General features: G+C 42.2%; 3 protein-coding genes and 1 long non-coding RNA gene across 19 annotated transcripts in view; 3 read left to right on the forward strand and 1 right to left on the reverse strand.

Annotated features, from left to right (window-relative positions):
• Nucleotides 1-529: 529 nt before the first annotated feature.
• On the reverse strand, nt 530-14,537 carry LOC125884195 (mucin-2-like). Of its 2 annotated transcripts, XM_049569036.1 has the most exons (11): nt 14,232-14,537; nt 13,655-13,836; nt 11,827-11,967; nt 11,235-11,373; nt 10,907-11,084; nt 8,926-9,067; nt 6,763-6,906; nt 6,067-6,119; nt 3,354-5,957; nt 2,877-2,956; nt 530-944 (listed from the first exon to the last, which is right to left on the reverse strand). In XM_049569036.1, exons 1-11 carry the CDS (start codon nt 14,340-14,342, stop codon nt 870-872), a joined length of 3,849 nt encoding a protein of 1,282 aa, XP_049424993.1. In that variant the 5' UTR covers nt 14,343-14,537; the 3' UTR covers nt 530-869. The 2 variants fall into 2 exon arrangements, with proteins under 2 accessions (XP_049424993.1, XP_049424994.1); XM_049569037.1 differs by lacking the exons at nt 10,907-11,084; nt 11,235-11,373; nt 11,827-11,967; nt 13,655-13,836; nt 14,232-14,537 and adding an exon at nt 10,408-10,481.
• A 3,297-nt stretch (nt 14,538-17,834) lies between these two features.
• LOC125883529 (type I phosphatidylinositol 4,5-bisphosphate 4-phosphatase-B-like) lies at nt 17,835-33,299 on the forward strand. Its single transcript, XM_049567852.1, has 7 exons — nt 17,835-18,131; nt 22,209-22,390; nt 22,885-22,991; nt 26,487-26,598; nt 26,707-26,759; nt 26,842-26,932; nt 28,802-33,299. Exons 1-7 carry the CDS (start codon nt 18,029-18,031, stop codon nt 28,943-28,945), a joined length of 792 nt encoding a protein of 263 aa, XP_049423809.1. The 5' UTR covers nt 17,835-18,028; the 3' UTR covers nt 28,946-33,299.
• A 4,812-nt stretch (nt 33,300-38,111) lies between these two features.
• The window catches only part of LOC125883530 (uncharacterized), a 61,762-nt gene continuing 28,375 nt past the window's right edge, over nt 38,112-71,498 (forward strand). For 11 of the 15 annotated variants that reach the window (XM_049567853.1, XM_049567857.1, XM_049567854.1 and 8 more), the window contains exons 1-6: nt 38,113-38,941; nt 64,943-67,214; nt 69,174-69,235; nt 70,001-70,039; nt 71,042-71,236; nt 71,488-71,498. The exon at nt 71,488-71,498 is cut by the window's right edge and continues 450 nt beyond it. In XM_049567853.1, the coding sequence (XP_049423810.1) occupies nt 38,799-38,941; nt 64,943-67,214; nt 69,174-69,235; nt 70,001-70,039; nt 71,042-71,236; nt 71,488-71,498 (2,722 nt within the window). In that variant the 5' untranslated portion in view covers nt 38,113-38,798. Of the gene's footprint in view, nt 38,942-64,942; nt 67,215-69,173; nt 69,236-70,000; nt 70,040-71,041; nt 71,237-71,487 lie in introns of all 15 variants that reach the window. The other 4 variants (XM_049567859.1, XM_049567861.1, XM_049567864.1 and 1 more) reach the window with 1 other exon arrangement.
• LOC125883534 (uncharacterized) lies at nt 57,760-64,936 on the forward strand. The gene is made up of 3 exons (XR_007448567.1): nt 57,760-57,853; nt 62,319-62,493; nt 64,784-64,936. It is a non-coding gene; the product is annotated as an uncharacterized LOC125883534 (long non-coding RNA).

Below are 71,498 nucleotides of genomic sequence, written 5' to 3' on the forward strand. Positions count from 1 at the left end.
TATCAACTAAACCATGTACCAACAACCGTTAGCTAAGTTGACTAACAGTAACATTAGTAGATCACAGAGTTTGGTTAATTTAGTGGCAATTTACTGCTAAACACGTCTATAAAGTCAAACGTTAACGATATTAAAGCAACTTGATTTTAATCGCTAAATAATGCAAATTTAATAATAACTGTACCTTTGGCATACAGTTCTTCTCACTCCTCCACAGTCCAGCTGAAGTAGGGGCATAGTAACGGCAGGAAAAATTACCCAGTCACGTATGTGCTAGGTCAACAGGTCAGCTATATGAACCATTCCTCATCAGAAAAAAAACCAAGAGACAGACCCAAAGCCCACATACCCTGAAACTGGGTTAATAAACTGACCCAGTATTTTTTTTCTGTGTAGTGTACGTTTATATTCAAGTGATACTATATTGAAAACCTCTTTAAAACCCAATGAACAAAACTGGAAGAAAAAAATTTGTTTTGATATTTTCGTTGAGGCGCTGACCCGATCACATCACTTAATTCTACTAAAGTTTGTTTGTGAAGATGGCTTTATTATAAATCGACAGTCAAAGCACTTTGTAAACTCTGTTTTTAAAGATGCTATATAAATAAAGTTATTATAACTAATCAAGAATGTCCAATCTGGAATACATACATTTACATATTCATGTTATGTTCTCTCTCCACAAAAGGATCAATGAAATTCATCTTACAAGTATTCATCTTTTTGAGAATCAAGGAAAACATATTTTTGAAAAGCTGTTTGCTGAACTTGCTGTTCTGAATATGACAGGCAACTGCTGACAACGTTTCTCTCCAGGGGTCAATAAATGTTGACGCTGAATCATCAGGGATTGCTGTGGTCGTAAATTACACTTGCGTGCTACTCACGAGGTTGACAGTCGTGTCAGATGGCAGCCCTTGTCTCACCAGTTCATCTTTTATCTGGAGAGGAAAAACAAAGTGTTGCTGAGATAAGATCATAACATGCATCAGATATGATGGCTCTGTGGGAACACTGATATGTTGTATCATACTTCTGAATCATCAGAAGTTTTTGCTGGCTCATGATACTTGAAACTGACTCAAAAACCACACGTTCGCAGCTAACCTTGTTGCGTGCCAGGGAGTTTTCGGTTTGGTATGTTTGATTGTCAGCATAAAAAACTACTAATCTGATTTTCATAAAAGTTGGTGGAAGGGTGTTGTCTGCACAGGGACTTGCCAATCGTTACAACAGCTCATTATCCCAAAACCCCAATGGTCCGAAAAATGTCCCATTTGTCCGACAGCCTGTTATCCAGAAAACAAACATCCCAAAGGCCAGCTGCTCCAAAACTACACACTCTCCCAAACATATCATCGGAACTTCCAAGGTGCCAATTCTTTTTACCACCATAGTAAAGGGGGCGGCAGTAGCTCAGTCCATAGGGACCTGGGTTGGGAACCGGAGGGTCGCCTGTTTGAGTCTCCATCCGGACCAAATATGGAGCCTGGACTGGTGGCTGGAGAGGTGCCAGTTCACCTCCTGGGCACTGCCTGCCCCCAACCACTCGGGGCGCCTGACCAAGGCAGCCCCCTTACTCTGACATCTTTCCACTTTGTGCATGTATAGGTCCTGCCCTACTCAGCCTCTGATTAGTACTTGTTGCCTTCGTTGGTCTGGTTGGCTAGGTTTAGGCAAGAGGAGTGAGATTGGTTAGGGTTAGGGTAACAATGTCAGGGTAAACCACTTAGAAGCAGGGGGCGGGGCATGTCTTTGGCTAAAATTCACATTGCATTTGGTGTGAACACAACATAATGGTTTTGGAACCACATCCAGACATATATAGTCTTTGTGATTGCTAATTTGTATGTCATCGAAGATTAATTGACCTTGGCAGAGGTCTGCGCTTCTTATTAATGTATTCGTTATAAATTCTACAGCGGCACCGACCATTGTATTCTCATAGAATGGTTTGTATGATTTTAGACTCACAAGTCAGTCTTTAGACGCTTTGCTTAACTAAAGACTGATGTCTTTCTCCCTGATTTTGTGTTTAGATGGGCGGATACAATTTCAGAGTTTAAAAAAACTCCCTATGTTGCAGAACCAATAGTAAATCTGCAGGGCGGTCCTTCGTGGCTCGCTGAACTCTTGTGCTCGTAAACATAGTCCAACTGCGTTAAAAGTTTTAAACAAAGTCGCTGTAAGTGTAAAATCTTGTAGACTGAGCACACGTTTGATAAAACGGAGGTAAATCTCTTGGCATCCATTTTCAAGCTCGGACGAGAAAAGGGGGAGCGCACATTTCCGGGAGGGCGTGTCCTTTTCAAAAATGCAAGAGGCGTTGCTTTGTTGCCGGCCATTTTCTCCGGTGTGTTAAACACACTTTAGAAAGGAGTGTCCCCAGACTATCAGAAGGCGGACATCTCTGATTGTCTGGTGGCGAGATTAGTATGATTTCCTACAAAAAATGCACCCGCAACATTTCCTATGATATCTTACAATTAGAGCCTCACGAACAGGCAGAAATGGGGGTGTAGTTCACTCAAGTTTACATAGGTACAAATGGTTCCGAACATGTAACTCAAAGGGAAAGTCCGGGTTTTTGTGACCCATCCACCACAGCTACCTTCCTCCTTGCAAGACCACTCAGAACTGCTTCCTTGGTTACTCACGTCAGTGCATTGGTCAGGTGTTAGTAGCCTTTCAAAATATGTGGAATATGTACGGATATGGCTTTGGGTACATTTCATTTTGTAGGAAAACATACTAACAGTTTGTGAGAACAGACTGCCACCAACAAATAATCAAACCTTGAACTAGCTCCAATAGGTGTAGTTATCTGATGCTTTGACATGCTTTGATTTCTGATTAGATGAGAAAAGGCTGACCTGTTGTATGATGGTGCTCCTGATGAAGTCCTCAGACAGTGGAATGGAAGAGGAAAGCCTCATTGTCAGAGCTACAACATCTAGAAGCACAGAGAGCAAATGTTACAATGCAGGCCGATGCAGGGATGAGTAAACTACAGCACAGAGTCGCTAAGGCGAAATCATCCATTTTCAGGACACTGAAAAGCTGTTGTTCACACATAGGTCCAGTGGTGTAGTGGTAGTTGATGAGGCGGGTGTACTACAAGGTAGATGGGTAGGGGACTGAGGAGGAAGTAGGTGTACACTTGTTATATTCCAATGGCTTTTGGGCTGGTGGGTGGGTTTGTTGCTTACGACCAGAAAAGGAGGTGGGTATGACCCGTATACCTGCCTACAACCCCAACTACACCACTACATAGCTCCCTCATTTAGCTTTGTATTTGTCCATTTAGAGATGATGACATGGTGTAACACATCACCATTTGTCGTACTCACTTGTGTTAGAAACATCAGGTGTGGTAACTGATGGTGGACTTGCTGTTGTAGTTGTTAGGAGAGCTGTGGTTGTGGGTTGTGGTGTGGTGATGGTTGTTGTAGTTGGTGTGGTAGTTGTTGGGGGAGCTGTGGTTGTGGGTTGTGGTGTGGTGATGGTTGTGGTAGTTGGTGTGGTAGTTGTTGGGGGAGCTGTGGTTGTGGGTTGTGGTGTGGTGATGGTTGTTGTAGTTGGTGTGGTAGTTGTTGGGGGAGCTGTGGTTGTGGGTTGTGGTGTGGTGATGGTTGTGGTAGTTGGTGTGGTAGTTGTTGGAGGAGTTGTGGTTGTAGGTTGTGGTGTGGTAATGGTTGTTGTAGTTGGTGTGGTAGTTGTTGGGGGAGCTGTGGTTGTGGGTTGTGGTGTGGTGATGGTTGTTGTAGTTGGTGTGGTAGTTGTTGGAGGAGTTGTGGTTGTAGGTTGTGGTGTGGTAATGGTTGTTGTAGTTGGTGTGGTAGTTGTTGGGGGAGCTGTGGTTGTGGGTTGTGGTGTGGTGATGGTTGTTGTAGTTGTTGGGGGAGCTGTGGTTGTAGGTTGTAGTGTGGTGATGTTTGTTGTAGTTGTTGGGGGAGCTGTGGTTGTAGGTTGTGGTGTGGTGATGTTTGTTGTAGTTGTTGGGGGAGCTGTGGTTGTAGGTTGTGGTGTGGTGATGTTTGTTGTAGTTGGGGGAGCTGTGGTTGTAGGTTGTGGTGTGGTGATGTTTGTCGTCGTTGTTGGGGGAGCTGTGGTTGTAGGTTGTGGCGTGGTGATGTTTGTAGTTGTTGGGGGAGCTGTGGTTGTAGGTTGTGGTGTGGTGATGTTTGTTGTAGTTGTTGGGGGAGCTGTGGTTGTAGGTTGTGGTGTGGTGATGTTTATTGTAGTTGTTGGGGGAGCTGTGGTTGTAGGTTGTAGTGTGGTGATGTTTGTTGTAGTTGTTGGGGGAGCTGTGGTTGTAGGTTGTGGTGTGGTGATGTTTGTTGTAGTTGGGGGAGCTGTGGTTGTAGGTTGTGGTGTGGTGATGTTTGTCGTAGTTGTTGGGGGAGCTGTGGTTGTAGGTTGTGGCGTGGTGATGTTTGTAGTTGTTGGGGGAGCTGTGGTTGTAGGTTGTGGTGTGGTGATGTTTGTTGTAGTTGTTGGGGGAGCTGTGGTTGTAGGTTGTGGTGTGGTGATGTTTGTTGTAGTTGTTGGGGGAGCTGTGGTTGTAGGTTGTGGTGTGGTGATGTTTGTTGTAGTTGTTGGGGGAGCTGTGGTTGTAGGTTGTGGTGTGGTGATGTTTGTAGTTGTTGGGGGAGCTGTGGTTGTAGGTTGTGGTGTGGTGATGTTTGTAGTTGTTGGGGGAGCTGTGGTTGTAGGTTGTAGTGTGGTGATGTTTGTAGTTGTTGGGAGAGCTGTGGTTGTAGGTTGTAGTGTGGTGATGTTTGTAGTTGTTGGGGGAGCTGTGGTTGTAGGTTGTGGTGTGGTGATGTTTGTCGTAGTTGTTGGGGGAGCTGTGGTTGTAGGTTGTGGTGTGGTGATATTTGTAGTTGCTGGGAGAGCTGTGGTTGTAGGTTGTGGTGTGGTGATGTTTGTTGTAGTTGCTGGGAGAGCTGTGGTTGTAGGTTGTGGTGTGGTGATGTTTGTTGTAGTTGCTGGGAGAGCTGTGGTTGTAGGTTGTGGTGTGGTGATGTTTGTAGTTGCTGGGGGAGCTGTGGTTGTAGGTTGTGGTGTGGTGATGTTTGTTGTAGTTGGGGGAGCTGTGGTTGTAGGTTGTGGTGTGGTGATGTTTGTAGTTGCTGGGAGAGCTGTGGTTGTAGGTTGTGGTGTGGTGATGTTTGTAGTTGGGGGAGCTGTGGTTGTAGGTTGTGGTGTGGTGATGTTTGTAGTTGTTGGGGGAGCTGTGGTTGTAGGTTGTGGTGTGGTGATGTTTGTAGTTGTTGGGAGAGCTGTGGATGTAGGTTGTGGTGTGGTGATGTTTGTTGTAGTTGTTGGGGGAGCTGTGGTTGTAGGTTGTGGTGTGGTGATGTTTGTTGTAGTTGTTGGGGGAGCTGTGGTTGTAGGTTGTGGTGTGGTGATGTTTGTAGTTGTTGGGGGAGCTGTGGTTGTAGGTTGTGGTGTGGTGATGTTTGTAGTTGTTGGGGGAGCTGTGGTTGTAGGTTGTGGTGTGGTGATGTTTGTAGTTGTTGGGAGAGCTGTGGATGTAGGTTGTGGTGTGGTGATGTTTGTTGTAGTTGTTGGGGGAGCTGTGGTTGTAGGTTGTGGTGTGGTGATGTTTGTTGTAGTTGGGGGAGCTGTGGTTGTAGGTTGTGGTGTGGTGATATTTGTAGTTGCTGGGAGAGCTGTGGTTGTAGGTTGTGGTGTGGTGATGTTTGTAGTTGCTGGGGGAGCTGTGGTTGTAGGTTGTGGTGTGGTGATGTTTGTAGTTGTTGGGGGAGCTGTGGTTGTAGGTTGTGGTGTGGTGATGTCTGTTGTAGTTGGGGGAGCTGTGGTTGTAGGTTGTGGTGTGGTGATGTTTGTAGTTGCTGGGAGAGCTGTGGTTGTAGGTTGTGGTGTGGTGATGTTTGTTGTAGCTACTGCTGTAGTTGTTGGCTGACTGGTTGTGGTTACTGATGAATCTGTAAACAGAAGTGGAAAGTAAAAAATAGAATACAAGAGAACCTTATCAACCCAGGAAATCAGAAGTGGAATTTCAAACACCTAAAAACAAGGGAGTGTTCAACTCACCGTTTCCAACACTCACTATGATGCATCGAAGCTCTGAGTCATATTTGTCTGAACTGTGGAGATAAATCAGTTTGGCAGCTCATTTACAAAATAATGTCATAAATTATTTAAGGTATCTCAAGACAGACAGTCTTGTTTAAACCCTGAGCCATTTTAAAGTAACAGTTCACCTTTTAGGTAAATGTTCTACAGCCTGGAGGAAGTCACTGCCCACTATAATCACTACTTGTGGGGGTTTTTTATACTTTGTTTTTTCAGGAGAAAATAAAAAGGCATAGCAAACTAAAGTTTGGGTCTCAGGAGGGTATTGTGCTCTTACTACCACTAGATGGCACAAAAAAGTGTCCATGAAGGAGGACAACAGGACTATGTTAAGTAGAATGAAGTATAAGGTCCAATTAACCGCAAATATGATGTCCTTGTATGTGGACACAGGGTCTCAGGAGGGTAAGGAAAAAGTAAAAAATTAAAGCAAATGATGACTGATAACATTTCCCATTCTCTTTAAGGAAATTTTAGAAACCTGTTCTTGCAGAAACATCTTTCTTTCACCTATATTGAATACGTACAGTAATATATCTTGATGTAAGTTTAAGTGACTGATAAACCTTAGCCAACACGTCATTTTTTTAAAGTTCTGGTACTTCTACATTTCCTCCTTGCATGTTATTATTATGAGTAATGTTCATGACTGACTTCAATTCTGCTTGGACGATAAAACAGACGGGGTGGCTCTCTCCATCCTCTGCCTCAGACGGCGTCCATCTTAAGATGTATTGTCCTGCTCCTAATGAATTACTGATTATGTTGTGCGGCCCGCTGAACAGCAGCTTAGAAATCCTTGAAAAGGCAGAGGGAGAAAAGGTTTAGCAAGTTACAGGAGCATTTCCAAAGCTACCCCACCCACAGATGAAGCAAAACTGTTTTCCGTGACAGCATGAATGTATCAAAATTCCCACCTGGCATCTGACTCATCTTTCTTTTTACAGGTGTTTCCTTCATAGCAGCCACTATGGCTGGCTGATTTCTGATGAGTCACATGAGCTGCTGATTGTTTTGTTGTTGTTGTTACATTAAAGTGGTCCAACCAGTATTACTCTTCAAAAATCTAAGCTAAACTACTTCTGACAGTGCAAACTAACTACTTAAAACAGTATGACGTTTTTGGAGGGCGGGGCTTAGCTGGAGGCAAAACAGTTTTCCACAGACATTAGCTAGCGCTAGCTAGCAAGTTCTCTTGGCTTGTTTAGACAATGGAGGAAGATGATGCAAGTGGTGCATTCAGAAATACTCATTCTGACTGCCAAAGCCTACTCTGACACAGACTGGACCGTTCACAAATTCCTAGCACTGTTGGATTGTACCATTCGATTATCCAGAGCACCGCACTCTCGGCACTCTGTCCGTGGAGACGGAGCAGCAGAGCGCAGAGTGGAGCAAATGTGTGATAAACTTAACTGTTTGTTAATTCATATAGAAATGTAACACTCCGTTTCTTTAACCAGCAGGGCTCTCATTTTAGTGTAGAGCGTCAGACTGAATTTATGAACGCACCATGTCGGGTCACTCACTCTCCGGTACGGCAAGTGATGCTGACCAACAGGACCAGACTGGCCGACCTGTATGCTCTCACTGAGTGGATGGATGATGTTGCAGGAAGCCAGTCTTACAAAGGACGACAACACCTATACTGTTTCCTCCAGTTTGTTTTGCTATCAAAGCTAACGTTAGCTAATGTGCTAAAAAGTTAGCGTTGCAGAGAAATCCAATATTCCTCTTAATCCCTCCCCAGTTTCTGATGAGGTGGACATGATAACCCTTAATACACATAACGTTATTCATCCCTACGACATGAAATACTTTTTCCCAAACCTGATATGAAGTGTGCGCTGCACATGTGAGCATTTTTGATGATGGCCTCCGTCCAGTCCTTTGGTTTTATCACATTTAACCATAGTTGTCTTTGTTTTTGTTGACGGGCAGTGGCGGCTGGTTTTGAGCCATGACTCCTTCTATTCTGGCTCCCAATAACACAACAATTCAAACACATTTTAAGACTCCTAAGTAGCCTACAGCCCTGTGGTGGAGAGGCAGCTTTACCTCCAGCTAATAAAATGACGCCATTGCGACTTTGGCCCTAACAGCTGGTTCTGCTACACTTGTTAAACTTGTCTCATGCATCAGTGAGCCTGTTTATACCTGGGATTACCACGTTTCGGTGATCTGAACCCAAGTGGACAGTCGAGATACATAAGTGTTCACACCTGTGTCTATCCTGCGTCTCCAGCTGACCACTTATGTTTGGATTTCATCACTACCAACGTCACTTATGCTAGAAGGTCAAACAGCCCCATGCAATGTTATTACATCTACGATATCGCAAGCTGCTCGCTAGAATGTACGCTAGTCACCTTCGCGGTTGTATTGGTACAGCTACAGATAACGTTGTCGGCAAGATTCATTACATCTCCTTCCTTAAGGCAAAATTATGGCTGGTGACACTTTGTCCAACTCATTTTAACATTTGTTTACACAGCTAAATATATGTGGTCAAATGTGTCCTAGTGCACCTTGGCAAGTGCTTTGAGTGACTGGATCACAATGCATTTGGTTGTTGTACACATGCAATCAGATCACAAAAGATGCATGTTAATACCAGGTGTAAACATGGCCAGTGTTGGAGTTACACAAACAACAAAGCAGATTCATCGTGCACCTTAAAACCTTGGCAAATGAAGACCATCTGTATATTTGACTAATGTCCTAATGTGAGAAAAATCTACCAGAGTAAGTTCTGCACCATTAACCTATGGTATTTTGACATCTAAGGTCTTTAAATTTGTTGTGCTTTAAACTTACGTGGAGTTATTTGCCTCTGCATTGATGCTGATTTCCAGAGCCTGATTGGCAGGGGTGAACAGCTGAGCTCTGTTGGCCGGGGTCGGAGACAGGAACCTGGGCAGATAGAGTCCCTCTGTGCAGGATGGCACCGCAGGGTCCACTGAAATGAGAAGAAAAGCTAAAAGTTTTCTAAAGATGGCAACGCTGGTCAGTTTGTCCATCCATCAGTGGGTCCACCACTTTGGTCCAAACTAGAATATTTCATCAGCCGTTTGATTGCCATGAAATGAGAAGGAATTCTATGTCTTTAATGACCCTGTGACTTTTCCTCTAGTGCCACCAGCAGGTCAAGAGTTTCACTTATCCGGTAAAATATCTTGACATCTACTATATCTACTGAAACAACCTTGCTAGCTGCTCTCAGAGCTGGAGTTTTGGATTTAGCTTAATGTTAGCAATAGACCCCACTGCTGCCACTTTTGTTTTGTTTTTGAAGCGTAAATGAAATTGTCGAAAGTAAAAAGCTAATGTTAGGCTATGAAGTACGATACAGTCATGTGACTTATTGTTGCCACCACAATAAGGCTGTAAAGCCGTGTTCAGCGTGATACAATCTCATTTAGCCTCTTAGCAAATGCCTTTTTAAGACATGTAAAAACGTTTTAGGACTTGTTCCTGCACCACTCCGTAGGGTCAGGCGTTAACCTCAACACATTTTTGGTACCACCAAAATTGTGTCCGCAGCATACAGTATTGACATGAGCTTTTCCTCCAGCTATCTTTATACGTTACAGTTATAGCTGAAAATGACAACAGAAATGAACAAGTTTGATGATTTCACATATCTCCGCCATAAAAAAAAACAACCCGGAAGTGACTGGTGTTGTTAACGTGACATGGTGATCCAGTCAATAGCCTACTCTATATTAGCAGTCATGGACCGCTCTTGTCCGAACAAAATTTTTAGGTCAGAACTAAGTGTAAGCCTATCGACCCTTTTACTGTAAACAGACTGATGTTTTTTGGTGGGCGGGGCTTAGCTGGAGGCAAAACAATTCTCCACTGACATTAGCTAGCACTAGCTAGCAAGTTCTGTTGGCTTGTTTTAGACAATGGAGGAAGATGACGTGAGTGGTGCATTCCGAAATACTCAGAGTGTAGGAACACACTCTGACACAAACTGGACCATTCGGAAATTTGGAGTGCTGTCTTAATGTGCCGTTTGGTTATCCAGAGCACCGCAGTCTCAGAGTGACAGAACGCACTCTCTGCACTCTGTCTGGGGAGATGGAGCAGTGGAGCGCTGAGCGGAGCAAATGTGCGATTAACTTAACCGTTCATCATTTCAAATATAGAAATATATAACGCTCTGTTTCTTCGACCAACAGGGGTCTCATTTTAGTGTAGAGCGTCAGACTGAATTTACGAACACACCATGTCAGGTCACTCTCTCTCCGGGACGTGACGTAATGAGTGTTACTTGAAAAAGTAAACACTCACTCAACGGGATCTGAGTAGCCAACCCGTATGCTCTCACTCAGTGGATGGATGATGTCACAGGAAGCCAATCTTACAAAGGAGGACGACACTTGAACGGTTTCCTCCAGTTTGTTTTGCTATCGAAGCTAACGTTAGCTAATGCGCTAAAAAGTTTCTGATGAGGTGGACATGATAACCCTTAATACACATAATGTTATTCATTCCTACAACAGGAAATACTTTTTCCCTAACCTGATATGAAGTGTGCGCTGCACATGTGAGCATCTACCACATTTAACCATAATTGTCTTTGTTTTTGTTGACGGGCAGTGGCGGCTGGTATGTGATAAAATTCTTAGCCATGACTCCCTCTATTCTGGCTCCAAATAACACAACAAGACGACATTTTAAGACTCCTATGCAGCCTGCAGCCCTGTGGTGGAGAGTCGGCCCTAAAAGGGTCTGTATAAGATTATTTTTCTTGTTATCTAGCTCTACCTCTAATAGAAACTTATCTTACCCCTTAAAACAAACTGGACAGGTAGTTTACTCATAGCGAAGCTGGACGTTATGATGGTCTGCACCCCATCAGAGCGAGTCAGAGCGATAATCTCCCTGGGAAAGTCCTCCATGACCAACTGTACAACATATGGACCTTCATTGGTGCTGTTAGTGGGGCTGAATGACAGAGTGCAGGACTGCAAGAGGACAAAATAAGCAAAGTGTTTTCTGTCAGGTAACGAAATCATCATTCATTGTCTTCTATGTCTTGTTTGACTTTAAGCCATAAGTTTTCATTTCTTTGCTCTTTTAATCCACATCAGCGTGTTTGGACTCTGACCACTCACTGAAGAAGAGAGGCTGAGAACAGATGGCGATGTGCAGGGGTTACATTCTGAATCTGTGGTTCCATATCTGCATCCAACACTGTCTCCATCAGGGTCAAACGCCAACAGACTGAAATCTCTCTCACAGTTTGAAGGAACTCTGATGGAGAGAAACTGACATTGTGCATTCATTTCCATGTAAGGCAAGAACCAGACAGCCAACCTCGCTGCTGCTGCTGCTGGATCAGTTATGTCTAGACAAAGGTATCTGTTAATTATCAGATGTCAGTCTAGTGACTGTCATTCTGTGGAATCGGACACTGCATGTAACCTGACTCATTTGTTCCTCAATGTTTGCACCAGGAAGCCTAGTGCTTCTTGAACCTGAACACAAATCAGCAGAATTCCCCTTTAAAGGTGTTTTCCTACAAAGAAGGCAAAGAAGGTTTTCTTTTTTTTCTGAGCAAAACAAGTTCAAATTTAAGGAAACAAAGAAAATAAATAAAATTCACACTGAGTCTGATTTTTTTTTTAATGTGGTGTAACTCAGAGTAGTTTAAATACATGCGGTGTATAATTACTAACAAAAGAAGCAAACAGTGAGGAAGCTTACCTCACAACTGGTATTATGGTAGTCTGGGGGGGCGTGTTGGCTTGGTTGATGTCTGACCGGATTCTCAAGTCCACCAGAGTCACAGCTCTCCAATTTACAATGCCATTTCTGATGTTATTGATCCAGTTACCACCGTCCAACCTTCAAAGATCATGAGAGAGTCCATTTTTACAGCGCTGCACAGGACCTGAGTGAATCCAGGTATTGCATGTGTGTACAGTTAACTTGTAAGATATGAACTCCTAATATAGAGTGTGTTATTAAATCATTTTGTATGAAGCTACTAGACTAGCCTATGTATGCAGGGATTAATTTAAATGAATTCATTACTTGCTTGTTGGGGATTAAGGAGGTTTTGCTTTTTTCACCCTTTGGTGAAAATTTGAAAATGACATTTTTGGCACTCAGTGAAATATTTTGTAACTTATGTCTCTGCACGGGTGATAGCCATGGCCGGAAGTGTTATGTGTTATGTCCGTCCATCTGTCCCATTCTCGTCAACGTGATACCCAAGGAATGCCTTGAGGAAATTCTATGGCACAAACATCCACTTGGACTCAACACCGAACTGATTGTATTTTGGGAGTAAAGCAAACGTTGAAGAAGAGTACACTTGCAAGATAAATGTGACACTTTCTAATGTCACAATGGAGGGACAACTACGCAGGTTGATTTTAGCGCTGCTCATCGTGGACTATATTGCTGTCATTGTTCATTTTAGTCAAACCATACAGTTTGAAAACGAGGCGCGGCTCCAACTAGAAAACAATATTTTGATGCATTGGATGTGCTGAATGTGCATATTAAGGCAGTACAGGAGGAGGTGCACATTAATAATCCTCCAGGACTGTAACATGCTCATGTTTAACCCAAACAATGTGTCATGTCACTGCAGTTGGTTCAGATCCAGGTCGGAACATGTTCTCACCACAAACCAACCGCACCAGAGTTCGTTTGTAACCAGACCGAGACCACCTCTTCAAGAAGGTTTCAGTCCGGTTGTTTTGGCACGCACCTGAGTGTGATTGCTGTGTTCACACCTGCCCAAACGAACCGCACTGAGGGGGCAAACAAACTTATGCTCGACTGAACCGAACCAAACAGGGCAGGTGTGAAAGCACCCTTAGACTCAAGAATATACTGATTAGAAATGGGTGCTCTAAGGTCAAGGTCACTGTGACCTTTGCTCCGTCTCATTCAAGTGAACATGACATCTCCAGAACACCTTGAGGGAATTTCTTCAAATCTGGCACAAATGTCCACTTGGACTCAGTGATGAACTAATTAGATTTTGGTGGTCAAAGGTTAAAGTTCGAGGTCACTGTCAACTCATTTGTCTCGTTCTCGCCAACACAATATCTTAAGAACGCCTTGAGGAAATTTCTTAAAATTTGGCACAAACGTCCACTTGACTCAAGAATAAACTAATTAGATTTTGGTCATCTAAAGTCAAAGGTCAAGACCACATTGACCTCACAATACGTGTTTTTGGCCCAAGCTCAAGAATTCATATGCTTATTATGACAAATTTGATGCAAAAGTAATGACATTCTGTATCTTAAAAAGTAAAATGTTGACTTCACTGTGACATCATAATGTTCTGCAAATAACACTTCGCTGGCCGTTATTCAACATCATATCCTAGGAACAGAAGGGTTTGGGGATTTGGTCAGATACTGAATTGGTGACACTACTCCTTTGCAGCAACATCCATATTTAAAGCATAGTCAACTGTCATGGCTTCATATGAGTCTGGACAGTCACAGACACTGGTTCGCAGAGGCATAAAACCACAAGGCAGTAATTTGCATTGTCACCGTGCACTCACTGCAGCTGAAACGGAGCATTAGTGGAAACTGTTCGAGTCATGATTCCCTCTCTCTGACACCAGTCTCCATTGTCCAAGACAACATTCAGCACGGTATTCTCGGTCCCACAGACCCCACTGAGGCAGTCCCACTGGTCATTCGTTGTGCATTCGTGGAAGGTCAGCTTATAGCGAAGGACCACCTGCAGTATCACAGTGAACAGGTGTCATGGCTTTAATGATAACATCCATGACAAAAAAAAAAAAAGTTTATTTGGATGTTAACTTTAGAAAACATGCTTCTCTGAAGACGTGTATAACAGGATTATTATCACGCGGTTAAGATTCCATACGGCTACAACAAGAACTTCATGGAAAGGTACTTCTTAAGGGAAAAACGTTAAACTCTATATTATACAGTGTTTTCCAAAATGTCCAGAGAATTCTCTTTGTGATTTTATTCTTAGGATTTAAGTTACAGACACATCCCATTAATGCTATTAATCATTCATTAACTTAATCATGTAAATTTATTTCACCTCTGTAATGCCAAATTTCAACAGGTGAATCAATTGAAGTAGAAGGAAACTGTACATACCGTGAAAGATCCAGGTGAGTTCATGTTGTTTGGGTAGTAGGTCATCACTGTCCCGTAAAAATGACTCGCCTGGGCGCTGCAGACGAGCAGCAGCAGCAGACAGAGCAACATGGTGAATGTGTTCGTCTCTCCACACAAAGACTGTGAATAAATACCAACAGCCTTTCACTCTCTCTAACCCTTTTCTATTTGGCTGTTTTCCACACGGAAGATCATTTTGTTTGAAATCAAACAACCAGGAAATGGTCTGGTATGAGGAAATTGTTTGTGTAATGGTTCCTGGATTATGATCAGAATTAACTTATGGCAGAGTTGTCTTCATCAGTGTGTCGGTACAGATTAAACATAAGGTATGAATCGTGTCTTCCTTGATCATTTGAAACAAATCAACAACTTTTTGCATGATATGCATCAAAGAAAGAGGGAGTGAAATGTTTAGAGTGCATGCTGACACCACGCAGTCACTGGACACTGTATTTGATGTGGTAGTGCAGCATTATCTGATGAATTTTCTTTGGGATTTGTGAGCCAACAATGAGCAATCAATCATTTGTGCTGCATGAAAACCATCACTGTCTCAGAAATAACTGAACCATCCAGTTTATAGTGGGTGTTCAAACAGAATGTGGCACTGCGTTGAAAGAAAATGCAAGGAAGGTTGTGGAAAACAAGAAATATGATCCAGAAAATCCAGTTTCAGTGCAGGGGAAGGGTGTCTTCAGATCCAGTGGTTACCCCTTAAGTTTTTCATAGGGGTGGCCAGATGGGGCCACCCCTATGCTGTTTGAAAGGCTTCATTAAAAACTTTTTATCTGCTGACGGACATATCTGTGCGCGATCCTCAAACTATTTTTGTTCTTTCTGGATATTTATTTGGACTACGCACCAGGAGGGTCAGAGTGCAGTGGTAACTTTGAACGATAACAGATGGGGCCACTGAAAATGTTGGGGTGGCACACCAAAACCAAAAGCCATAACTGAAATATGGGACTACTGCTGAAGTATATAGGCTGGTCGAAAACTATGTCAATACGGGTGCTAACAAATTGCACACTCATATAAGCCACTTTGGTTTCTCATTTTATACACTGCTCAAAAAAATTGAGGGAGCGCTTTATCATCACAGTATAACACCAAGTCAGTTAAACTTCAGGGATATCAGTGTGTCCATTTAGGAAGCACACGTGATTGTGAATAAAGATAAATGATAAAACTGTCTGGACTTTTGGGGTTCTGTATAATACAAAGGGTGTACTGTAAATATCTATTTGTTTTTCTTTAGTAGGACAGTCATCATAAACTAACCTTGTTTACTACCTTAGATGGCATTTGTACAATGTTCATTGTGTAAACAAATTTCAAAGAGTGAAAAGCGTCCGTCCATCCATCCATTTTCATCAGTTTATCTGGGGCCAGGTCACGGGGGTAGCAGGTCAAGCAAAGCACCCCAGACGTCCCTCTCCCCAGCTACGCTTTCCAGCTCCTCCTGGGGGACCCCAAGGTGTTCCCAGGCCAGATTAGATAATCCCTCCAGCATGTTCTGGGTCTGCACTGGGGCCTCTTACCAGTGGGACGTGCCCAGAACACCTCTAACAGGAGGCGCCCACCTCAACTGACCCCTTTCGACGTGAAGGAGCAGCGGCTGTACTCCGAGCTCCCTCCAGATGTCCGAACTCTTCACCCTATCTCTAAGGCTGAGCCCAGCGACCTCAAGGAAAAAACTAATTTCGGCCGCTTGTATCTGTGATCTCAATCTTTCGGTCACTACCCAGAATTCATGACCATAGGTGAGGGTTGGGACGTAGATGGACCAGTAAATCGAAAGCTTCGCCTTCTGGCTCAGCTCCCTCTTCACCACGACGGTCCGGCACAGGGCCTGCATCACTGCAGAAGCCGCACCAAACCGCAGATCCATCTCACGCTCCATTCTACCCTCACTTGTGAACAAGACCTTGAGTTACTTGAACTCCCCCGCTTGAGGCAGTAACTAACCACAAGTAACCACAACCCAGAGAGGGCAATCCACCGGTTTCCAGCAGAGAACCATGGCCTCAGACTTGGAGGTGCTGACTCTCATCGCAATTGCTTCACACTTGGCTGCAAACCACCCAGTGCATGCTGGAGGTCACGGTGTGATGAAGCCAACAGAACCACATCATTTGCGAAAAGCAGAGGTGCAATTCTGAAGTCCCCAAACCCCCCAAAAGTGAAAAGTTAAAGTTACAGTGTGTAATTTACGTGGTTGTTTATTAGCAAATATCAACTATTGCTTTCATAAATATATATTTACTAAAGTGTAATGCAATTCACATACAAATGGAAGCTTTCTCATAGGCTTGGAATGATTTCTTTATATATACACAGGCAGGGCGCGGTCTGCTGGAAGCTGCCCTCTTGCGTCGCCATATTTGAATACAGTGGCCGAAAGGGACATACGTGTGTCCCCTTTCACGTTTACCTAGAACTTGCCGTCACTGGAGACGGTTAAGGTGAAGTTCAATCCGGGGCGCTTCTGCGTGAACCTGCTTTGTACTTTTATGATTCTGTCGCACTTTAAATGGAGGACCACACATATGTTTTGCCCCGTAAGAGGGAAACCACGCCACCAAATAAAAGCAAAAGATGAGATAAGCGAGGACGGGACAAAACACTAGTGAATATCGGCGTTGCTTATTCCAGGTGGATTTCACAAAGGATGCGGAGGTTGCCTGCTTTCTGCTAGACAGGTAATTCAATCTGATATTTTAAAATCATTTTGGCTTCATGTTTGCAACTACTTTTCCCTCTCGTCTAAGTTCGAGTTACGTGCTAACGTTATCCTAGCCTCCCTCTCCTCCTCCTCCTCTTCCCTCTGGGTAGCCGAGACACACCTCTTCGCCTGTCCATTCCCGCACCACCTGTACGCCCTCGCCCCCTTCCTCTCCCTGGTCTTCCTCCTCTCCCTCTTCCTCCTCTCCCTGTGTCCTGTGGAAGAACACTCTGGAAACGCATATTATAATCGTACCAACCTATATTTGCCACACTGTGCCGTGACTATCACCTAAAACGTGTTATTTTAGCATTACGGTGCTAATGTTTGCTCGTGTTACCAAAACAATTAGAAATAAAACACTCCTAATATTTATCTCACAGATAACCTATATCTCACTGGTAAGCTATAACATATCGTAACATGGTTTAGATTCCTGAATAAATATTCACCTCGTCGCTAGATACTTCTGAAAAACTCGATAAACTCAAGAATTTGACCGCTGATGTCACTGTTACTCACCATTTTACACACTGAGGCTATAAGGAAAAAAACTATTTCCAAAAACATCTTATTTATAGCACAAAACACTGACCAGAATGTAACAAGCAAATTAGGAAAAACGGATTCAAACAAAAGAATATGACGGTAAATATTACAGTCACGAAGAGCTGCTGCAGATTAGAGCAAAGGAATCTGTAAGACCCTGTTGAAAAGGTTTTACAGACCCAGTAAAGGATGCTGTATATCAGTATTGGAACTCGGCCCTGACTGTCAAACGCCGTTGAGCCCGCCCATCCGAACCGCGCTCGCTGATTGGCCTAGCGCGCTGTCAATCACAGCCGTGACTCAGATCCCAGTCATGTGACAGATGTTTTTGTTTCCTCCCGTGTTCTCGCAGAGTCATGTGGGTGTCAAGCCCCCCCAACTGACAAGCTCCGGGGTCGAAATCTCCTCAGCGGCTCTTCAAGAAGCTCTCTACCGGGGGTCAGAGGGTTTCCCCCGCCGAGGCAGAGGCTCTTCTTGAGGCCGGGATCCGGTGGGAGCGATGGCGGACGGGGAACGGTCGCCGCTGCTATCCGAGCAGCACGACGGGACCAACGGCTACTCTCCCGGGGGCAGCCTGCACGGATATCTGCCAAAACCACAGAGTAAGTCAGCAGTTTGTCTATCAGCAGACATATTTATCGGGTTTACTAACAGCGAAATTTGCGGTTTTATGTCGCATTTAAGTCGGAGAACGTCGATAAACTTCAAATGTTAGCTAGCTTTAGTTTGCTAGCTAGCTAGGTAGCAGTCTGGCTAACGTTAGCTTTGAAATAATGAAGTTACAGTAACACACAGAAGGATTTAATCAACATGAAACCACTTCAGGTGTTGTTAATAAAGTTTAGCAACGTTTTTATGTTACCACAGTGTAGCGACAGTGATCCTGAATACACACCACACAGTGGTTTAAAGTACGACTAAGTTACACTGAAAATACTCCACTACAAGTGAAACCTCACTCTAGTATTTAAGCAGTGTTAGCAAGATGTACTCGCAGTGCTGTAAATGTTCCCTGTCAGTGTTCTTCTCATATATCTGATGCTTTTGGGTTAATATTACAGCTGTTTTAATGTGTATGAGTTTACTGCTGTGGATGTTTCAGGTTGTGCTCATTCAGTCTACAGCTATGCATCAGCTGACAGGATTATCATGTTTGCAGTCGCTGTAAATGAAGCACTCCCTCTTCAAGCTTACCAGAAACATTCAAATTAAATCAGCAGCTCTGGAGATAGTCTTCACTTGACAGGAACGGTGTGAAAATCTGTAATCTGAGCTGTCAGGCAAATGTAGAGGAGTAGAAGAATGATGTTGTGTGATGCTCAGGTAAAGTGCCACGACTAAAGATATCACCACGTTTCGTTCATGTTGGTCATCTTTCGTCTGGGACAGCCCAAAATTGTACAGTGTATCCAGGACTTTAGGGGGACTTTTCCCCTCCTAGTTAGAATTCCTTTAATCTTTGTTCAGGAGGTTTTTACCAGGCGCTGAATTATCCACACAGGTCTCTTCCTCTCTAAAACAAACAGACCAGGTGATTTTAACACAGAGTAAATCAGTTTCATGTTAAAAATCAATGTTTTCTGACACTGTATGGCGTGTCAGAGACGGGCTGCAATACTAGCACCTGCTAATCTATGCTCACCTTTTGTCCCTGATGACTAAAAGTCCAGATGTTCCGGAGGCTTTTAATTTTCATAAATTTCAGCGTCATATGAACAACATTAAAATCACAAATTTCATAAGTTGATTAAAAATGCAACTGCTTTTCTATATCGCGCACAAAGTAAGAAATCAAGTTTGGCATGTTGGACACGGGCTGTTAATGTAGCACCTGCTAATCTGTCGTCAACTTTTTCTCTCATAATCTAAAGCCCTTTTTAAACAGGAATTGTGCAAATTTGCAGGAAAGCCCAATCAGTCTTTTTTCAGCATTGGCAGTATAAAAACAAAATCAGGAAGTGCAGCAAGATGCCGCCTACCTACTTTTGTTCATACAGAATGTGCCTTTTTCGGGGCAATGGGGGGCGTGAGCAAGTAACAACACGTGTAGCTCAGCATGTGACGTAAACAGTGACGTGGGAGGGAAGCCACGGCTGGTCAGTCCTTCGGCGAATCTCTCGTAAGTCAGCCCGTCCTTCACCGTCCCCGTCATCTGACGGTTAATGGCCTCTTCGTTTGCGAGGGCAAGGAGGGCACGCAATTCCTTGTCTCCCCAGTTGCTCATCTTTACAGTGTCTGTCAGGTTTGTGTTTCCCTCTTGCTACTAGCTGCTCGCTAATTCCTGCTATCACTAGTTTCCTGTTTATCCACCGCCAGTGGGTCGCACACGTCTCGGTCTGTTGAAACTAAAAGGGTTCCGCCAATACGCGGTGGAAAATTGAGCACCATGGATCAACTCGCCAGTCCGGCTCTGTGTGTCTAAACGCTCAAAACTTGCCTGCAAAATGGCCCAACATTCGCCAAAAATCTGGCAGTGTAAAAGGGGCTAAAGATTCAGACGTTCAGGAGGTTTATACCAGGAGTCACATTTTCCGTAGAGGTCTCTTCATCTCGAAAACAAACAGACCTGGTGATTTAAACTGGTAAAAACACTGAATTAAGCAGTTCCACGTTAAAAAAAAAATCAGTGTGTCGATTAGTTGATCAACAGAGCATAACTGGACAACAGTTTTCATAATCAATTCTTTAAGTTATTTATCAAACCAAAACAACAACAACAAGAAATATCAAAAAATCTCTCCCCAGTTTCTCAAATGTGAAAATTAGCTTCTTCTCACTGTTTCTGACATTTTCTGGACTAAAAGATTTTTCATTTCATCCGGGAAATAAGTGACAGATGAATCAATACTGAAAATAATCAGCCCTGAAAGAGTTTTAAGTTCTTAAGTTGTATCCAGACTGTGTGTCGTGTCCTGCTCTTAATCCCTCTCCTGTGTCCTGTGTCTTATGACCTGTGAATTTACTTCTTTTTCTCACTTCCTGTTCCTTCTCTTCCTGTATCACTCATGTTAAAGTTTAGCTTTTGGGTGTGCCACTCACTGATAATGTCTCATTAACCCATACAGTTAATATACAGTATTTACTGACCGATACATGACTCACTGTGAGTGCACAGAGGAACAACCAGTTTGAAGCATTGTGTCCGTTATTACAGCTCTAAAACTGACTTTGTGTTTGTGTACTCACTCACTGTGTGTCTTGATATTCAGAGTATCTAAAGCTCTCAAATACAGAAAGCTGCCGTCAGATGTGCGGTCAGGTACCCACAAAATTCATCCTGTTGTGCGATCCAGTTTGAACAATACTCCTCAATATAATGTGAAGACACACCCCCGCTCTGTGTCCCTGAGGTTATTGTTTCGTCTCATAACAGTGCATTTACTGTTTGTGATGTTTGTGGAGGTGGTTTTTGTTTCTGTTGATGCAGCTCACTGCAGAATACCCAGCCCAACGTGACTGAAACAGAGCAGCTAATGTTACTGTAGTGAGACCGGAGTTAGATGCCATCCAGGCAGGCAACGTTATGTCATTGCTTATCACGTAACAGCATTGTTTACATGCGTCATGTGCTCTACGAAATCCACAATATTTCCACACTGCTGATTTATTCCAGAGTAAATAACATCCTCATCGTCTTTCTCTTGGCTGCTTCCCATCTACCTGCCGCTGTTTGACGGTGACACAGACTTTCAAAATAAAACGTATCTTAAAAATGACGATATGTATCGTTTAAACAGCTAATCATTGGCATGCTAATGCTCCGACAGTGACAATGCTAACATGCTAACGTTGAGCAGGTAATCTGTTCACAGTCTTAATGTAGCGTGTTAGCATGCAACAATTGTAAACTAGCTTTTAAAGGCCCAGACACACTAAACAGACTTAAGAGAACTGGTAGCGATGAAGGCCCCCAGCTGCGTCGTCTGATATCACCGTGTTTCGGCCAAAATGTTGCACGTGAACCATCAGTCGACCAGCACACACGCTTTGTGCCTGCCTCATTAGTCTATGATCATCATCCAGAAAAGAAAACTAGAAGAGCATGTTGATGCTAGTTAGCCAGTTAGCACATTAACAACACATTCCGATGTTGAAAGAACAGAGCATATGTACCGTGCGCCACTGAACAACAACACAAACCATCAGGAAACGTTTCTGCTGAAGAGCTCAATGGCTAAAGAAAAATAATCTTACTTAATGGAACATGTTTGTTTTTGTCTCACTCCCTCTTGACTTTAGCTCTTTGTTTACTTTCCTCACTTCCGTTTATTTTTTGGTGCGCTGAGTTGAACTGCCAATCAGAGTGATTTCATTCACCGACGCAGATTGATCATGCTGAGTCAGCTGAAAATTGCAGACAAGGGGCAACAGTGCGGGACACACCAAACCGACTCGGGTGACAGATGCTCACTGACGGCCCAACTTTGACCGACGGCCCTTCGTATGGCTGAGGCTGACGGGAACATTTTCAGTTTTGCAGGTCGTTGGTCATTGTCATCCTTAGAGCCACGGCGCTAGCGTAGCTGTGAAAAGGAAAGGAGGCTTGAAGAGAAAACATGTTTATGCTTTTCAAAGTTCGGGAGCAAAGAAGTATTGTTTTGGTGTTTACTGACCCTCCAATATATATATATAATATACTGACAGTAAACTAACTATATTGTTTCGTCCTGCTTCTCCAGGTTTGGCGCCGTTCCCCAGCTCAGTGGCACCAGGTGAGCCTCCGCCGCCCTACTCGCCGCAGGGCAGCCCGGACAGCAGCAGCGCTCCGGTCATCAGCTGCCGGGTCTGTCAGAGCGCCATATCTGTGGAGGGCAAGACACACCAGCATGTGGTGAAGTGCAGCATCTGCAACGAAGCGACGGTGAGTCACACGGAGTCGTCTACGGAGTGGTGCTGTAGGACTTTGGACTGTTCACAGCTCCTTCACAGGGCTCCCCATCATAAAACCACTCGTCCGCCTGTGTTTCCCAGTGTTTTCAAAGTGAAAGCTGCTGACTGTTAATTTTGTTACCTTCGATTGCTGTATTTCTGCATTACGCTGTAGCTTTGAGATTTTTAGTATTTAATGTTGATACATTTATGCGCACAGTTTTTATTTGATGCCTTGTTTGTTTTTGCTGCTGCAGTTCAGTTTTCTCATAGAAATATGCTGCATTTTTATCAAATGTTAGAAGCCAAATAATGGAATTGATACTAGTTTGGAGTTGTGTTAGCATTTTAGCATGTTTACACACATCAGAATGCGTCTGAAGTTTGAGAACCCATAAAACATCAGCCTCAACAAACTCAAACTCAACAAAGTGACGCGTCTGATATTTCCTTCTCCTGTCTGTGTCTCCATCCTTCTCTCTGTAGCCGATAAAGAACGCCCCTGTTGGAAAGAAGTACGTCCGCTGTCCGTGTAACTGTCTTCTGATCTGCAAAGTCACGTCGCAGAGGATCGCCTGTCCACGACCGTACTGGTGAGAAGCAGAAAAACAGTGTGGGATTATTTTCCACTCCTCTCAGCTCTGGCTTGTTCCCACACCATCTGTGCAGCACAGATCATCCATCCAGCTGCCATTCAGCAAAATACAGTCATGGATGAGATAATGCTGAGGAGCTGTTGTTGTTTTGAGATCATTCAGCTTTTCAGGAATTCCTTCAATAGTAGAAAATGGTTTTAGACATCATATCAGCCTTAATTTCACTGGAGTCACAACAAAGGAGAGCTGTCATCCACATGAAGCAAAAATCACTGTCTTTTGTCAATCATGGTCGCTGGTTTGAAAGTGACAAATTCAGTCGTGTGTTCAAAAACAAATCTGACTCCCCAACGTTAGATTTTTTCCGTGTCTCAGGGCGCATTCACACTGGTGCTATTTGGTCCGCGTTAAACGAACCCTGGTCCGCTTTCACGGGTAGTTTGGTTCGTTTGGAGTGGTGTGAACGCTCAATTGAACTCTGGTGCAGACCATACGAGTGAACGCTGGTCCGCTTGAAAACTGTATTTTGGGTAGGAAAACCCCCAAAGCCAACAGTGCGAACTGGGAGAATCAGAGGTAAAAAAAAAAAGCAAAATTTGGAAATGGAGTAGTGAGGAGGTGCAGGTGCTTATTGATATATGGTCAGAGGACTGTGTAACGCAGTTGCTTGTGGCTACCCACAATGGATTTCTGTTTTCGGTCCTGGCCGGGTTTTCTTCTTCCTCATGGTTTTTTTCTTCCTGGTCAGCGGTCGTTTCGGGCAATACTGCCCCCTGACGAGCAGCTGTTGTAACTGCGTGACGTTGCCCAGGTGGTTTGGTCCACTTTAAAAAGTGCAGTATGAAAGTGAACCGAACCAAATGAAGGTGTGAAATCTTTCGGCATTCCCCGCCCAGTCGAACTGAAAGCGCCCTTAATTCCACTGGTATAAATCATCATAGATTAGCTGTTGTTATTGTATAGCTGAAAGTCTTCAAAATTCTGATTATTGTTTGCAATTTACTGGCGAAGATGCCTGTTCTGAGTCAGAAACAAGACCTCTTTTTTTGGACAAATATAAACATGTTTTTCTGCAAAACTTTTTTGTTTGGGGCGATGAGAGTCAGCACCTCCAAATCTGAAGCCATGGCTCTCTGCGGAAAACAGTGGATTGCCCCCTCCGAGCTGGGAGAGAGTTCCTGCCTCAAGTGAGGGAGTTCAAGTATCTCAGGTTCTTGTTCTCAAGCGAGGGTAAAATGGAGCGTGAGATGGATCGGCGGTTTGGCGCGGCTTCTGCTGCGATACGGGAGCTTCACCAGGCTGTTGTGGTAAAGATAGAGAGAGAGCTGAGGCTGAAGGCGATTAATCGTCCATCGATGTCCCAATCCTCACCTCTGGTCATGAGCTCTGAGTAGTGACCAAAACATTGAGATCGCATACACAAGCGGCCGAAATGAGTTTCCTCTGGGCTCAGCCTTAGAGACAGGGTGAGAAGCATAGACTTTGGGTGGGACCTCAGAGTAGAGCCGCTACTCCTTTGCGTCAAAGTGGTCAGTTGAGGTGGTTCGAGCATCTGATCAGGATCCTCCTGGGCGCCTCCTGTTAGAGGTGTTCCAGGCACGTCCCACTGGTAGGAGGCCCCGGGGAAGACCCAGAACACTCTGGAGGTATTACATATCTCATCTGGCCTGGGAACGCCCCCAGGAGGAGCTGGAAAGCGTTGCTGCGGAGAGGGATGTCTGGGGTGCTTTGCTTGGCTTGCTGCCCCTGCAATAAGCGGATAATGCGTAATTTAAACCCTAATATTGCCTTTTTGCCCACCTGGGGGCAGCGGAAACAAGCTGTACACCCACAAATATATTATTTCCGTTAAAAGTTTTCATGGCAAACTCGTTGAAAAGTTGTTTATTTACACGGAGCAACATTGTTGTTCATTTAGAGTTGTGGGAAAGAGAGAGAGAGAGAGAAAGAGAGGGGATGACATGCTGCAAAGGGCCCGAGGCCGCTGTGGGAAGGATTTAAAGGTATACGCACTACCCATAGAAGAATGTCCCCTAGGATCTATATATATATAAATCAACAGGTGATTTCCTTCTTGTAGTAAAATCCTAAATGATTGAGCTGTTTTTTTTCCACCTGGACCTTTATGCTCTGCCATTTCTCCTCTAATCATCACACAGTTTTTTGTCGAGCCGCGAGTGTGACATAGGTTTACATTACCAAATGTTTATGACAAAATCACTTGACAACACCGACTCCCGTGTGCGCACGGCGAGAGAGGACAGGGAGAGCCACTGAATGAGTTCCCTCTGAGCAGTAACTCATTAAAAGAGTCTGTGAAGTCTCGCCACAGTTTATTCCACACTACTGAAGCTCTTCCTCTTTTTGCAACCACCACGGAGTCCGTAATAATTTCACTTTCAACCATGCTTGTTGTTGCTGTGGGTAACAGTATGACGTCAATATGTCAGCAGGCATGATCGAGGTGATAAGGCACACTACTACAGAGGGCAGACAGCCTGCCACTCAAAGCGGCCATGCCCTGAATTATGCATAACTTTAAGCCTTAGTAAAATGTAAATGGTTGAGTAATATAAAAATTCATCCTCTGTACACTTGGCGTGAATATTGAAAGTAGCTATAGAGATCAAAACTGTTTTTTCTACCAGGCTGTAAACATGTTCATTTCTGCTGTAAAGTTGAACATTTTAACATGGTGGTCTAGAGGGATTGACTTGTTTCTGAAGCCAGCCTCAAGTGGCCATTAGTGGAACTGCAGTATTTTGGCACTTTCATGTTGGCTTCATCTTTCAGCCCCAGAAGCTGCTGCTTGACTCTACCCGGTGAGCTTCTGGAGCATCCTACCAGAGCTTTTTTTGCGGAAAAGAGTCGCCTGCTGTTGAAAATGACGCTGGAAAACCAAAACAATCAGCTGAATGACACTAAAACGCTCAGTAGAGCTGCGTGAAACTACACTACAGCTGTGTAATGACTCTGTGGTTTTGTTATTATGAGCAACACCTTTCACCGTGGCTGACATAAAATACGCCCAAATGCTCAAATGTATGTTGTAACACAAGCAGCAAGAAAACAAAAATCATGTCAGAGTCCAGTAAATATAAAAATCCATTGACTTTTCTTACACTTCTCTTATATCCCACACAGTTTAAGAGGAAGTGGTCAGGGTTGTCTTTTTGTGACATTAAAGTGTGGCCTCGTGTGTAGACCACATACGTCCCGGCAGCGTCACGTGTCATTTCAAAGCTTTGAGCAGCAAAGGAGCAGCCACAGTTTGTGCGGAGATGAGAGACGATAAAAAAAAAACTTTAAGGAAAACTTTATTCATATACCACTTTTCAAAATTATTTTCACATTAAGAGAAGGAACACATTATACAGAATCAGAGAGCCTGGTGCAAACAGCTGAGTAGATTAACATTAAAACAAACAAAAACACACATGTGACACATGTTTATTTATTAGTTTATTCATTTATTATTTTTTTCTCTGTCAGTAAACGCATCATCAACCTGGGACCAGTTCACATTGGCAGGGAAAGTCCTGAACCGCAGCATCAGCCCGTTGGCATCAGGATCATCTGCGGACACTGCTCCAACACATTCCTGGTACTCACACACAGATGACAGTGCAAGTTTCACTTCTTTATTATTTTATTTTTAATCAGTCATCTTCAGAATTATTCACTGATGCTCCACTTCCTGTTTCTCCTCCAGTGGACGGAGTTTTCAGACCGGACCTTGGCCCGATGTCCTCACTGCCGAAAAGTGTAAGAGCCCCAACATCTCCCTCCAACAAACAGTTCTTCTGTTTTGACTGTTTATAATATATTTCCCTGCTTTTGTTTGCAGCTCTTCTATTGGTCGGCGGTACCCCAGGAGGAGGAGCCTGCTGTGCTTCCTGCTGTTCATTGTGCTTGTCGCCTCCACTGCAGGACTCATGGTGTGTGTGTGTGTGTGTGTGTGTGTGTGTGTGAGAAGACAGTTTAGAAAGAAGAGCATTTTTTTATGCCTTGATGTCGGTGATAACGTTGGCCACAGCCATAATGTTTTCAGGTTATCTGTCAGTCCCATTCTCATCAACACAATATCTCAAAAAGAGGGAATGCCTTTAAATTTGGCAAAGACATCTCCTTGAACTCAGCAATGAACTGATTAGAATTTAGTTGTCAAAGGTCAAGGTCATTGTGACCTTCCATCCATCTCATTCTTGTCAATGTGATATCTCAAGAAAAGCTTTAGGGAATTTCTTCGAATTTGGCACAAACATCCCCTTGGACTCAAGAATAAACCGATTAGCATTTGGTGTTCTCAGGTTAAAGGTCAAGATTACATTGACCTCTCAAAATGTATTTTAAGATCACTGTAACCTTACATCCACCTCATTCTCGTGGAGGTAATATCAGTACACCTCAAGGAAATTTCTTCAAATTTGGTACAACTGATCACTTAGTCTCAACAATGATGGATGGTCAAGGTCATTGTGACCTTGTGTCTGTCTCATTCTTTTAAACACAGTCTCTTACAGAAGAGCTTGGAGCATTTTTCTTCAAATTTGGCAAAAATATCCACTTGGACTCAAGAATGAACTGATTAGAATTTGGTGGTCAAAGGTCAAGGTCACTGTACCCTTGCCTCCGTCTCATTGTTGTGAAGGCGATATCTCAAGAACGCTTTAAGGGAATTGCTACAAATTTGGCACAAATGTCCCCTTGGAATCAACGATAAACAGATAAGATTTTGGTGATCATGGGTCAAGGTCACTGTGACCTTGTCTACCTCAATCTTGTGAACATGATGCATCAAGAAGAGCTTCAAGGGATTATTTTAAAAGTTTGGCACAAATCGTAAGTTGGACTCAACTATAAACTGATTTGCTTTTGGTGGTCAAAGGTCAAGGTCACTATGACATTGTGGCCATCGTATTCTAATAAAGGTGATATTTCAGGAACAGCTTCAGGACATTTCTTCAAATCTGGCTCAAACGACTCTTGGACTCAAGGATAAAGTGATTTGATTTTGATGGTCAAGGTCACTGTCACCTTACATCAATCGTATTGTTGTAAACGCAATCTCTCAAGAAGGCCTTGTGGCATTTCCCTCAAATTTGGCAAAAAACATCCACTTGAACTCATTAGAATTTTGTGAGCAAAGGTCAACATCACTGTGACCTTGTCTATCTCATTCTGTCTCAGGGGTATCTTAAGGGGAGCACAAGGGAATTTTGTAAAGGTTTGGCATACACGTCAACTTGGACTCAACAAAACTGATTAGATTTTGGTGGTCCAAAGTCAAGGTCACTGTGACCTTGCATCCACCCCCTTCTTGTGAAGGCAATATCTCAAGAACAGCTGAAGTACATTTCTTTAACTTTGGCACAAACGGTCACTTGGACTCAATGATGAACCGATTTTGATGATCAAGGTTACCGTGACCTTGCGTCAGTCTCATTCTCCTGTACACAATATCTCAATAAGGCCTTGATGGAGCTTCCTCAGATTTAGCAAAAACATGAACTTGGACTCAAGAATGAAATATATTAATATATGTTGTGCCAAAACACTTTTCTGGCCTCAGCATCATATCTCAGGAACAGAAGGGGAGACATTTGGTCAGAGTTGAGGACTGTAATTGTGGGTATCCATTTTGAAACTGTCCTGAGTGTTTAGATCTGTGCTGCCGGGTGAAGACGTGTATGAAGCATGTTTTCACAGACATGGATGTAAACTGTAAGTGGTAACATGAGTTGCACACGGAGGCATACAGCCACGAGGCAGTCATTTTACTTTCCCTTATAACTTTCTGTTTTCAGGTTGGCACGTGGAGGCCTGCCCAGAACTCCAAAGGGATCTACGTTTCGTGGGTGCTGCTGATCCTGCTCGCTCTGTTCACCATGGCAAGAACCATCTACTGGAGGTGTCTGAAAATCAGCGACCCCATATCCAACATCACGTAGAGAGACAGAGACAGAGAGGGTGAGAGAAAGAAAAGGAAGGTGAGAGGGCTAGTGGATTAAGAGAGGGAGGAGAAGAGTCAACATGTTGTCAGTGAACCACATTTCTAAAATCATGATAGGTACAGAGATACAGATACAGGAGAGGTGTGAGGAGACGGAAGCAAGAGAGGGAACGATTCATGTACGATATTTAAAATCAAATTCCACATTCATGCCAGATTGAATTACCCAAAATATGAGCTGGAAAAAATCTTTATAATAATTACAACATGTAGAGTTTTCTGAAATTAGGGATGGTTGTCTGTAGAGCTGTTGGAGACATAAGGAGCTTGAGGTAAACACAGACAGGCGGATGAGCCAGACAAGAGAGAGCAGGAAAAAACCTCTTGAAAATATTTGTTTTTGACCCTGTAGTTTTCTTTGGTGTTGGACTAATGTGTCGTTTCAAAGCCTGGTGCTGCTGTTACTCAACTGGAGCTGCCAGTAGCTGTTACGCTCACAACAATATTATTTAAACGGGCTGTAGTTTTTGTGCCCCAAAATCAGAAGGAAATGAAATCATAGTAAACAAGAATAGTAAAGAGGTTGAGGTTAACTGTTCGTAAGTTGAGCTCTGGTTTGTATAGGTAGATGGAGACATACATGAGGTGAAGGTGTTTTAGGTAGATGTTAAAGGGATAGTTCCGATTTTTTGAAGTGAGGTTGTATAAGGCACTTATCCATAGTCAGTGCATTACTTGCAGTTGTCAGGACACCCCTATTTTGGAGAAGCAGACTTGAGTAACGCCACAGAAGCTAAACAATTTTTTCAGTTTAAGTATTTTCACCGCTTTACCTCAGTGATTTCTGAAGAACTGAAGCTGTTATATCTCTCTCTTCAAAGCCGCCAGACCCCACTGACAAAAACAGTAATTTTACCTTGCGGAACACGTGGGGTTGCCGGTCTACCGCTGCCTCCATCAGTTAGTTTGTTTGTGTTATTGTGTGACTTCAGCATCAAAAAGAGTAAGTTCAGGTTCAGCAAAGTCACAGAATATCACAAAAAGATCAAACCACAGAGGCAGTGGTGGACCAGCAGCTCCTGTGGTCTGTGAGTAAATTTACTGATTTTGTCAATGGAGTCTGGCAGCAAAGTAAACTGAAAATAGGCTATATATAGTGTACAGTCAAAATGATATACATTATTTTAAGGTGGCTAAAATATCTTTTGCTGTGACGCCCGTCCACAGCAGCACATCGCTTAGCTTCTATACCGGGACTCCTGCCTGCTTCTCGAAACTGGGGGCGTGCCGACCACCATCTCCTGTTAGTAATACACTGATTATGGATAAGTACCTCAAAAAACTATCCCTTTAAGTTATGTAATTACACCAAATGGGATGAAAAACAATTAATCCTGCAGTAATCACACTGAGCAGGTTGAAGGGAAGAAACACAACGTGCTTATATTTGCTATTTTATTTTTGTTATTCTGTGCCAGTTTTCTTTCCTGGGTCCAGCTGGAAAGTTTTCTTCTAAACTGAAGTAACGTGTGACTAAATCCCACATCATGGCTGTCAAGATGTTAAGAACGAGAACATGAAATAGTTTGTTTCATTGCAGAGAGCTGATATCACTCACTTCTGTGCGGCTAATATGCAGCTACAGCCAGCAGCCACTCAGCTTAGCATAAAACAGGGAGAAACAGCTCACTGTCAAACACATCATGTCTTGTTTGTTAAAATAGAGCTGCAACAATCAGTCGATTTATTGACTTTTCTTTGTCATTTGACAGTGGCATTCATGCAATAGAGTAACAAGCTAACGTTGGGTCAGAAATGCTTAACATTTTTTGCCGACATTAGATATCATACAAAAGCCAAATACTGTGTCGTATTAGGTACATGTGAGCTGTAAATTCACCACTTCCAAGCAGAAGAGAGAAGATGGCGTGGAAGTTGGGAGCGCTCAGTCCGCAACAAAATCTGGGGACCAAAACGTCCCTAGAAGCACACAGCACACGTAGAAACAATGACTGCTTGACTCCATGTGATGATTCGAATCTCAGACTCCCAAAGGGCAGCTCTAGAAAATAATCATTATTTGCAGCCCTATTTTAAATGCAAAGTATAAAAACAGCAAGTTGTGGTTTTTACGTAGTGTCGTGTGTGTGGGAATATTTCTTATCCAAGTGTTTTTATGACCTTTGTACAGAGCCAGGCTCGCTGTTTCCCCCTGTCTCTAGTCCTTATGCTAAGCTAAGCTAACCGGCTGCTGGCTTTAGCTTCATATTTAACACACACAGACGGGAGACATAACGATCTTCTCAGTTATCTCTGGGCAAGAAAGAAAGTAAGTGCGTTTCCCAAAACATTAAACTATTACTTTCAGCATTTGTATTTAAATTTGAGCAGGAACAAACCAAAATCGCCTGTCAATTTTTCTGGTAAAATACATACAAACATAAAACATCACCGAAGTCAAAGTGCACATATCCGTTAAATCCAGTTGATACAAGGAACCACACAAGTTTTGTTTTGGGGCAGAGTTCATTTCATAACAAGATAACGTGTATAATATAATGAGGGAAATGCAATTAATAAAGGGTGTACATGTGAATCAATACGCAGGCATTATTCAGAGTAAATGGCATGATCTTTTTTACATTTTTTCAAAGTCAGTCTTGTAAAATATCTGCGCTTAGATCATCTCACTGGGATTTTGGGGCATTTGATTGAAATTGTTTATCATGTTTGAGAATGGTTCACATCGGAGGACCTCACAGTTCTGGGCTGACACGATGATAAACATGCCGTGAGCTGATCCTCTAAACTGGACTCAAAGTTAATGTCACAACATGTCAAACTTCAGCAATAAACACCTCATGTTCTGCTAAAATCTTCTGAACTAAAACTATGAAACTGCAGTTTCACTTGTTGAAGTCACTGATGGAAATCACTTGAAGCACACACATGGGAAATGATTTATTTATTTATCTCCTCTCTTCTTAATTCACATCCGTCTTATTTGAATCAAACTGAAGTTAGCTGACACACCAGGAAACCTTTCTCTTTTCGGGCACGGTCACACGCGACGCGATACTCGTGCATAGAAAAGCTAGCCTGCTACTAAACATTGCAAAATATAATGTTAGTGGTACACCTCCCATTTTCTTACGTTCCACACCTGTCTCATGACACACTGTCAGCCAGGTAGCGTCTCTCACGTGAGGCAGTTCATATTTTTCATGGTCAGTGTCAGACAGTATCTGCAGGTTAAACATGGCAACAATAATCACGTCCTCCATTTTGCTATTGGAGGAGGCTGCAACTTCGCTTGTCAAAGTTCACCAAAGTTGAACTGCACCCAATGCGAAGACGTAAATTAGGGCTGGGCAATATGTTGTCACGATATTTTAGACTGTATCTGGACTTCATTAATGCTAGGACCAAATGCGCTCTCTTATGTGAGTTGAAGGGATGACTATTATTTTTTTTTCTTTTCAGATATGTTAACACATTTCATTTGATTAATGATCATCAATAATGTGGACATACCGACTTAATGGGTTAAGGTGAGCATTAATAGAAATAAAAGTCTGGGAAGTGATAAATTTACATCACTTAATTATATTTCAGCCTTTAAAGAGAAGGAAAAAACATAATTCATGCCGTATCTCGATACAACAGTATCCAAAATCTAAGACAATATGTAGTCTGATATCTCGCTATGATATTGCCCAGCTTTAACGTGAATTTGCTTTATCACCGGAAACATGTGTCTCATTTGCCCCTCTGCTCGCGTTGAGTGGAAGTGAACGGGTGGCAAAAAACGTCCTCCAGGGATGAAGTTAATCTGTAGGCTGATGCAGAGGTTAGCTCTGCCCCGGTTACCACGTTATAAAGCCTGTGGGATTTTTCTATCGGATTTTGGATTATTGCAGAAAATAAGCTCTGTGGCGAACAAAAATCAATGAAACTTTTGCTCAGCAAGATAATCTTAACAAATAAAGACAATTTATATGATTTTTGAAGCCTAAATTAAAGTAAAGTAAAAAGCTAACGTTAGACAATAAAAAGTGCAAAAGTGTGAACTCATTTCCGCACTCCTGGAGCACTCTATATATTCCCTGATGATAACTTTGCTCATGTGTGACCGTGCCCTCAATGTGTAAATATGTTCAGTGGGATGTTGATTTCTTTGGACTGTACAGAATTATCAGAGCTGTTGCTTCCCCTTTGTGGCTGATTAATGTAAGTACCATGTTGCACTATGTTGTACTGATGTACTACTACTGTAATGTTTCTGTCAATATTATTCTGGTGGATTGATTTTTTTTTTTGTATATTGTGAAACAAAGTAATACTTTTAACGAGCTCCTCCGACTCAAATGACTCTTATTTTCTGTTATAGGTTTATGTACCACAGGCGTTGGGGATTATTGTCAATTCATCACTTAATATTTAGTGTTTAGCTGGGGTTGACAGTAACAGTTACCAGTTTGCTATTGGCAGCCATTTTGAAAAACTGGCAACCAATTCTTGGCCTTGGATTGGCATCAGGTGCATTCACTTTTAATATATATATAAAAATTAGGACAGAAAACTGCAAAATGTGCACCCCCAAAATAAATAAATGTAAGATTTGTTGCATTCTTTATATTTTCGTATTGTGACGCAACACAAGTCTTTTTTAAAACAATGGCAAAGCTAATTTACATGTTTGACATCACCACAAACAAATGCATAAACTGATTAAACTGACAAAGAACCAGATGAACCTGAACAAATACACTGCTCAAAAAGTCAAATTAAGTCAGTTAAACTTAAGGAATATCAATCTGTCCATTCAGGGAGCACCAGTGATTGTGAATCAGTTTCAGCTGCTTTGGTGCAAATCAAAGTGACAACAGGTGCAATGGAGAGACAAAAGTAAAATTGCTCTCTTCTTATCCTTCTTGACTGATTCTTCTCTAGTTTGGTCTTCTGCTAGTGTCCTCATCACTACTGGTAGCATGAGGCCGTACCTGTAGCCCATTCAGGTTGCACAGGTAGTCCAGCTCCTCCACGATGGCACATCCATGGTCTGGGGAGGCATTTTCTTGGAGGGTCACACAGACCTCCATGCCATAGCCAACAGTACCCTTACTGCTGTTAGGTACCAGGATGAAATCATCAGAGCGATTGTCAGACCTTCCGCTGGTGCAGCGAGCCCTGGGTTCCTGGATGATAAAGGCATTGATGCCATTGACTGGCCCTCTCGTTGCCCTGACTTAAATCCAATTGAGCACCTATGGGATGTTATGTATCGGTACCACCACAGACTGTCCAGGAGCTCACTGATGGCCTAATCCAGGACACCATCCGCCGACTCATCAGGAGCATGCTCAGACGTTGTTGGGAGTGCATACTTGCAGGCATTACCGTGATAGAATTCACACAAGTTACATCAGCCTGTGATTTAAATTTTTACTTTGATTTTCGGTGTGATTTTGAATCCAGCCCTCAGTGGGTTGATGAGTTTGGTTTCTGTTGACCGTTGTTGCGTCATTTTGTTCTCAACAAATTATACAGTGTACATCAGTAAAGATTGTCAACTTGAATAATAACTTGATCTGATCTGTGATTTAAGTGTTCCCTTAATTTTTTGAGCAGTGTAGATTAAATATTACAATAAGACAAACACAACTACAAAGGTTTTTGTTCATTACTGCAGTAAAACTTTAAAATGTTCTTTTATGTCACATTTTCATTGTTAAGCTAAGGTAAAACTGCGTCGCATTACTCAGAACCTAAGGTAGCTAAATATGACCACTATATTTTCTGTTTCGGCAACCAGAAGCTGATGCCTGGTAAGTAGTTGACCGCTTGGCGACCACTTTTAAAAAGTTGAGCCCTGTTTAGGACTAGGACTGGAACAATGTAAAAAAGTCATGTCACAGTTGTCCTGGCTAAAATAATTTGAATTCAAGACATTATCCTGATAATCACTAAACTCTTAAATGGCACCAAAACACAATGAAATCGTTAAATTTGGTTTTACATTTGGTTAAAAAACATATTTTTATTGCATCACAGAGAGGACACAGAAGTTTTTCTCGTGAACAATCCAACAATCTTTGAAACCGTCTTCTGTCATGATGACAGGCTTAAACGTTCCTATGTGGCATTTCAAAATAAAACACAAATTTAAAACAGATCTGTGTGTTAGCAAGCATGACAGCTTATTCAAGTCACCTGTGAAGATGTTCCTCATTATTTGGACAATTGAAATTCACCATGATCAACCCAAGTGTTTTCTAATATGATCTGTAATTAAACTGCCTGCCATCCCTATTAAGGGCACGTATTAAAATATTACCAAGGAAAAAAAAGGACCACCAATACTGAAATTAAATGTTTTTACCTCTGAGTTCACAGTGGACATTCTCAGTTAACTTTGGTCCTGTTTGTGCCCCCTGATGACTAAAACCCTCCTGCATGAATTTGCTGTTAAAATACTACTAAAAATAAAAAGATCTAACTTATTCTGACTCGTCCAAAACCTCTAGATGTCTTGTCAAATAATTATTAAATAATGAAATACTTGGAAGCAGTAAATCTTACTTGCCGTCTGAAAAAGAAAGGCTGGAACAACCTGAACTAAGCCAGTGGTTCCCAACTGGTCCAGCCATGGGGTCTGGACTTCTTCTTAACCACATGGGACCCTCTACCTTCGATTCAATGGCAGTAATTCATATTTTTATTATATGTACAAGTTTGCACACTAGACTTTTCCTTTTTCGTACTTACCACTGAAAACCACCAGAGGTCACCATTCACCCAGGCAGGAAGTGGGAGGACACCAACAGCACCCACTGACTACATTTCACACTGCTTTTTAGGACATTGACAATATACAGTCGACTACCTTGGAATCAACAAAGCGTGTTCCTGTTCCTGTGTCTTATTAAGTGTCTGCCTTTTCTTACTCATGTAGTAGCATACGTCACTGTCGTGTTTACCCCCTTCAACACACATTTACTCCATAAAAGCAGCTTTTTTTATTTGCGTCCTGGATCCGTAGAACTCCTCACCATCATGTCTTTGTTTGTCCGTACTGTGTGTCTGCCATGTGCTGCAGGCATCAAACATGGATGTATAAAGAGAACTGGAAACAGTGTTTTAGGCAGAAAGTTGCTCAATGGTGCATGAAGCCAAAAAAGTTCAGCGCTCATGTTTAAAATCTCTTGGATGATCGGCACTGCTTCTGGGCTGGGTGGCCCATAGAGCAGGGAAGCGAGAGACTTCTACCGGCCAAGCCAGCTACTACTGATTTAGGGCTCTGCTAACTTGAAAGAGCATAAAATTGTGATGCTCTACCAGACTTTTCAAGTCATCGCATCACATGGATCAAATCCTGATAGTGAAATCACTCATTTCGCCGAGGGTTTATCCTCTGATTTACAGATGGCTCTTTCGGTCCATGGGAAAAAGTCTTTGTGGGCCCTAGGTGACAGACATAGTTCCACTGTTTGGCCTCTACAACAACTGGCTTCAAAGCCTGGTGCACTTCCTGGAGGCAGATGATGAAATGCTACTGTGACGACCCCTCCACTCCACTAGGCGTGCCTGTTTTCCTGGGCATTCTTATGGTTTCAGGATGCAGGTCAATGCAGAAGGTCATCATTTACCTCAGGAGCCACACCTGGGCCAGGTGTGCTTCATGATATAAAAGCTCACCACCTTCCAACAAAAGTCCTCTCTTCCCTCATGATGCAGCTGCTGTTCTTTTGCTTTCTCTACAGACATTTCCATACACCCATACATGCAGACATGATTACTGACACTCACACTTGTTCCGTTATTTATTATTATTTTATAAATAAGTAAGCTTTTAACTATTTGTACACTTGTCTCGTCTCATTGTTGCAGCCTAAACGCCAGTTCAGACCACAGGTTCCAGACGCAACTAAACGGTTTTAGGACATTGCAGATAAAAGTTGCAGTGGTCTGAGTTGCATATCAGATCAGGTCGGCTCATGCACTTGCAAGAGATTCAACCTGTTCAATCACGGGCAACGCGTCGCAGACCATCTCGAACCTTGTAACCAATCAGCGGCAAGCTCATGCTTTTTTTAGTGTACAGCTGGGTACCCACGTGGACCGTACGTATGAGCGCACGCTGTGGCTGTTGCACACAGTAGTAAACATGGCAGACTTTTGGACAGAGGAGAGAGAAGATGAGCTCAGAAATGTTTTGGAGGCACTACCCTGTTTGTATAACACCAGTTTAAAGAGCTACTCTACTACACAATGCCAGAAGTTATATCGTGGAGCAACTGGGATGCAGTAGGTTGTTGCTATCTGGGGTTTGTTGTGCTGTTTATGTTATGTCATAACGTAACCGTTGCTGTTGAAATGACAGCAGTTTACGTGATGTCGCAAATGGCAGTCTCAGCTCAGTGCCTCAGTGTGCACTGCATGTGCATTGCAAGGCCATTTAGTTGCAAATGGGTACATGTATTTGCAAGTTGCAAGTCGTTGCAAGGGGGATCTTTGGTCTGAAGGCTGCTTAAGAGCACCATCACTCTTTAATTCTTTCATCCACCTCCTTGAAAAGGTGTTAAGATCCAAGTCTTTTATTATGTTTTATAATGTATAGTAGTACGTGTCTTCAGTAAATGTGTGTGGGCTGGCATGTTCTGGATCTGGATCTCACATGTCTAAATCAGAAAATACTTAATTCACAAAAGGCCTAATTCGGACTATCCAAACAGAATATGCAGTTTACATCACTCATGTCAAATTCAGAATATTGTCATATTCGGAGTAGTAATGGAATATTAGAGTGCGTGTAAATGTAGTCTCTGTCTAAAGTCAAGAAAACTGTCTTACCTATAAATTTGAGGGCGTAGGTTTCAAGGAGTAAAAACATCATCTGACTATAAACTGTAGGTGGGAGATGTCAACAGATTAACCCAAGGAAACACTGAACGTTTGACCTAGGGAAAAAAAACACTGCTACGAACATTAAACCCTTTGAGACGTCTCCTTAATGAGTCGTATTTAGAGGATATTAAGGACCCTGGAGACACAGATATGCTCCCTTTCATTACCATCAGAATGCCACTAATAGCTGGAGTGTTGAACAAAGTGACTTCCTTGTGCTGACACGTGTATTTTAGACAAATAACTAAAACTTAGTGATAAGGGAGAGTTTGTGACCCTCCTTTTATCAGTAGATCCCTCTCTCTATCTCTCTTGCCTTCAAGACGCTCCCGCTTGCTTCTCTCTTTTCCTGTCTCTCTCTGTCTCTGTCCGTCTCCTGCTGCCGGCTCAGAGGGACACGTGTGGTGCTGCGCAGCACTTCCCTTGATTCACCCTCCAGTCTCTCGCTGCTCAAATCCCACTGAGCCACTAATGGCTTTAAGCCCTCAGAAATCCACAACACTCGAGTTCCGGAACACCTGGGTTAAAATTCCGAAATACGGGAATACCGGAGGACTTTGCTTTTTTTTTTTTTTGGAGCTGGGAAGATTCGCAGACTTTACTATGTGTTTGTTTTTAACTTTTTATCCTGTACTAAAATTGGTTGATAATAATTTATTGCAAACACTGTGTGAGAGTGGATCCTTAATTTTCCATTAATGCGGGAGGAATTCTTCTGGAATTACTTTTGGATATAACTTATTTCTTTGTAAACGTGGAGGGAATTGAAACACAATTTTGGGGATATATCTTTGGATTTGGAGGTTTAACACGCTTTCAGAGGAAAGACATCAGACTGACTCAAAAGTAGCCGTGTGTCTGTGTGTGTGTGATTAAAGACCTTATGAAAGTGTGTATTGTTTATATGTCTGCATTTGCCTGTATTTGTATGTGTATTTTTGGCCATGCTGGAAGAAAAGAAGGCCCAGGGGTCTCGGCAACAGGGCTCAGCGGACGCAGGTCACCCAAAAACGTCGAAGATCAACAGCAGCACACGTAAAACTGACCACGTCTCAAACAGCAGCAACATCATCAACCGTCCACGCCGGTGAGGACAAATATTTTATTATCTTTATTACTTTAAGAAACTAGCTAGCTTAAATGTTCCCTGTTGTTGAAAAGGTAACACAAAAGCAATGAAATGGATTTAAATAACAACATAAGACAATGGGATTGGCAGGGAACGTCTGTCTCAGTCATGTAAACCTGATAACTGTTGCTAAAGTCTTTCGTCCACAGTGAGTTTGAAGTGACCACATTCTCGTGTGGCCATGTGTGCCTATGGAGCAATTAGCAAGTGTGAAATAGTCCTCTGGTATTAACCCTGGCTAGTCCTGCTGACCCTATAGCTAAAACAAGAAGACAACTGTGTCTGTGAGTGTTATGTATGTATGTGTGGTTGCCTCATCTGTCTAAGACCAAGGCTTTTAAAGTTTTCCTCAGCGCTGCATATCACACATACTGTCTGGGCACAAAGTACCAACACAAACACACACATGTTGCCCAGATTAAGCTTTTTGCACCACGAAACAGGAAGCGTTTTTAAAAATTTAGCTTTAAAGATAGAAAATGTTGGAAATGTTGTTGAGTTGTGTACTAACATTATTGAAATGTTTCCAGTAATGTTCAAACCCAGAGAAATCTGTAGTTCTCTTGACCAAGCATAAGCCTGTCGGGGATCTTATGTTTTGTCGTGTGTTTTGCATATGTCAGTGTGTGTATCTGTCTGTCTGCAGCTAATCTCACAAACTACTGGACCAATCAGCCTAATATTTTGTGTGAGCATTTATGACTGTATGCTTGTGGTTGTGGTGATTCACAGATGTTGAAGAACCTGTTGTATACTGTTGTTAACTGCTGACTCCTCACTACTTCTAACTGGCCGGAAGGGGCTGCAAGTTTTTTGGATATCGTCTCAGCTAAAGACAACGAGCCTTACCATCTGTTGGTTAGCCTTCGTCATGGCTAAAAAACTGATGTCCATAGAAGAGTCTGGTCTCATTTTGAACGGGAGAAACTGCTGATTATTACTATACCCGTTACGTTATGATATCAGCTCCGGGCTAACCTTGAATTTACCACATAACGTCAGCTATAGTAGCTAGTCGATTCGTCTAATGCTAATGGTAAGTTAGCAAGTTAATGTTGCCACCACCAACAAAACCACTGAAAATTGAAAAACTGAACAACTTTAAAATCTTGCGATGACTTTTTCCACTTCTGGTCTTTTACCTTCAACTGGTTCTCTGCATCTTTTGATTTCATTCATTTTAGATCACCCATCCATCCATCCATCCATCCATTCATTTATTCATTCATTCGCTGCCTGCTAAAGTGCCGAAGTCTATGACCCACTCTGCAGAGACTTAAGCTTCTTAGTTACCTGCAGTGGAGGAAAGTAACTAAGTACATTTACTCAAGTACAGAAATACAATTTTAGGGTACTTGTACTTTACTTGAGTATTTTCATTTTCTGCTATTTTTTTATACTTATACCAGGGTGTCTATATCTATCTATATATATAGGGTCCTTATAAAGTCCTAAAATGTCTTAAATTAAGTTTTCTTAATTCAGATTCGCTGGGTCTTAAATATTTTCGGTCACATTACCGTGAAAATTTCTCCAGCCTGACAGACCCAGTGACTGTTTTCGATCATTGGACAGACCGACGAATTGCAACAGTAAGTGCGTTTCCATTAACCCTAGAAATGTGCAAAACCTAAATATCTCAATAAAAAAACTGGTAATGGAAACACCTACATTTCGAGAGAACTCTCAAATATCGAGGAAGAGTTTTTACGCTCTCATGAGGTGGTTTTTCAGACGTGGCAATATATAAGTTTTTTGCAAAAGTGTAATGGAAACACTTTTTTCGCAAATATACGCCACTGGACATTCAAGTCCTCTGTGAATTCCTCGTTGACGATCCTCTCCCAGAAATCCTTTATCCGTGGTCGCTGCCACACATAAAAACTTTGCCTTTGGAATACCACTCGCTGCCTTTGTCTTTGATCGTAGACTACTGCAACATCAGCAGTGGCAACTGAGATGATTGTTCCAGCTCGCAAAAGATTTGGAATGTTCATCTTACTTCCGCAAACAAAGTGGAGTCTCGCGGGACAAGATTTTATGAGAATTACGGCTCATACGCAAAACACCTTTTAATGTAAACACCTGGAAGTCGCAATTGTACTTTGTCGAAACTTTAGAAATATCGCATTTATTTTGCGGAAACTGTAATGGAAACGCAACTGATGACTAGCGTTTATAACAGCGATAAGATTTTGTGTTCTTTTTGCATTAAACACATTAACCTTCAAGTCACACAGTCGTAATTTTTCAGCACTGTTCAGTGTTCAGAGAACTGACATCAGTGTGTTCCACTACAGGTCATGTCCCGTCACTTTTAAAGAAAAGGAGTCATGTTTTTTTTTAACTCTTAGGAAACAGCTAACGGTGATTATTTCTTTGAGTTTTAACCATTCATTCATTTATTCAAAAAAAAGCTTTTAATGGTTTTTCCTTGGACAGCCGAGACCCTGGAGGTGTTTATTACAGTGTGTGTGTGTGTGTGTGTGTGTGTGTGTGTTAGTGTATATGTGTGTGTGTGTTACCATCTCATGCCTGGAGGCCATTATGGGCCTTGGCTGGGTTTTGATGGGATGATGGTGTAAAGGGAAGTAAACACTGTGTGTGAGCGTTGTGTGAGCTGAAGTGGAAGAGATGTGAAAAGTAATGGAGAGAGTGATGGGGCAAGATTTAGGAAATAATCTAAAGGTGGAGAGAAGAAAAGAGTAATCGTGTGTGTGTGTGTCATGGAGAGGTGTTTTTATGGTGTGAAATAGCTTTGGTCTGAAGCAAGGCTTTGCTCTGAGCTCTCTGTTGCTGTGGATTTAGACGGCTGGATTTAGGAGTGTGAGAGAGTAAATCTGATTTACCTCCGTGTCCCCCTTGTCTCTATTTTCGGGTTTTATCGTGGCTCTGTCATCTGATGCTTGTAGCACAAATCATATAAAGTCTGATTTATACACACACACACACAGACAGGGTTTTGGGGTGTTTATATTTCTCATCAAGATTGATATTCATGTGACGTCCTGTCGTCTATATTTGAGCATTTCATTTCGATCTCTGGCCATCACCTCTCTGTCTTCCTGACACACATTGGTGGCAAAGGTTGAAATCATTTTGAATCCAAGAAGCTAGCAAACAGCTTGTTAGCCAACAAGTCCTCTACTTACACAAAGTAGTGTGACGTATATTGGTTTTACAAGCTTCACATTGGTTTACGTGCTGTCAACCTGTTAACTCTACAGTAACATTACATTCACCCCCAACCTTAAGGTGGATTTATAGTTGTGTGTCGGCAAGGCCTATGCCGTTGTGAGCATTTCTACTTGTGTGGTGTGTCTGTGCAGATGATGTTGGGGTTTCTGTGAAGTGTTGTAAAGTTTAGTTGATTCAAAACACACATTAAACACACATTAAACATGGTTTAATAGAGACAATTTCAAACACTACTACATAAATCAGCTTCACGATAACTCACAGCATTCACAGACAAACACTTGTCTTTATGTGGACACATTTTCCCCCCCAAATATAACATGCTAACGTTATTAGCACAAGCCTATGGCATTTTACATTGTAAAAATTAGCCTAGTGGCTAGTGGACTTTTCCTCATATGAAGCCAGAGACAACAGCAACATTTAACAAAGGTAATGGTACAAAATTCAGCTCCATCAAAACTCACTAGGTTCACTGACAAAACAACTGTCTTATACTAAACACATTTTCCAAACAAATACAACACTCTAACGTTATTAGCACAAGCCTATGACATTTTACGTTTTATAAAGTAGCCTAGCAGATAGCAGAGTTTTTCTCTACTCATATGAAGCCAAAATAAATCCCACACAGGACCAAAATGCCATTTTGTGGCGGCTTTATTGTCTTCACAATTTACTGATTCACGTAAGTCAAATAAAATATGATAAATGTTTCCTTCCACTGGGGAAAATTTGTTTTGTGGCTTACAAAAATAAATAGGAGGTCTGCGTCACTGCGACGTATAGTTACATTTCTGGGGAGGTGCACATCAGGCTACGCAGAGGGCGCAAATCTACACAGAGTCTACACAGCAAGTACAGGGTCAATTCAACGCCAATAAATCCCCACTTTAGGGATCACAGTGCTTTTCATCCCTTACTTAACATTATTTAATTACTTGATGTTACTGTACATTACTTAACATTACTTAACGTTACTTAACGTTACAAATTGCAGCCTGCTTTTCAGGTGCATTACTGTGGCTTTTTTTTACACTTTAAACTGGATGGCTCTTTTCGTCATTTCAATAGTTCGGCGAGCTGACTTGCTAACCTTGTTATTAAAATGATCACTAAACACTATACAAAAATGTCCGGTATTAACAATATGTACAAAGCTAACTATGAAAAGTGAAGTAACAAACTTAAGCACATTGATCACTAAGGTTTGAGGCGAACCCTACTGTAGAGTTGACAGTGGAAGGTGGACTATTGCACACAGTGTTTTTGTTAATTATTGATCATTTGGAATGCTGCTTTGTCACTTTCTGACCCGCACGAATTTTTGATATTTTCTATTAAACTTTACCAACCCCGCCTAGGACCCGTAGGTGAGTCGTCCCATGGCGCAAGACAAAAGCCTGGAGTGGCAGCTGGATTTCATTCAAACCCCCACAAACCTACACCACAAAATGAAGCTTAAAACCAGTAGTTTTTAGTTGTAGTCTGTGTTAATTGCCTTCATTTAAAAAAGTAGTTTCTGTTTACAATGCAAAACAGAATCTTTAGGTTTATAAAACATTTTTTCAGTTTCTGATTAAATGTCCTGCAGTTAAAGGGGTGGTGGTGTGTCTGACAGTTCATAAAACTAAGTATGGATGGATAGATAGAAAGATAGATAGATAAATAGGTAGATAGGTAGTTAGATAGATGTAAAGAATATTAGGTCAGAAAATACCTTTGTTCGATTTAATGTGACTTCCAGTATAAACCACGCCCACTTCAGCCTTTGATCTGAATACAGACACAGATACGAATACAGATAATGGCGTCTCGGTGTACCTCTATTACACAGTAATATGATACATAGTTTTTGAGCAGAGCAGCTTTAAATGTTACGGTCATAATCACTAGTAGTGGATGCCAGTGTTAGGTCAGATTTTGGAAAACACCATGGAAGCCCCTTCAGTTCAAAAACACTCTGACCTCCACAACAAAGTCACACACTCATTTAGCTGACAGTACACACACTCACCATATGACCAAACACCTCGTAAATTTTAGAGGGTCTCTGTTTTTACAACGTGACAGGTGTGATCGACACTGTGTGTATGTGTATGTATGTGTGTGAGTCTGTGTGTGTGTTAGAAAGTGCAGCTGCTGCTTTCCCTCGGTTTTGTTCCGCCTCTCTCCCCTTCTTATTTTTGCTTGTAATTTCTTCATCTCTCTTTGTCTTTAACACACACAGTCCTGCCTTGTTTTGTCAGTGTCCTGTTCTCCGCTCACTGTTCTCCGCTCACCTGTTGACCGTTAACACTTTAACACCACGTTCCACGAAATCTTCCTCCAGTCTCGCTAATTATAACTGGTTCCACTGCTTCCACTGTCTTAAGTTTAGCATTCCAGGTGATACACAGAAATGTTTTTGTCAAAAGTAGGGCTACACCAAAGGAAAAAAAAGGTATTGTGAAATGAACTGCAATTTTAGTGGGAATGTTTTTTTTCTATTTTATTTTCACTGACCAAAATCCAGAAATGGTGATGATGTGATTTTGGCTGTGATGTGCACCAAACAAGCATGTTCCCTTACATCTGGAATATGCTTTATAGGCTGGGGCCTCTCCGTACCATAACAGCGTGTCATTTATAACACATTTTACCTTAAAAAAATAAAGCTTGAAGCTCCTGTGATTTGGATATTACACTTGGCCTGACTGCAATTTTGATAATATTTCGACTAATTGTGCAGCCCTAGTCAAAAACATCATTTTTTTCCCAACAAGAACAACAGCTTTTTAACCACCAACCATGGGTGTTTTTTAGAGACCCATTGTAGTTTTTCACCGGGCATTTAGCCACGAAAAGCGCCAGAATTGTGCCGTTAAAAGTGATTGTTTTTAACTGAGACATTGCTGTGTTACCAGTACTGCTTAGATTCTCTGCCCGAGCCCGAACCCAGCCTGCCCTGGAAATCCAGAGTTCTTGCGAGAGCACAATTTGAATTTGCTCATCGAGTCACTCTGGCAATCAGTAATGATGCTCATTACCCATGCCATTGGAGCCGAGCTGCACCAATCACATTGGTATATCTGATATAGGCGGGCCAGAGGCGAGCTAAACAGATGACGACAGCGCTGCGATGACGAAGTCTGGAATCAGTCAGTAAACAATGCAAGATGGCTACGGATGAACACCAGTTGTTTGAAACGGCTTTGGCTGCTACAATGAACGAGTTAGACTTGGCTTTTTCTCTAAAAGAGGAACAGAAGACGGTGCTCAAGTCTTTTCTTTGCAAGAAGGATGTTTTTGCTGTTTTGCCGACCGGTTATGGCAAGAGTCTAATCTATCAGTTAGCGCCGCTGGTAGTGCTCTGGATACATCACACCGTGCATTGTTCTGATTGGTTGTAGTGTTATCCAATTGCGTGCAGTGATATTTTCAAAGGCATGCTTGGTGCCGCCCCTCGAGTGGGGCCATTTGCATTACTCATAGCCAGACCCTAAATCTCTCTAGATTTGGGTCTGGATTTCCAGGCTAAACCCAACCCAGACCGGCCATAATTTCCCGCCACTATCCTCAGGCTTGGACGGGTTGGGCTTCTCATAATAGACCTAGGCTATGGAACCAACTACTTATCACACCTGGGGGGGGCACTGGCTGCGCACATGTGGGTTGTTGATGGTGACAGCGTGTGTCTCGGCTTTGTCGAGTGTACCAAATGCAGCGCGATGCTGGTATATGACAGCAAAAAGATGAGGGCCTCGACACTTAAGAGGCACATGACGAAGGCTTGCCATGGAAAGAAAGACAAGAGTCAGCCTTCAGTGCCCACGTTCGTATCCCTTAAAAAAATGTCGGGTTTAAACTGGGCTCGGGCTCGTAATTACAGTTAAAGGGACGGGCCTGGCCGGGCTTGGACAGAACATGCACGGGCTCAGGTGGGGTCGGGCTGGATGATTTTTTGGGCCTGATCTAAGCTCTAGTTTCCAGTGGGGATTGTGCCCCTTAAACTGGGTATTTTAAGCCAAAACATGACCTTTTCATAACCATAGGCAAGTGGTTAACCACAGCATTGTTAAAACATAAAATTCTAAAGTATCCACTACATAATAACTTACTAATGTAACATATCGATGGTTTGCAGAAATGTACAATGCCAACGTTTATGTGGCCACAGGGTCTGCAATCCAGACTAGCCCCCTCTTGAATGAAAGATTAAGTTCATTTGTTGACCACTTTCCCTCCTCCATATCCAAAATCTTGAGTATGATGGGTCTGATTTGGTAACTAAGATACTGAGAGCTGCTTTGACGGAAAATCTTCTTTGAAAGAGTTTCATGTGTTTAAATGTAGATTATATAATCTCAGTTTAGTTTAAAAGGAGAAACTAAGACATCATCTTACATGTATGGTGTTTTGGAAATAAAGTCACTTCAGTACAGAGTTGTGCTAAATCACACACTTGTGAGCTGTTGGTGTTATGCGTTTGAGCCGAGCGCTCTCCTGACGATCAGGTCACTTTGTGTTTGACTCCATTAGCTCATCCAGTTGTGAAAAGAGTTTCTGGGTCAAGCAGCGAGTCCAGCCTCAGAATCGGGTTATTAAGTGTGACGACTGTGGACAGGACGTCATCGTACGAAGCTGCAAGCCGGTGACATGATTTCTAAATTGTGTGTATGTGTGAGAAAAAAAGGAGAAGATAGAGGCAAGAGAAAAAGATAAAGTTTAGGTAGAATAATAAAATAATTTTTAATGCCTGTGTTTAAATTTTAGAGTCAACGTTTCCTTTTTTAATGCCAATTTTATTTCGATGCTGAAACGTACTGTCTCTGTTTCAGCTCCACAGACCGTCTACAACCTAAAAGCCATTCAGAAATTTAGTCCTCTGAGACACCTGACTGGATCCAATCAAGTTTTTATGGCAGGAGATGAAAACCTTTTTGACGGTATGCGTATATATTTTTAGTCTCCTAAAATAGTGAAAGTCCTGACGCTCACTCCCCATATCAGTTGATACAGTGCGGAGTATATTGTGTGTCTGAGACAGAATACCTCGGTGGTGATGAAAACTCTCCTCAGCTGTAAATGAAGCTGAGGCGTGATGATGTAATTCGAACTAGATCCAGTCACATATTCACGCCGTGCTACACGATGCAGTATCACTGTCACTGCCAGCTGTCCATCTCATCTGAGCTCCTTGTGAGGTCGGAGAGAAAATGTTTCTAAGATTTTACATGAGGCGTTTTAGACTGATGGTCCGGTATTTGCATGTAGTCACGTACCCTGTGTGTGTGTGGTATGGCGATCCTGGTAACTGATCAAATGCTCTGGTGAAAATCTACTTTTAGTATCAAATATCCCCCATCCTTGCAAATTTGAGATACTTGTACTTGACTTGAGTTTTTCAACTCCTCCGACAGCCATTTAAACTCCGTCTCCAGTGCTGTAGTGAAGTCTGAGGTGTTAGTAGCCACTAACTCAAGGTCTATGATCTTCTTTCTTTGTGTTTCATTCGTTATCTTGAGCGTGGTGATTGCAAGGCGAAACTCCTCTCTGAGAGAATTAATTTCCGCCCAAAACATCTGGGACACTGTAGTAGTACACAATTCCACTTTCATGGATACTATCTCGGAGCACAGGCTATGAATTGCCTCGAAAACAGCCGTATCCTCTTGCGCCCCCCAAACCACTACCCTTAATACTTTCTCGTACTTGCATTTCAGGGAGAAATAATGTACAGTTTACTGCACTATATTTATCTGACAGCTTTAGTTTCTTTACAAATTAAGATTTCTCAACCCAGTCGGCAGTAAAAAATTTTGGCATTGTACATTTTTGCAAGCCACCCATGGGCTACGTTTCCTTTGCACATCATTATATAGCAGATATGTTTAAACTTTATGTTTCACTAATGCTGTGGTTAATGTTTGGTAAGGAGTGCTCCCGCAAAAATGTGAGGCGCCTAGAGCGTAGAAATGTAAGGTGTGTTGCAACGCAAAACATGCAAGCAATTTTTGTTTAAAACAAGTACAAAAAACACCTTCAGTTGCTAAAACACTTTGTTTGATTGGAGTCTAAAGATGGAAGTGGTCGCAAGCAGCCCCTTTAAGGAGGCAGGTTGGGGCGTTGGATGGGTCACAAAACACAGGACTTTCCCCAGGAGACCTGGTACATCGTCAAAATGTGTACATCGCCAAAATGTTTCTGTACTTGCCAAAACCTGTCCTCCCTAACTTTGTGTATATAAGTATGTAACGTAATGTTAAGTACGTAACATCATTTGTGGGGTGCAATTTCACAGGATGTCATGCGAACCATTGTATGAGTATATGTCGAAACTAACCCCACATTCAGTTTCATTTGATGTTTCACCTCTCTTTATTAGTGTTTTTTCAGCACTGTGTCTTTCGGATGTCTACTGCTTATGGTTGGACATCTGTTGATCACCTTTTTATAAAGAACAGACCTCACCTGAGCGCTGTCAGGGTACACGCCCAGAAACGTCCCGAACACATACTTTGTTTTTTAAGGAAAATTCTGCATAGTATATGTTAAAAAAAATCAGCATCTGAAGTGTTTACATTGTTGAACATCAAAAAACAAATAAATCCGAGAAGGTAGACAGTGTCAAGTTTTTACAAGACTGAACACTTTAATTGTAACTTGTCCTAAAAGACTATATAAACTAATAAATGTTCAGTATTTATCACCAACACATCACATGCACCTACTGGAGCGCACTGAAACATAAAATTATATGTCGATGTCACCACTATAAATATCTCATTACATCTCCGAGTACACAGTCCAAGGACAAATAAACTATTTCCTTCTGTCAAGACTGTGTGTGTGTGTGTGTGTGTGTGTGTGTGATTAAAACACACACACACAAACAGATGTCCGGGCCTTGTGGTGCTGAGTGAGTGCAACTCTCTGTTTGAGCTTGCAGTGATTTATTTTCATCAGGTCTTATTAGACCATCTGATAACTGCTCCTCAGAGGATGGCAGCAGCTCTCACAGTATGCCCACACACACACACACACACACACACACACACACAGAAGCATAAACAGTGTGTAAACGTGTGCACAACTTCAATGACACACAGAATCAAACATTTTAGTTTTGTCTGGGTAAGCACCTTTAAATCCTCATCGTCTTTTAAAGGGGAGCTACGGCCATTTTCAAAATTCATGCATGTTATTCCTGCGGTCTAACATTGGCAACCAATTCGCGCTGTGATAGCCAATCAGCATTGAGATCCTCTGCTGATATATGACACTGAGGACGTACCGGCAGAAGTGATTGAGAGATTTCATGCACTAGCTGAAAGCTAAAAACTCTTTCCAGTGTATGTGCCAAGCGAGCAACTCCATTGGAATGAATAGGCGCCATCTTGGCATCTTGGTACCATCTATCTAGGTATTATTATAAATCTTTGGTTGTAGCACTCTAGTTGTTGGATTTGAGAGACTTGCGAGAATTTGAACGATAGAATTTTTTGTGTTGACTTGCGTTAAATGCGCGAGAAATCTCTCAATCAATCAATGAATTTCCGCAGGTACGTCCTCGGGGTCATACGTCAGCGGAGGATCTCAATGCCGATTGGCTATCGCAGTGCAAATTGGTTGCTGAAGCTAAGATTTTTCAACTCTCAGGAATACACATATGGACTTGCTTGAGTTTCTTGAAGATGTTTCGCCTCTCATCCAAGAAGCTTCTTCAGTTCTGAGAGTTCTTAAGGAGCTTATTGGATGAGAGGCAAAATGTCTTCAAGAAATGCAAGCAAGTCCTTTTAAGGTCATAGAAAAGTTTTGATTTTTTTAAATGTGTGGTAACAGGAAATATAGTGCAGTAAAAAGTGCAATATGTACCTGTGAGAGATGGGATGGGATACAAATTCACAGAAAAGGGAAATACTCAAGTAAAGTGCACTCCACCACTGTTTTTTAGTTTATTTTTTATATTTAAGTGAATCAAAATAACATGCAAAGAGAAGCTTATGCAACAATATTAATAACTTTAAAGATTCATGAAAATTTCATAATAAAACAGACACTAAAATTTCCTTTAAGACTTCTAACCAGATTCGTCCCCTCGTCCTCCTCCCTCCCCTCTCCTCGTCTCTTCCTTCAAATCGTCTGTCAGAAATATCAAAACATATTAAACCGCCGTCGCTGCTGAGAGATTTATGACCTGACATGTGCAGCAGCAGGGTTTGCCCGGTGTGTACTCCCTGCCCCCTGTACATGATGATTTAAACCCATCTGTCTGTTGCTGGGCGTGTCACAGACAGCACAGGGACTGCCATAACTGCATTATCTGGAAGCTGTGAGGCCTAAAACGACATGTTGGGTGAGGGTGGGCAGCTAGAAGGAGTGATAATTAGGGTTTTAAGGTGTCCAACAGCACATAATAACATCTGCAAAGTGTCAATAGATAATTTTAAAAATCTCCAAACAGGAAACAAGCACATATAAGGTCAAACTAGCACACATTCGTAGAGTTTAGTTGTGATGCTCAGGATCAACACAGGATACAGAATATATGTCCTCTCACAAGTGAAAATTCTAAATCATAATTAATGAAACACGCATATTCCACACAGGAAGTGTCGATTACTGTCGTAAACGTGGCCCCTCTTCCCTACACTGCTTGTTGTACACACACGCAGAGCCTACACCGTAGCCTACGCATGTGGCCTACACTGTTGTGAGCATCTATACTTGTGCGGTGGTGTGTCTGTGTCACTCTGCAGTTACACCTCCAAAACACTAGTCGGCAGCAGAGGTTTCTGTTTAGTGCTGTAAAGTTTAGTTGATTCAAAACACACATTAAACACACATTAAACATGGCTTAATAGAGACAGTTTCAAACACAAGTACACAAATCAGCTTCACTATAACTCGCAGCATTCACAGACAAACACTTGTCTTTATCTGGACACATTTTCCCCACAAATACAACATGCTGACGTTATTAGCACAAGCCTATGGCATTTTATATTGTATAAATTAGCCTAGTGGCTAGCAGACTTTTCCTCATATGAAGCCAGGGACAACAGCAACATTTAACAAAGGTAATGTTGCAAAATTCGGCTCCATTACAGCAAACAAGGTTCACTGACAAAACAACTGTCTTATACTGAACATGTTTATGCAAAAGTTTAAATCCTGCTCAAGGCAATACTTTAGCAAGCTAACTAAGCTAACTGCAGGCACCTACTTGTCAAACTTGCTCCTCATCCTCATTCCCTCTTTAAGTGCTCACCAGCAAAAGTAAAAGCCAGCCTCAGATTTACTCTCATCTTGGAACGAGCTTTGTCTGCAATTTCTGTGCTGCTAGTCCCTACCTTTTTGGTTAAGTCCTGACTTCACTTGCACACTGTTACTGGTTGGTGGCTACACAGCACTGCTCAAAGGTTGCAGCCCGGGAACGGCTGTTTATGGGCTCTTATTTTGCAAAAAAGGGCAGAAAAAAAAGACCAACAGTCATAGGGCAGAGTCTCTGCAGATTAACACACTGCCACGAACTTCTAGTGGGTCATATCGGATGAATGAGAGGGATTACTTTTGTATCAGTCTATACATTGTTGTACATTGTCTATACATTTTTTTAGCTTCATGCCACTTGTCAGACATCCGTCTGCTCTAGAGCGCAGACATTCTCCAAGGCCAATGATCCAGTCCTCAATGATATATAAATCTGAAAGCACTCTGGGATTGAGACCAGCCGGACAAAAAATGTAGTATGACAGATTATCACATGGCATTCATTAGGTTCACGTCTGTGGGCACAAAAAGACCTGAAATATTCTCTAAAACTTATGAAAAATCAACATTTTGAATGAAAACATGTCCTGTGACTATTCCTGTGAACTGCCCAGTGCAACCAGTGTGGTGTGTTTAGTCGGCTGCAGGCCGAGTGCCTTGCTCAGCAGCATCTTGTCATGTTGGGAGGGTAAAACATTCCTAGGTAATCTTCTCTGCCCGGTTTCTCAGTTTTGCAGAGTCGAGGAAATAGGATCCATGTTTTTTTCTGGAAAGATCCCGCGGTTGAAGACAGATACTAATTTGAGATTTCACATTCTCTGTCAGCGTTGGCAGCAGCCGCTGTCTTTCGTCGCTGATCTGGGGTCAGGTTACCTCCAGGCTGAATTGTTGAGGTCATTAGAGAGGATCTGACCTTGTGTTATTGGGCGGGGGAGGTAGATGTTGCACATTCATGTGGGGACATGGACGTGTGTGTATGTGTGTGTGTGTGTGTGTGTGTGTGTGTGTGTGTATGTGTGTGTGTGAGAGAGAGAGAGATATGGATAAACATGGTTCATCATTAGCATCACAGCTAAACATCCTGGGTGTCACTGCTACAATGTGAAGCTGGTTTCACACTGTCACACGGTAACCACACCGACAACTACACCGGCAACCACTTGCCTGCTCAAGTGTTCCCTCAAAAAGTAAAGCGTTTTAAAAGCTGCTGCTGCTACGGTCCATGCATACTGTAGCATCTATGGAAAGCCTAAGGTGAAGAGAACACACCTCTCTGCCCTTCCATGCACCTATGCAGGCCAGAGCAGTTTAAATAGGGTGCTCTGAATGAGATTTGCCAATTGGTTTCATAGAAAGGAATCATGTGATCTATCAGCTGACTCCTTTTCATCAATCAGCTGCTTCATCAGTTGGGGGCTGAAGACTTGAGGCCTGACTTGTGGTCACTGACATAAGAGAATAGGCCCAGAGTCACCAGCAGAGCTGCATCATGTCGACATTCATTCAAACATAAATAAACTCCTGCAATACGTGCAGCACTGCTCTGCAGCCACCTCTGAACAGCTTATAGCAGTGATCCACCGCAGGAACAGGACAGCACCTCACATTCACACTGTCACACCAGTCCTTATTCACTGTAGCGCTTTTTAGAGCTATAGCCTGACATGCACCTCCCCAGAATTGTAACTACACGTCGCAGCGACGCAGACCTCCTGTCTGTTTCTGTAAGTTGAAACCATTTCCCTCAGTGGAAACAAAACTTTTATTTACTTTAATTTCACAGATAAGAAACAATAAATTGTGAAGACAATAAAGCCTCCACAAAAATACGTCTTGTGTGTGATTTATGAGCAGAGGAAATCTCTGCTAGTCGCTAGGCTAATTTATACAATGTAAAATGCCATAGGCTTGTGTTAATAACGTTAGCATGTTGGATTTGTTTGGAAAATGAAAAGTTGTTTTGTCAGTGAACTTTGTGAGTTGTAATGGAGCCGAATTTTGTACCGTTACCTTGTTAATTGTTGCCGTTGTCCCTGGTTTCATATGAGCAGAGGAAAAGTCTGCTAGCTGCTAGGCTAATTTATACAATGTAATATGCCATAGACTTGTGCTAATAACGTTAGCATGTTGTATTTGTGGGCAAAATGTGTCCAGATAAAGATAAGTGTTTGTCTGTGAATGCTGCAAGTAATAGTGAAGCTGATTTGTGTACTTGTGTTTGAAATTGTGTCTATTGTGTTTAATGTGTGTTTTGAATCAACTAAACTTTACAGCACTCCACAGATATCCTGCTGCCGACTAGTGTTTTGGAGGTATAATTGTCGTACAGCTGCATATTTTCAAACAGGGGAATAAAATCCCTGTCTTTGCATTTTTTTTTTATCACAGTCTGTTTTTATAAAAGTGCTTGTGACATCTCAAATGTGGCTTTGACTTGCAACTGAAAAAATGTAGAAAATCCTGAGATGTATATCGTGTTTCGCCAGTCAGCCTGTAAAAACCGAGATATGAATTTTAGTCCATATTGCCTGGCCTGAAATCAAAGAATTTTACAGTTCCTGATATCCTGTTCAAAGCTGCTTATTTCCAACACCTGTGTGATGCTAGCAGCATGCTAATTCAGCTGGTGCTCATTCATTTCCATCTTTCCTTCATGTTAACTGATGTTTACACCATAGAAATTGAAGTAATGGATGTAGCTACCATGACGTCACACACTGGTTTGTGGAGTGCTGTTTTGAAGTCTCAAGTTCAGCACGTCAGCCGTCACCATCTTGGTTTGGTGGAGCCGGAAATGACCATATTTGGACGAGAGGTTGGGGCTGTGGAGGAACGAGGGGTGGATCTGACTCACAGACTGCAGCAACCGGTAACGACGCCTCGCAGACAGCCTGTCAGTCAAGCCGCCCCACCCTTAAATATGCTTAATTTGAGCCTTAGTAAAATGTAAACTGGTGAGTTATTGAAAAAATTCACCCCCTGTACAGTTGTCATGACAGCTGAAATTAGCTAGAGACCAAAACAAATTTTTTTTTACCAGGATGTAAACATTTTTATTTCTTGGTTGATTATGTTGCCCAGTAGTTGATGAGAGGTTACCATCTCTGCCACCCCGCCGCGTCGGGGTGGTGGAGGCTAGCACTAGCATTAGCCATTAGTGTCTGCTTGAGTGCAGGGCTAGTTAAACTTTGCACTGCGACTTTAGCTGACCTCTCCTGCGTCCTACTCACCATGACACGCCCAAATGGGTTTACAAAGTGTAAGCTACAAAGCCATGCCACCAGAATATTAAAATGTCGTGTTGAACTGAAATTAATATGCCAAAATATACGGTTTACTCTGCCTTGAAGCCAGCCTCAAGTGGCCATTAGAGGAACTGCAGACTTTGGCCTTGGAGGTTGCCAGTTGTGTTTACATTTGAAAACTTCGACCTGGCTAGCTGGCAGTTAGCTGGAAGTCAGCAGAAGGACAGTTTACAGGCTGATGAGTTGATTTCCTTGTCCCGCTGAGTGACTCGCAGCCACACGCCACCACCGTCCAATGACAACCAGAAAAAGCACCACCATGACTTGCAAAATAGACATAGAGAGCATAAATTTAGCACAAATTTAGCGGAGCTGACAGAGAGGCGACTGGAAGCGTCTGCACCTACGTCACTTATAATTACTTACTAATAATATGTTTCATGTGTACTTGTCGAAAAAGGTCAAAGAACATGACATTATACTGGACAACTTTGGAGGTATGTGTGTGTTTGTGTGTGTGTGTGTGGTAAATTAAATCAAATTCACACTCAAACCAAATTTGTAACAAATCCATTTTTATGTCTAAACCTGTCTGTGTGTGTGTGTTCCCCGCTGAGGTCACCGCCATGAGACCAGGCCTCCGTCAGGGTAGCGATGACAGCCGAAAATAAACGTCTTTTGGCTCAACCTCCCCTCCCAGACACACTCTTGCACCCACACACGGCCGGAGAGCTGCCAGTCAGCTGTTGTGTTGTGGTCAGGTGTTAAGCCCTGTGGTCCTGGGGAGGGGATAAAAGGGATATATTATTAATTTGCTGCAATCCCCAACAGAGAATGATCCTTTAATGAAAATATTCATCATCACCTTTTGATAAACTGTTGATTCAACAGTCTGTAAAGTCAATAGCTGTTTATTATCAAAGACTTAGGGCTCACACACTGGCTCAGAGTACAGGATGTGTCTGGTGGTGTGTCGCTAAATCCAACAGGGCAATCCGGAAGTGTTTTGGTTGGCTCAACAAAATCCTCGCTGATTCATGTTTTTAATTGCAGAGGGAGGCTTTATCGCCTTCTTTTTAGAGCTCATGTAACTCCGTCAGAGATGAATTCAGAATCAGTAGAATCAGACACAAGTACACCAGTGCACTGTGTACTAAAGCTAAAATAACACATGGCAGCCCATAATTTAAAAATAAATGAAATTAGTAAATGAAATATGTGTAAAACCTTAATTCCAAAAAAGTTGTGACGCTGTTTGAAATGTAAGTAAAAACAGAGTGCAATAATTTGCAACTCTTTTTCAACCTGTATTTAGTTTAATACAGTACAAATGTTCAAACTCATTTCTTTTTCCATAACCGCTTCATCCTCTTGAGGGTCGTGGGGGGGCTGGTGCCTATCCCAGCTGACATTTGGCGAGAGGCGGGGTTCACCCTGGACAGGTGACCAGACTATCACAGGGCTGACACATAGAGACAGACAACCATTCACACTCACATTCACACCTACGGACAATTTAGAGTCACCAATTAACCTGCAGGTGACTGTGGGAGGAAACCAGAGGTCCTGGAGAAAACCCACGCTGACACGCAACATGCAAACTCTGCGCAGAGGAGCTCCTTTACCTGGAGTTCAAACCAGTAACGGTCAAGCTGTGAGGCTACAATGCTAACCACTGCCTCTCATTGCTGCCCTAAGTTCAAACAGATAAAGTTTATATTAAGTTATATTAACATACTTTTTGGCTTTTCTTTGTAGTAATCTTATCTAGTGTTTTATACTGCTTGTTTTAGAGCTGTACATTTTTGTTCTATGTTGTCTGTCTGTAACTTATGTTGCCATTGTGGGCCCTACATGAAATGCATTTAAGAGATTTCTGTGAGAATAGCGCCACTGTGTGGAAAAATAATGACAACAAAAGGGTCATTGGGGAAAAAAAATGAAACAGAGTGCTAAATGAACAGGCCAGTAATGTGCATTCAGTCACTTAACAAAAAGCAAACATCCGTACGATACAGCAGTGGTTTTCTCAAGGCATACCTGTATTTATATCTGTGCACAATAATAACATAAATGTTTGTCTTTATTTACTAATATTGAATAATAAACAACAAAATTATTCAAGAAATTGTTTTAAAGTTTTTAAAATTACATCAAAGCACCAGTAATGCATCCATTTAAACAGAAATAATAAATAAATAAAATATATAATATAATATAATAATAAATAATATAATGTGATGCGACCCACGTGTGAATGGTGACAAATAGGTTCCCTGTGAAGGTTTTTCAAATCAAATTGAATTACATTTTTAAGCCCAATATATTCTCATAAATACAAACCTACTTCATATGACCTGATGCGACATCACAAAATTATTTACGGGAACAGCAATTCCGGTGCGTTTCTTCAAAGTAAAAGTACCCAAATGCACAACAGTAAAATACTACATCACAAAAAAAAATGGTCAAAAACAACTACAATTATCAATTGCTTTTGTGATCAATTAATCTCAAATAATCGTGGAATTAAAAATGTCCCTACCACCGGCCCGCGCCGGTTGTGAATGTGGTTACTGTACTTAGTGTTACTGTTATGGTTCTTGTTTTGGATTTCAATGTTTTTGCTCCAGGTTGTCACATTTCATGTGCCTGGTGTTTTGATTTATTTATATTTTTTCCAAATATAATTCCTATTTATTCATCTTCCCCTGGTCCATTTTATTTCGTGTATTTATTTTTCCTCGTCTTCACCAAGGTTGACTATTATTTTTGCTCTGTATTTGTACAGCTGTTGTATGTTTATGCTTTCGTACATCCTCCAAAAAAATTGCTTGTAGTGGAGTGAACATTTGTAAATATTAAAATTGACAGAAACATAAGAACTCATGTAAAGTACAAATACACCCCCCCACCCCAAAAAATAAAAATAAAAAAATAAAAAATATTTGAATACTATAACAAGGCAGTGTTACTATTTACATGACTTTACTGGATGGCAGCAGACTGTAACCTCAATCTAAGCTCGTCCTCAAAGGTTCAGGCTTTTATTTTGAAGGCCGGCAACCATAACCGGAAGTTAAGGTTACAGTAGTTAGCTTTCCTGCCTGCTAACAGCCTGAAGATGACTCTGAACACACCACAGATGCAAGATTCACACTAATAACGGCAGGTATGCAAACAAAAACCCGTTGTTACGCGGAAAACTGCGTGCTTAAACTGCGACTCTTGATGTTTTTCAACCGGAAACTGTGTTTGTATACCGGGCCCTCCCGAAGACGACCGTTAGCGCTTGCTTGCTAGCAGTAGTACGTCAGACTAGTTCAGCTACTTCAGCTGGTGTTTAACGGTAGACGAGAAAAGCAGCCGTTTGACAACATTTGGACAGTTTTGCCCGTTTTGCCTGTTACCGTAAAACCTGCACAGAGCTAACTTAAGTATCGGTAACTCGTGGACTCAGGTAGCATGTTAGCTACTCCACCGTTAGACCACAGGGCTGTCAACTTTTAGAAAAACCTTGGAGTGAGATTCAGCGGGGGCGACCACAAGTTAGTCGTTTAGGCCGACACTTAAAATTTTTGTTTGTCAACTGATTTGGTGGATGCGATCCTGATCCTCCGCCTCCTAACGGATTTTAGATGTGGTTTCCTGCATCCTGCTGGGTTTAGGGGTAGCATTCTGGAGATGGTCAATACCTACATTCAATCAAAGCCACCCTGACTTGCAGGGCCTTCACAAGTGAACCTGCATCCAGCTCAGAGTGACTGAACTAGTTAAAGCCAGGACTTCTCTAGGTGGCATGTAGCCTATTACTTTACAGACACTAAAACCCATTTTGGAATTAAAGCAAAATTCATGGTTGAATATATTTTGATTAAGATTTTGTGTTTTATTGTAGTCTAAAGAGCATTTCATGATATATTTTTAGACTATGCAAGTAAGCTCTCCAAATGTAGCCTGAGTGTCAGACTGAAGCTCCCAGAACCTTCAGTCTGACATGGACTCCATTGGGGGAGGGAATTTGATTTTTTCCCTAACCAATCAGTAGAGATCAACGACTCACCCAGAATCTGACGTTATTAGTATCCATGCCTCGGGGGTGCCGAAAACAAGCGAGCATTGCCCGTTTAAAATGTCTCCATCGTCGTGCACGCCCAGCTGTATCACCGTTAAATCCAGTTTAGCAGCTTCCTTAATTTGATCCTCCATTAATGCGCGTAGTGGCAAAATACCTCAATAGCATCGTTAATGTGGTCTGTAGGATCTGTAGCGGTCGCCATTGTTGCTATCTTCACTAGTTATCCACCGGCGTACAGCTTGACATCAGCGTGGCACTGATTGGCTAATCGCTAGACCCCCGGCGTTCATTGGTCTGTCCATCATTTGGACGAGATAAATCGCAAATTCATTGAAGTATGCCAGACCAGTGAGACAAGCCTAGTGATGGGCAGATGAAGCTTCATGAAGCATTGAAGCTTTTCATGAAATTGGTTCACTCAAGGGCAAAGCTTCTTGGTGCTTCATTTGCTTACTAAGCCATCTACTGGACAAAAAAAGCTATTACACTTAGTGGTTTGTATATATAGATCTGAACCACTTCCCGAACCAGTCATGTGGTACAGCCGGCCAGCGAGGCTTCGGACGTCACCAATGACGTCACTCGTCTGAAACGACACAAGCCTCAATACGCGCATCGCGGAAACACTTCCTGGATTACTCGACACACGCTTCGAAGCCTCGGCATGGCAAGTCACATCACTAGACAAGCCTACTCAGTTGAGTGGGCGGGGTCTATGGTCTGGAACCAGGCTACTCCAAATGCCTTTACATGCTCTCACAACCAGGGGCATAGCCATCATTTCAGAGGTCTATAGGGCTCAAAAGGGTGACGTAGTGGAAGTGGAAAAACCACGATGCATTGTGGGCTTTGCAGGCAGTTGGAAAGTTGTTTACGTTTCGCGACACTACGCTTGTCTTCTGCTGTTGTTGTTTTAGCATTTTAAAAGTAACTATCGTTTGAAATTGGTGCAGACTTGCTGTGTCATTAACTGCCACAACCGTTCTCACGATCGCTACGGGAAGAAGATCGATGGGCTATATAATGTGATATATTTTGATAGCAAAAACTGAAATAGAACTAGGGACAAATCTAACACAGCTGTGCAGTCAGTACTTTTAATCCCATTTTTAAAAAAAGAAAAAAAAGTACACATTTTGATATCACTAAAAACGTTTCTCAGTTGTCTCCACAGGAGTAAACTTGTCCTAAATTGTGGTTAAGAAGGGAACGTTAAAAACAAAGATAATCTCCATGTTGTGCCCAACTATGTATGGCGATGGAGAGTTAGAAATTTATGGTGGGAAAATGCCCTAATTCTGAAATAAATAACCGAGAAGCCCATACATATTTACCACATAAATGCAGAGTGGATTTGAGGCTTCAAAATATTTTTTGTTTGAAATAAATTGGTCCAGCAGACACCAAGATATATTAGTCAAAACCTGAGCAAGCAAACAGGCAGCACCACATGGAGGTGGGACACAGTGAGGCTTGTAAAGTTTACATACCTCTGAAATGATGACGGTCTTCTCTTTAAGGCGTAAAATTCGGAGGTCCTGCACCCACCCAAAGTTTGCTTGCCCATGAGTCCTTAAAGATTTGGCATTCCTAAATTTGTCGCCGGTATAATAGCTTATACCGTTGACGAGATAGAGGACAAGCTCAGCTTCAGTCAACGGCGGCAGGGCTTTTAAATCCCGAGTCCAGTCTCCATGCTCATACGGATCCACTCCACCTATTTTCTGGATTTTGTCAAGGTACCGAGCCTTCGGAACAGGGTCCAGCTTGTCTCGGTACCATCCGACACACTTTTCCTTTGCCCGGTCCATTTAAATCTCTCGCTTCATGTCTCTCTCCCGGCACAACGCAATGTAAACAAAACAATTTGCCCGTAAAAATGGCGCTGGTTACACACAATGCATTGCGAAGTCACGTGCCCTTTTGAGCCCTATTGAGTGAGCCAGGGAAGTTTCTAGGATTTGAAGACATCAGGGACTTTTCTAGGACCCTGTCGGGGATGCGGGGGATTCTCCACTGGCATTGCTTTGATAAACAAGCTCTATTTTGATATTTTTTATGCACTCTGACACTTAACTAAAAGTACAAAAACAATTTCCACTGTGATTTAATTAGTTTATTTTCATGTAGTTTAGAAAATGGTTGGGAGTGTCACCTGGCATCCTATCAGGGGCCGAATTTGGCCTGTGGGCCGTAAGTTGAGTATCGCTGATTTAGAACTTCAAACCTGACATCAATGATATTAATTTACTCTGGTCAGTTAAGTCATTAACGTTCAGAGTATATCAGAATAAATGTCTTAAGCATTGTCGTAAGTGTCTGAAAAAAGAAGGCTACACTTAACGTACACCTCAAAGGAGTTTTTTTTTTTGTCTTGCTGGTTAAAGTTGGGAGGTTTTTAGTGACATGAAGTTGTATCATTGGATGTATGTGATATTTCAACATTTTATGTTACGTAATAACAGTACCCAGCCAACATTTGTATTTGGGGTTCATGTGCTCAGTACAGTTGGTCCAATTTCTAGTGTTGCTGCTCTGGTCCGGCGCACAAGCGTAAACTGTTTTGATTTTATACAAACGGGCTTATCTGACATTAGTTGCTATAACAGTTCCGGCAAGTTATAAAGTAGCATTAAATGGCAATCTGTTCTGACAGCATCATGGCGCTAAATCCAACATGCATTCCATTAATAATTAGCAACGTGATATTATGTCTATTACCGGACTAACGTAGCCACTAGTGTTTGACCAGCTGTGAGCGAAGGCCGGTGTTGGCAATATGACGGAGATCATTTTTCAGGAGATGGGAGGGACTGAGCAGCGCTCAGTGTATTTGTTAGCTACAAAGTTCATGTGTTCTGGGGTAACGAGGAGACGTGGTGAGAAAATATTTTGGATTTGAAACTGACATGAGAGGTGTCCTGAAAAACTGCATGCGACACGCTGCAAGTGCTGGTGTTGCGAGTTGAACTTTTGTTGGCTGATGTATTTGTACTTCCTGTTGCTGACTTTGAAAGCGCCACACTGGACAAGGAATGGCTGATTCATGAAGTCAAGATCAGGAATTATCATCAAGACATTTTATTAGCTCACCAAAAACTTTCTGCTCCCTGGCCATCTTTCATAACTTTATTTAGGTTTTTTGTAGTGAAATAATAAAATATCTTGATGATAATTCCTGATCTTGAATTTAAAAACAAAATATGTATATAGGAAACACCATCCGCATAGATGGGCAGCTTGGACATGTTCTGCGCTGAGGATGTGAAGAACGTGTCCAAGCTTGCTCTGTTATGAGAACAAGGTCAGAGAAAGAAAGGTTGCCCCGTGCTCCAGATTCAGCAGACTTACTGTACTGTCTCTTCCTAGATATGTGTTGTGCCTGGCATGTAAGACAGGCAAGGTGATTTAGAGCAGTGGTTCCCAACTGGTGGGCCAGGGTCCAGAAGTAGGTCATGGGCCCATTCTTAGTGGCCCACAAGTGACTTGTGAATGTGTCAAGTTTGTAAAAAAAAAAACCCACTTAATTTTAGTATAGTATTTTTTTTTCCTGCTGTAGAGTGCATGACAAACCAACAGCTACTTGACAGAGACAGCAAACTAGCTCAACGACATGGCCAAAAGCAAGTATGACGCTGCATGTATTAAACTGTGGGACCTTGAACTAATGGCTAAGGAGAAATCTGGACCCCATGGCTACACCAGTTGAGGACTACTGATTAAGAGCAAGCAAGGTAAGCATACTTGGTTGTTTTAAGTCACCAGTAGAAACGTAATGTACTTACAGATTGGTACAGATCGCAGGTCCATTCTGGGAACATGTAGTGATTCTCCAGAGAAAACTTTTTCAGTTAAATACAAGGTTTAGACAAGTACACCCTCTGAATCTCTGGACGACATACACTGTGTTACACTTTGTATGTTCATTTGTGATTCTTCTCGATTGAGCCTTTACTATTGTGTGTAATCCAATCTCCTGCGGCCTTCTTCAACTACCAAAATATCAGCTCCTGCAGTTTCTCCTCATCAGAGTGCATTTGAACATATTTGATAGGTATGGCTGCCCTTTGCTGCATGTCGTAAACATGGTCTGGCAAATGTTGAGCCAGAATCCACTTGTTTTTTTGCAGGACAGTCTTGCGTTATTAGCACACCCACTGCATCACCAGCTGCATTTTTTCAGCCACAGTCAAAGACAGTCTAAATGCTGCCTGAAACTAGTTTGTTCTAACAGTGACTATCAACGTGTTGCTGTCAGAGTTGGTTCAGAGTTAAAAAGTTGTCAGTAGCAGTTTTTATTTTCATAACAACTCTGGACAGTGTTGAGAGAATCAGGTCTGGGCATTGTCCAGAGATTCCCTTTCACACTTGTAGCACACAATAGGAGACTGTCTGTGTCAGAAGCCTTATTACTGGAAATACTCTGGTTTAGGCATGGGGTGAAGCCTGGGTAGCATGTGCAGGAGGCAGGACATGACGGGGATCACACCGAAGTCCCGTGGCCATTTTGTAATTTGATCACAAACAACAGAGTTTCTTGCTGTTCCTTGAATTGGGCTGACGATTTCGACATTTGCCTTTAGTTCCTGAATCTTGTCATTTCTCTAGTTAGACAATTTCTTTGCCATCCTTGTTAAGTTACCCTTCTTCTTCACTTTTAGATGTTTGTAATCTTGCGGTTTCTCAAAAGAAGCGTCATCAACATGCCCACTTACTCGCTGTGAATTCTTTGGACGAGCGCCTGTGCTGTTGACACACGGGCTCAATCAGACATTCTTATTAAGGAGCTGGCAGGGTAAAGTCAGTTTAATGTCCAATCCAACTGATTCGGACATCTGCGTTATCACATTCAGCTCCTCTGAGTAGATAGTCTAGATCAGTGATTCCCAACTGGTGGGTCTTAGTCCAAAAGTGGGTTGCAGGACGATCCTGAATGGACCACAAGTGACTTGCAAACGTGTTAAGTTTGTGAAAATCTAATATTATTTTTTTAGTACAATGAATTTCCGGTTCAGAGCTTTTGTTTTTAAGTGCAGTTTCCTGCCGTAGAGTGACTGACTAACCAACAGGTGTTTGATAGAGACAGCACACTAGCTCGATGACATGACTACACGCAGGTATGACGCTGAATGTATTAAACTGTGTGGACCTTGAATTAATGACTAAGGAGAAATCGGGACTCCATGGCTGGAACGGTTGGGAACCACTGGTCTAGATAATTTCAGGTTTGCAGTGCATGTGTGAAATGGGCTTATGAAACAACAGTGCAAGAACACAAAGTTTTTACGATTCTGCACTGTCGGAGAGTTGCTGCTTTGCACCAGTTGTGCCAGACAGTGACCTCAGTTTTGTTACCTAATAGACATTGTGCTCTGTGATCGAAATTCTGAATGAAAAAAACTGCAAGAAATTGGTTTCTCTGTGTAAGTGGAGGGGTGAGAGTAGAAGTCCCTGGAAAGTTTGGGAATGCAGAGTGTGGATATTCATTTTCAAGTTTTTTTCTGTGATTCTTGGACCTTTTTAAGTTGTAAAGAAGTTTTGGACTTTCTCCTGCATCTGCAGTTTAAGATATTGCAAAACAATTTCTTTTTTTAAAATTGCCATTGATCATTTTAAGGCCAGTGTATTGTAAAGAGTGCAAACCCTGATGGTGATACAATCTGCATGATTCCATTTTGTGACATTACCTAACCTCTTACCCAAATAATTGAGATTCAGAGTCGCTCTGGGAGTTGAATCCTACTTAGACTGGCCTTTACTACCAACATTCAGCACAGTGTCTTTCACGCTCATCTGAATCTTTCAGTATGATCTGGTGTGACATTCTGAAATGAAAATTGCAGTTTTGTGTGTGCTTCGTCTGTCTGCTGATGCCAGTGTCAACCATTTTCACCTGAGATGAGCATGAAAAAAAAATAAATGAGATTGTGTCAGTTCTGTATATTTCCTGTTAACAGCAGTGACCTTGTTTTCTCTTGTTATCCATGCCTTGTTGCCTTTTCCTTCTTTGTTCTTTCTTGCTAGTGAAGACCTGGAAGTGAAATAGATGAAATGAATGTGTATCTGGCAGCACCAGATTGGACAACACAGGACGAGATCTTCCAGATGATGGATTTTACCCATCCAAGAAGCTGAAGTCCACTCCCATTCAATAATCCCTTGCTTTGTTTTTTAACTTTTCAGCTTTGCATTTCTATCGGAGCGTTGTGCCCCCTCTACTGCTTCAGGGCCCCTAACAAGCCCCATACTTGGAGGGCTACCAGGGAGATCGCTCCTGATTGGACAGCAGGCTGCCTCCTTGCGGCTGGCTCAACTTAAGGCCCAGCTAGCGCTGACACAGATAAACAATGCTCTCACTGTTGGCAACCGAGCCACGACTTTGACAGCCAACGCCAACACACCTGCTCCATACATACCAACAACAGCCCCCTCCCCAACTGCTGCGGCCATCAATCTTCTTAATCTTCTGAAGATTGTTAATACCATGTCCCATCCCCTGTATAACCCCTATGCCTCTGGGAACCAAAGTTCCACCCAGGGACAGTATGGACTCTCCAGTATACAGGTAGCGAGGGACCCTCAAAGGGCATCCTCTGGCCCTGGAGCTGGGCCCAGCGTCAGCTCTTCTGGAGCTTCTGCGACTCCCGCCAACTCCGGAGGGACACTCCCATTGCTGTTGCCTCAGTCAATGAACTACAGGCCTGAACAGAGAAGGGCCACAATAGACAAAAACCTAGAGAGGTCTGTAGACATGCATATTAGCAGAGCCAGAGAGGAGGTGAGGCTTCTTGGCAAACAGATGCATCAGCCCATAGACCAGGGAGCTCGCTTTACCAGCACTCAAATTGATGAGTTCCCCTCCTCAGGCACAGGGATGACCTACCCATTGTCCTCAACCTCTTCCTCTCTAGGACATAGACAGTCGGACTTTGAAAGTGGCCGTAGCTCTTCGGAGTGGTCATCAAACTACAAAAGGCCCACTGCTGATGACCCCTCTGAATTTTATTCATCATCTGCTTCATCCAACTATGCTGGTGGTGGTGATGGTAGGTTGAATGTCTTCGGTGAAAGAAAACATGATATGCAGTCCATTCCAGGGTTAGGTGATTTTGACTGTCCAGTGCCAGACAAACCTGCTGCGCCCGCAGAGTCAAGTCGACCCAAGTACACCTCTGAATCAGCTACGAACATCCTTCTGCACTTTGGACTTGAAAAAGAGGACTTGCAACATCTCATCTCCTTTCCTGAAGACCAGATCACTCCTGCTAACCTGCCGTACATCTTGCGGCAAATCCGCGTTGAGAAGACCAAGAAAGCTACAGCTGCAGTTCAGTCAAAACCTGAACCCCAACCCACTGGAAGTGTGAGAGGAATTGAAAGTCACAGTTTGAGTAGTTCTGGAGGGGCATTGCTGCGCCAGGAGGAAATTTCATTGGCTATTCTCCAGCCCAGTAAAGTGATTGACTATGGACATACTGGCAAATATACTGGAGGGGTTGGGGATGAGATTGGAAGGACCAGTAGCAGCAGAGCTAACAGCGGTGGGAATGAAAGTATGTTGCTAATGAACACTTATGATGGTAGCAGACACATTCGAGAAGCACCTCAACAACATACAACAGAGGTGAAAAGCAGTGCCTTTAGTTCTTCACGTGACCAGGCGAGTTCTGTTTCCAGTCTCAGCTCTTCATACAGTTCAATACTGAGCTCTGTGGCTCCACCAAGCAATGATCAGACCAAACGATTGCAAAGCCAACCAAACCAGACTTCCCAAACAATCCTCAGCTCTTTCTCTCTGCCAAAGAAAGACACAGACATTAGAGTTCTCAAGTCTGAAGTCCCCAAACCCGCTCCTTTAAAAGAACCAGAGGATGATCGTCAGTCAACATCGAAAACCCAGCCACTCTCCACTCTGTACCATGGTGTGCATCCCTGCCGACCTGGCCTTGTGCTCATCAACAGTAATAACGCCAGAGGCACTAAGGATCTGAGTAAAACTCAAGGACAAGGGTCGACAGTTGCTGAGCAGATGAAAAAGCAGCAGCCTCAGCAGCAGTTGCAGAAGCAGCCGATGCAGCAGCACCAGAAGCAGCAGACACCAAAGCAGCCAGTATCGCAGGCGGGACAAGCTGTGTGGCCTCCAGTTATTTCTGCTGCAAAATCTGTTCCCCCTGCCTCTCGCACCCCAAACATCACAGATGCCATGCAACGTCCAGTGTTTGTCCCTGGTGGTCCCCGCCCCATCGTTGGCCCTCCAGCTCTGCCACAGCCAATCCCAAGCCTAATGAACATCATTCCTCAGACGCAGCCGCCTTCCAAATGGCAGCCTCCGGCAAAGATGGCTGTGACCAAGGGTCTTCCAACGGCAGCCATGATGCATGACTATGCGGCAACCACGCCAAAAATCTTTCCACACACCTGCTCTTTGTGTAACAGAGAATGTACTCGTATGAAGGTGAGTGGAAGTCTGCACTCTGTTTTCCCTCCCATAAGGAAATTTTGGGTTGTTTATTTCAGAATCTATAATGTGTTTTTTTGTTGTTGTGTTTTTTTATGGTGAAATGCCAATCTAAATTTTTATTTTTTATTTTTGGAGAAGTACTGAAGGGTTTGATTTTGGAAAAAAAATCTTTTAAGGGTGATACCTTCAAGCTTACTTGAAAGGGTTATGTAAAATATTGTTTGAATTTGAAGTGATGAGTTATAACTATGAAATGTAGTGATAAGCCTGCCACCACATACACCCTGTGTACCATTTTGCAAAAAAACATCTTGGATTTCAAACTGCGGGAGGGTTTTTTAATGTTAACAGATGAACAACTGACGAAATGTTAATACTAAGTAAATATTTTGCTCCAAAATTGCTTTAAAGATGTCAGTCACATCTTTCTATTTATTGTTATTCATAATTTAGGGTTACAATGTCTGTTTTTCATTTCATTGGATTGATTCAAGACTATTGTTAGAGCATCATTGTCTAGTTTAGATGCATGAAGATCAGAGTCATTGGTATGTAATGGCCATTGCCTGATTTACAGTGACTAATGAGTGTTGCATGATTTAATGTAAAATGGTGAGATTTCACCAACTTCTGAGACAATTATTGAAAATGAACCAAGGACTAAGAAGACTTGATGAGGAAGAAACTGCTAATCTGAAGAACTGTGCATCAGAGGGTGATTGAAGATGGCTGTTTCCCTGTTTTCTCTTTTGTTTTTTTATTTGTATTTTTTATTCAGTTTGAATGTTTGAACAGTTGTCATTGAATATAAGATTTGTATCTTTTTCTTACTGTTGGAGCTGTCATTGACACCGTCTGCTACCTTCATTCATTTCATATATAACAGTTGATATTTGTTTTTTTTTTGTTGTGCTTGCTATTATTATGGAGCCAAACTCCCTTTTTATTGTATTTTTAAGCATTTTTGTGACCTACAGAGGAATTCCAATTACCACCACAAATATCATAAACCAAAAGTCACCAGTATCATACTTTACAAATCATCAAGATTTTTTATTTTTTTGATCATTGGTCTTGGGGACACTGCATTTTACGTTTTGGCTAAATTAAATAACGGACAAATCAGACGACTCCTCTCTCCAGTTTCCACATCTTCCCGCCGACTCCAGATGTCCCAACTTGAGGTTTTTTGTTCTGATCCATCCTGATAGTGGCCTCTTCTGAGATGACCCTCAATAAACCTCAGGAAACTTTCTGATATCACTCAAGACCGAAGAACAAGAGACATTTCAATACCATGAACTCATGAAGAAATCTTCACTGTGGTTGTTTGTTGCTGGCACTCCTGTATTTGTTGTATTTCATGATTAAGAACTGTTGCCCTTGAATTCAAGTTTAAGGCAAGAGTTGTCAAAATTAGATGGATTTTATGTCCTGAATAATTTTGTCCACATGATATTGTTTTCACATGTATTTCTCACTACTCTTTGACTTTTATCGAAGCCATGATTCAAACACTTTGAAATTTTTATTTAGCCTACTGTTGGCTAATGTGTCAGCTCCTCACTTGGGCTCACGGTTGTTCCCGTTATTTGGTTGACCGCTGTTGGATGAAGATTCAAAAAAATTGGAATTTTTTAAAATTTTTTAAGGTTTGGCCTTTCGATATTAACACTTGTCAACACAAACTGACTCATACACAAGAGCAGAGAAATGGAGTTGGACACTTGGACTTGGCAGACTCAACAGACCAATAAAGATGAACAAACCTTTGAAGAAAAGGACAAAAGTTCTCAGGAACTGTTTCTGCAACTATGCTGTGATGTTGAATAAAATATCTGTTGTCAGATAATCATAAAAATGACAGTTGAGATATTGAAGCTGTTGTAGTTGAAACAGTTGTAATAATAATGCGGCCTATCTAAATGCTGTGTTTGTTGTTCTGACTACTAGGATTGGATCTCCCACCAGAACACCAGCCTTCACCTTGAGAGCTGCAGAGTCCTTCGAACACAGTCAGTCTTTTTATCTTTTCCCCTCAAAGATCTTGTTAGATTTTTTTTAATTAAAATCATTTCCTTTTTTTTTTTCCCAAAACATTTTCGGGAAATTCCCACCAAGGAAAGTGCCATATTACTGTATTAGGGCTGCAACAATTAGTCGAATACTCGATAATTAATCAACTATTAAAATAATCGGTGTCTATTTTAGTAAGTCGACTAATCGGTTTGAGTCTTTTTTTTTCATAGAAAAGTACTATAAAGTACCCAAAATACTCTTACTGCAGCATCATACGTTCAAATATTGGCAGCTTTACACACTCTCCCATGACAGTGAACTGAAACCCTTTGGCGTGAGTACGAAACAAGCCATGAGATGACATAATTTTGGGGTTTGGGAGAGACAGACAGACCTACATTTTTCAACATTTTAACACATTTTTCGATAAAATGATTAGTCGACTAATCGAAGAAATAATCGACAGAGTAGTTGACAATGAAAATAATTGTTAGTTGCAGCCCTATTGAAAGGTCTTTCTTGAATCCTAGGCGAGTGGAACCTCTGTCAGGCTTCATAATTGGTTTTCCAAGGTACCCCTTCTGGTTCTGTTGTTATAGTCTTCAGAACTTGTACAAATCCGTGATCACTTAAGATGTGACTACAGAAACATCACCCAAGTACAACTGCTTCATGACCGCCTGCCTCACTGTGGCTTTTGATTTCAGAATGTAGCCTTTTTACTGTTTTAATAAGTTTGTTTGAATTGTTCTTTTCCACAGATATCCAGAGTGGGATGGTGAGATAGCACTCAAGCCAAGGTAAATTTAAAAGGCTTGGAAGACACTGTGCATTTTTTTTTTATTTTGTATGTTGTGTCAGATCACACTACATGCTTTAATTCAGTGGTTCCCAACTGGTGGGTCCTGGTCCAAAAGTTGGTCCCAGGTCCATTATGAATGGATGGCAAGTGACTCCTGTGTGGGTGTAAAAAAACACACTTCATTTTGAAGTACAGTGAATTTCTGTCACAAAGCTTTTATTTTGAAGTGCAGTTTCCTGCTGTAAAGTGAGTGATAAATGGACAACTACATGACAGAGACTGAAACTAGCTCAATGACATGGCAAAATGCAAGCATGATGCTGAATACATTGAACTGTATGGACCTTGATAGATCAGGACCCTGTGGCTGTAACAGTTGGGAATCACTGCTTTAATTGGTCTTTCTTTATGGCCACAATGAACAATTGCACATCCAGACAACACCAGTAAAGTGGGTTGCATCCTTAATGAAATAAACACATTGTTATACTGCAATTCTATTATCATCAAAAGTAAGAAGTAAAACAGGTGATTATGAAACCACAGATATCTGGAAGATTCAGACTTTGGTCTGTCTGTCCTGCATCAAGTTTCAGTTTTATATAGCAACAGCTTGAAGATTAAAATACTATTCTAATAATATTTAAAAAGTGTGCTACAGTTTATAACAAATTTTTTGACTGCAGCCACGTGGGAAATCTGACTGGAACATTTCTGACATGCCAGAAATCCATCTGGTTGTCCAAGAACAAGATCATTGATCATTAAGGTGATCAGTCAGGCATCATGACCCCCCCTTAAACTGCACCCCAAAAAACAACTGATATGTCAGAAATGTGGCTTGGTTTGATACGCCCAAATTCATTGGTATAGTGCCTTTCAGGCTTTCGTGTTCAAACCGGTTGCAACCATGCTCTGTAGTTAACCAGTACCCTGCTGATTTTGGCATGATGTCCTAGTTATCATTCATTACACTTTTCTTGTCTGTTGCTCTCTTCAGTGCTGCAGGCAAAGATGCCAAGCCCTTGCCCTCAACCTCTGTAAAGACTTCCCAGCATCATCACCAGAAAGTCAGGCATGGAAGCCGCTCCTGTTCCCACTCGCCCAGCCCCCGTCGCCACTGTGGGCCAGAGGGTAGAAGGGAGAGCCGCAGTAGTCGATCACATTCGCCACCCAGCTCCAGATACACTCGCAGGTCTGTGACACATACATTTTTACATGAGCTATTACATGGATAAACAGAGGAGATTCCCACGAGGGGATTCCCACCACCAGATTGTGAAATTAGCAAGTGTGTTCCTGCAGAACATTTGAAATACCTGCATCAACGCTGGTGTGGTAGCCTCTTAGAATTTGCCAGTTGCCCCTTGAGGAATATAGATTTGCTTTGAAAAGTTAAGCATTATTTTGTAGATTAACATAGGGTTTCATCTGTATTTTCACCAGGTCTCGGTCTC

This window comes from Epinephelus fuscoguttatus, linkage group LG23, assembly GCF_011397635.1.
Source record: "Epinephelus fuscoguttatus linkage group LG23, E.fuscoguttatus.final_Chr_v1".
Classification (NCBI taxonomy): Eukaryota; Metazoa; Chordata; class Actinopteri; order Perciformes; family Serranidae; genus Epinephelus; species Epinephelus fuscoguttatus.

Excerpts from the sequence above, each read along its gene's own strand:
- LOC125884195 (XM_049569036.1), bottom strand. The coding sequence starts at position 14,342 with ATGTTGCTCTGTCTGCTGCTGCTGCTCGTCTGCAGCGCCCAGGCGAGT. Across the intron at positions 11,968-13,654 it reads AATGCTCCGTTTCAGCTGCA|GTTGGACGGTGGTAACTGGA; the intron begins GTGAGTGCACGG and ends TGATCTTTGAAG. Across the intron at positions 2,957-3,353 it reads ACCTGATGTTTCTAACACAA|ATGTTGTAGCTCTGACAATG; the intron begins GTGAGTACGACA and ends CTGTGCTTCTAG.
- LOC125883529 (XM_049567852.1), top strand. The coding sequence starts at position 18,029 with ATGGCGGACGGGGAACGGTCGCCGCTGCTATCCGAGCAGCACGACGGG. Across the intron at positions 18,132-22,208 it reads ATATCTGCCAAAACCACAGA|GTTTGGCGCCGTTCCCCAGC; the intron begins GTAAGTCAGCAG and ends CTGCTTCTCCAG. Across the intron at positions 26,760-26,841 it reads TGTCCTCACTGCCGAAAAGT|CTCTTCTATTGGTCGGCGGT; the intron begins GTAAGAGCCCCA and ends TTTTGTTTGCAG.